Below are 72,089 nucleotides of genomic sequence, written 5' to 3'. Positions count from 1 at the left end.
AATTTTCCTAAGGGTTCTACGGCCTCTCTAAGATAAGTACAGACGTCTCGGTACCGATCCGCAAAACTCTACTAACCCGCTCATGACTCGTGAGACCTATGTAACCTAGGCTCTGATACCAACATGTCACGACCCCAAAACCTAACGTGTCGTGATGGCGCCTATCGGTGGTACTAGGTAAGACGACCTTCCCAAAAATACTTCCAAACTAAATATAAAAGTAAAGTAAAGCTTTCCATATCATAATTGTTTCATAAAATCAAAGTTAAACTCAAAAATGGAACAAAGTGCGGAAAACGAGCCCCAAACATCGGGGTGTCTCCAAGTCATAAGCATCTAAGTATTTAAAACTATTATAGCCAATGTCTAAATATCAGTACAAAACAGAAAGGAATGTGGAAGGAGTAACAAGGTCCTGCGGACGCAGGAAGCTACCTTGCAGTCTCTGAAACTCAAACAGGCCTGGACTCAACAATCTCCATGCTCAGACACACCTAGATCTGCACATGTAGTGCAGGATGTAGTATGAGTACAACCAACTCAGCAAGTAACAGAAATAAATAAGGAATCGAGAAGTAGTGACGAGCTATATAGAACAATTCAGTTGCTAATTTTCACAGTTAAAAGTAAACATGAGTAAAAGATCAGTTGCATAATTACCAATTCCATCCAGACAATTTTCAGCTAAATGCAGCAACAAAGTGAAATAGATGAAACCTCACAGACAATGTCACTCAAACCCTCAATAACTCAACACTCAACTCTCAGCCCTCAATGCACACGCTCAATAGGTACCTGCGCTCACTGGGGGTGTTTAGACTCTTGAGGGGCTCCTACAACCCAAACGCTATAATCTGCACTGACAACTCACGTGTTGCACGGACAACTCACGTGCCATAGTATAAATATCTGGATCTACATGGATAACTCACGAGCTACACGGACAACTCACGTGCTATAGTATAATATAAGGATCTGCACGGATAACTCACGTGTTGCATGAACAAATCACGTGCTATAGTATAATATCTCACAAACAGGCCCTCGGCCTTACTCAGTCATGAACCTCTCTAGTATCATAGATCTCAATAAAGAAAGGGAAAACAACCCAAATCAAAGTGTTACAGTATATCATACGGGAAAATAACAGAGACTGAGGTAAACATGTACAAGAATCACTATGACTGAATATAACTACCATGAGCAGGAATATAGCTTAAGCATGATTTCTAACATGAAAGGCAGTCAAGTTATAGTAGACAGGAATGCATATAAACACAAATAAAGGCTATTAGACGTCACAGTCTCCCGGGACGGACCAAGTCTCAATCCCTCATGGCGTACACCCACACGCCCATCACCTAGCATGGGTGCCACCTCCAACCAGTCACATTATACCAAACTCTGTGTTTCATATCCTCAAGGCTAGATTTAAACATGTTGCTTACCTCAACAGCGTAGAACCCCTACTCCGGAATGCTCTTTCCTCTCGAACCGGCCTCCTAATGACCCGAATCTAGCCACAAGCAATAAAATACGATTAATATGAGCTAAAGGAATGAATCCCATAAGAAAAATACAATTTATAGGCCAAATCCCGAAATTCACTCAAACCCGACCCCCGGGCCCACATCTCGAAATCCGACAAAAGTCACAAAGCCAGAAAGACCATTCACTCACGAGTCTACCCATACTAAATTCATCAAAACCCGGCCTCATTTGGTCTTTCAAATCCCCAAATTACTCTATCTAAAATCCCAAGCCCTAACCCCTTATTTCACTTCAAAAATCCTACTAATTAGGTGGGAAATCAACTGCAAAACACCATAGCTAATGATAATAGATCTCAAGCAACTTACCTCAGTGAATATCCTTGAATCCCTTTCAAAAATCACACCAAAATCTCCAAAATCTGAATTGAAAATGGTAGAAATGAGCAAAAATCACGAAGTCCCCTTTTTATACCTTCTGCCCAGCGAAACCGCACCTGCAGTCCCTTTTACGCTTCTGCGATACCGCACCTGCGGAATTTCCATCGCAGGTGCGGAACTCACTTAAAATCCCAGGTTCCGCATCTACGGCCAAATCTCGCACCTACGCATCCCTCTCCGCTTCTGCGGAAATCAACCGATTCCTCAATTCCGCATCTGCAGCTCACTGAGAGCACCAGCGACCTCTCACTTGCGGCTCCCCCCCCCCCCAACTAAACATACCAACAAGTCATATATCACCATACAAACTTAGTCGAGCCTTCAAATCACTCAAAATAACATCAAAACACCAAATTACCCTCGGATTCAAGCCTAAGAACTTCTAAACTTCCAAATTCCGCAAACAACGCCAAAACCTACCAAACCACGTCCGAATGACCTCAGATTTTACACAACATCGCAGATGACACCACGAACCTACTCCAACTTTCGAAAATCCATTCTGACCCCGATATCAAATTTTCCACTGCCAACCGAAATTGCCAAGTTTCCAACTTTCGCCAATTCAAGCCTAATTCCACTACGGACCTCCAAATCACATTTCAGATGCACTCCTAAGTCCACCATCACCTAACGAAGCTAATAAAACAATCAGAATTCAAATCCGGGACCGTTTACACATAAGTCAACATCTGGTTCACTTTTCCAACTTAAGGTTCTAAATAAGAGACTAAGTATCGCAATTCAATCTGAAACCACTCCGGACCCGAACCAACTAACCCGATATATCATAATATAGCTGAAAAGCACAATAAGAAGTAGAAATAGGAAAAACAGGGCTATAACTCTCGAAACAACCGGCCGGGTCATTACACTAGGGCCAGACTTCCAGTCAGCAGCCCATCGCACTGAGAGGTTGTGCGGGGATTTCAGTCACGTGCGGAGATTCTGCCCTAGACTTTAGGGTAGGCCGGTGATGCAGGGTCAGCAGCCTATGATTACTGCACCAGTTTCCCCACCAGCTGTTCGACCACCCAGAGTTGTAGGGCATGTGGGTAGGGGTCGTCCTAGAGGTGGATGCCAGCCAGGTGGAGGCCAGCCAGGTGGCGCTCTAGCTCGGTTCGATGATTTTCCGGCCAGACCAGATGCAAAGGCCTCAGATGCCGTGATCACAGGCATTATTTCTGTTTGCAGCAAAGATGCCTTCGTATTATTTGATCCAGGGTCTACATATTCCTATGTGTCATCTTTATTTGCTCATTTCTTGGGCATCCCTCGTGAGTCCTTGGGTACTCCAGTTTATGTGTCCACTCTTGTGGGCGATTCTATTGTTGTGGATCGGATCTACCGGTCCTGCATTATTACATTTTATGGTTATGAAACTAGAATAAATCTTCTGCTGCTTGAGATGACCGACTTTGAAATCATCCTGGGCATGGACTATTTATCTCTATATCATGTCATCCTAGATTTCCATGCCAATACTATCACCTTGGCTATTCCAGCATTGCCTAGGTTGGAGTGGAAGGGTTCGTTTGTTAGTGCATCTAATCAGGTTATTTCTTTTCTGAAGGCTCGACACATGGTCGAGAAAGGTTGTTTGGCTTATCTAGTCTATGTTCGGGATACTCTGCAGAGACTCCGGCGATTGATTTAGTGCTTGTAGTCTGGGAGTTCTCCGATGTATTTCCTTCAGATCTTCCAAGCATGCCACCCAATCGTGATATTGATTTCTGTATTGACTTGGCTCCAGATACCCAGCCTATATCTATGCCAATGTATTGCATGGCTCCGAAAGAATTGAAGTAGTTAAAAGAACAGCTTAAGGAGTTACTAGCCAAAGGGTTCATCAGACCGAGTGTATCACCTTGGGGTGTACCGGTATTATTTGTGAAGAAGAAGGATGGAACGACGCGAATGTGTATCGATTATCACCAATTGAACAAAGTCACTATTAAGAACAAGTACTCATTGTCACGTATTGATGATATATTTGACCAGTTTCAGGGTGCTAGGATGTTCTCTAAGATCAACTTGAGGTCGGGGTACCATCAGTTGAAGATTCAGGATTCGGATGTTCCAAATACTACTTTTCGGACTAGATATGGTCATTATGGGTTTCTTGTGATGTCCTTCGGTTTGACTAATGCCCCGGTAGCGTTTATGGATTTGATGAACAAGGTATTCAGGCCATATATTGATTCGTTTGTCATTGTCTTCATTGATGACATCTTGATTTACTCGCGGAATAAGGAGAAGCACGAGCAGCATATAAGAGTGGTGCTTTAGACAGTGCGGGAACAAAAACTATATGCTAAGTTCTCTAAATATGAGTTTTGGCTAGAGTCTGTAGCATTTTTGGGGCATATTGTATCGGGTGATGGTATTAAGGTTGATCCCAAAATGATTGAGGCAGTTCAGAATTGGCATCGTCCCACTTCGGCGACTGAGATCAGAAGTTTCTTAGGTTTAGCAGGTTATTATTGTCGGTTCGTGGAAGGCTTTTCATCTATTGTAGAACCTTTGACCAAATTAACCCAGAAGGGTGCTCCGTTCCGATGGTCTGATGATTGTGAGGTGAGCTTTTAGAAGCTCAAAATAGCATTGACTACAGCACCAGTGTTAGTGTTACCTTCCGGTTCGGGGATATATACAGTGTATTGTGATGCTTCACGCATTAGCATGGATTGTGTATTAATATAGGAGGGGCAAGTTATTGCATATGTTTCACGTCAACTGAAACCACCCCACGAGAAGAATTACCCGATACATGATTTGGAGTTAGCTGCGATTGTTCATGCTCTTAAGATTTGGAGGCATTATCTTTATGGGGAGTCTTGTGAGGTTTACACTGATCATCATAGCTTGCAGTATTTTTTCAAGCAAAGGGACCTAAATTTGAGGTAGCACAGATGGCTGGACTTACTAAAAGATTATGATATCACTATCTTGTATCATCCGAGAAAAGCAAATGTAGTTGCAGATGCCTTAAGTAGAAAGGTGGAGAGTATGGGTAGTTTGGCTTTTATTGTAGCAGAGGAGAGGCCATTAGCTTTGGATATTCAATCCTTGGCTAACCGACTTGTGAGATTGGATATTTCAGAGCCTAGTCAAGTTCTTGCATGTATTGTAGCTCAGTCTTCACTATTTGAGCAGATCAAGACTCGCCTGTTTAATGACCCCCCACTTATTGGTTCTTCGATAAACGGTACTACGAGGTGGTTCCAAGGAGGTTACTATAGGCGGATATGGTGTTCTGCAACTCCAGGATTGTCTATGTGTTCCTAATGTGGATGGACTGAGAGAAAAGGTCCTAGAGAAGGCACACAGTTCTCAGTATTCTATTCATCCAGGTGCTACGAAGATGTATCATGACCTGAGGCAGCATTATTGGTGGCGACGAATGAAAAAGGACATAGTTGAGTATGTAGCTAGGTGTCTAAATTGCCAATAGGTTAAATATGAGCACCAGAGGCCAGGTGGCCTACTTCAGCAGATGACTATACCGGAGTGGAAATGGGAAGGCATTACCATGGACTTCGTAGTTGGGTTGTCGCAGACCTTGTGGAAGTTTGATGCAGTTTGGGTCATTATCGATAGGTTGACCAAGTCGGCACACTTTATTCCGATTGGGACTACGTATACTTCAGAGAGTTAGCCCAGATTTATATTCAGGAGATAGTTTGGTTGATAATGAGAATTCCAACTCTTAAAGAAGAGTTTTGTCACGCCCCGAACCTAGGAGCGAGACAAGCACCCCGTGCCTCACCTAACCTGGCGTACCAAATTGCGACTAAGGGACTCTGAACACATAATGTCATACTTTGGCCATGGGGCCACCTTGCAAGACAATTTGCGAAGCAAAATATAAAATTGAATGGAAACTAGCACTAACTAAATATCAATATAAAGCTAGGCTGACAAGGCCGTCATAGCTACTACAGCTGACAAACCACCAATTTATACAAACCCAACATACTGCACTAACCAACAGGATATGCCTACAAGCCTCTACTGATAGATGTACTGTGATCGGAACAGGGCCCCGACCTACCCATAACATATATACAGATATACATAAGATGTACACAAAACTCTAGTCCTGGCAACTCCGAAAGACGTGGAGCTTACCGATCAGGCGGAACTCGGAAAACACCTACTGAGGAGGTCTACCCTTCTGTCTGTCTGAACCTGCATGCATGAAATGCAGCGCCCCCAAAAAAGGGACGTCAGTACGAAATAATGTACCGAGTATGTAAGGCAATAAAATAACTGAAATCTGAAACTGAACTGATAATATGATAACTGAAATTAACTGGGAGTCAAAGATGATCTGGAGATATACTTACCTGCTGATACTGACTCAACTCCTTCAATATAGTAAGTAAAATAATTGTACGGCCTTATAAGGCTCGGTATATATAACTGCTCTGCCATAGTAGGCTCGCTTATAGGCGCTCGGCCATACTAGGCTATGTATCTCGACCATGCTGGGCTCGCTCATAGGCGCTCGGCCACAGTAGGCTCGGTATATAACTTTCCATCTGATCAGAGGTTGCCCAATAGGGGCCTGCCCATCGATTATAGCTCGATGGTAATGAAAATACTGTAATACTGTATATATAGGCTTGCTGCTCTCTTGACTGAAAGAAGACAATACTAAAATTGAATATAGAGTCTCGATAAGGAATAATATTGTAACTTATGAGACTAGAATAGTGTGAATAAATTCATGAATATGAACTTCTCTTTTTGTCTCATTACTAACACATGTAGCTATGAGATCATGCCAAAATGAAGGAAGGCTTAGCCTTAACATACCTTATCACAATCTTTTCAATCACCAAGTTGAACTCACCTCTTCGCACCTTAATCTACAAGAATGATAATAATACTATCGTTAAGTTACGAAAGGTACAACTATCGCACAACGAACGACAAACCTATTTTGTATTAAAACGGGCAGCATCTCCCCTATAATATGCCCTTCCTCCAACTTCAAGATAACACCAACAATACAAGGACAGAACAATAACAACATATATACATCATTTTCCAGCCCTATATACACCATCAAATACTACAAAACAGCCCAACACACCCCAATCTCTTCGTACACAAAACGACCACCGTAGTAGTGTCAAACGACCCGAAAATATTATGACGAACGACCAGCCAACCACCCTACATTTATATGGTGTTTATAAACCCCCTTCCTCCTCCAAAACTCCACAAAATAGTAATAAAACACGCATCCCAACAGCAACACAAAACAGTCCACAAAACAGTCCGCTACAAGTGAATAACTCGAACTCACGGCTTCCGATCACCATCCCGTGAGTTCTTACAAGTATAGAACGACTTACCATGAATTTACAGAAGAAAAAATGGATGAAAGAGAGCAGTAAACTCACCTTATTTGTTGGATAACTCAGCTCCTATCTTGGTTCTTCAAACTCTAAGTTTTACCTCCAATTGGAACTTGAAAGGGAGAGAAAATCAATTAGGGTTTGTGGGAAATTTTGGGAGGATTCTTTGCAGAGCTTATGTCTGGTTATTATGCTCTATTTTAAGTCTAATATATGAAGAAAATAGGCCCTTAAAAGGCCTCTTTGGACGACCCGAAATGGCCCATTTTTGGGCTTTCATTTAAGCAAGTAGGTGACACACCTACTTGTCACCTAGCAACTTGCGCAGTATCGCAAAAATGCACATATCTCTCTACTCCGATGTCGTATTGACAAATGGTTTAATGAGTTGGAAAATAGACTCATAGATCTTTAATTTGATGGGTGGAACACACCATAACTCTAAGTATATTGGGAGAAAATTGCAGTTACATTTGACCCAAAGTTTCAGTAAAACTTATGAATGTAACTTGTGATGACTTTCATCGACTTTTGTTCCACAACTCGCTTGACTTAAAAACATAACACACGGATGTAATACGACTAATATAAATCATAACATAATCTCTTTATCATGTTAATCACCCTAGTCTCACCCCAAAGGTACATGTTATAACATTCCCAACTTGTCGACTTTCGATGAAACATTGTTTTATTTAATTGCTTTAGCTTCTGAACTGTCCAACCCTCTTTGTACTTGTTGTTCATGATCTTCAATATTTGTAACCTCAGAGGTAACATGATTAACTTACTTTATATACTTTTAAATATTATCTCATTTTTTTGTCCTACATTAGTTTGCTTACGACGTATTTTTACATACGAAAATATAGGGTGTAACATCACTCCCCCTTGGGAACATTCGTCCTCGAATGTTTACTCTTGGAGACTTTGGAAACTTTTTCCAGAGTATCCTTCGTACACTAGGTTAAAACCAACCTGCACGTAGCCAGAAACATACTATGCATGCCACACATGGCCAATCTTTATAAATAGCAGCAATTTGCCTCACCGACCGTAAATCATAAATATTGAAAGTGAAAAATAAAAGCTTACCTGATGACCTGCTAGCCTACATAGAGCTATATTGTAGCGTCCCATCTCGAACCATATCTTCATTTTGAAATAGGTGGGGGTATTTAGACTTCATTTCTTCCTCTGATTCCCACGTCATCTCTTCTACATTCTTGCTCCTCCATAAAACCTTTACGGAAGCTACCTCCTTATTTCGTAGATTGCGGATTTGTCGGTCTAGGATGGCAACTGGAATTTCCTCATATGACAAGTCCTCTGTAATCTGTACATCATCCGTGGGCACCACTCGGGTAGGATCGCCAATGCACTTCCGTAGCATAGATACGTGAAAAACCGGATGGACAGACTCCAATTCTGAGGGCAACTCTAACTCATAAGCTAGTTGGCCCACTCTCCGAATGATCCTATAAGGCCCAATATACCGTGGGCTAAGCTTTCCTTTCTTGCCAAACCTCATCACGCCCTTCATAGGTGATACCTTTAAGAATACCCAGTCATTAATCCTGAACTCTAAGTCTCGTCGCCGCACGTCAAAATATGACTTCTGACGACTCTGAGCTGTCAACAGTCGCTCCCGGATAACCTTTACTTTCTCTATGGCCTGCTGAACCAGGTCTGGCCCATGTAACCCAGATTCTCCAACATCAAACCACCCTATAGGAGATCTGCACTTACGCCCATACAAAGCCTCGTACGGAGCCATCTGGATACTGGAGTGGTAACTGTTATTATATGCAAACTCGATAAGAGGTAGATGTTCATCCCAACTTCTTTTAAAATCCAACACACATACTCGTAACATATCCTCGAGCGTCTGAATTGTGCGCTCGGCTTGTCCATCAGTCTGTGGATGAAAAGCTGTGCTGAGATTCACCTGAGTCCCTAGACCTCTCTGAAATGACCTCCAAAAATGTGCTGTAAACTGAGCCCCACGGTCAGATATAATAGAAACTGGTACTCCGTGTAGCCGCAATATATAATTTTGCATAATCTTCTGCTGTATATGTAGATCTGACCGGTAGGAAGTGAGCTGATTTCGTGAGCCTATCGACTATCACCCATATGGAATCGAACTTACGATTAGAACGAGGTAAACCCATGATAAAGTCCATGTTTATCGCCTCCCATTTCCATGTCGGGATCTCTATAGTCTGCATTAGCCCTCCGGGCTTCTGGTGTTCTACCTTCACTTGCTGGCAACTAGTACATTGGGCGACAAACTCAGCAATGTTCTTCTTCATATCATTCCACCAGTACATATCCTTAATGTCATGATACATCTTCGTCGATCCAGGGTGGATGGAATACCATGAATAATGTGCCTCTGACATAATCCTGTCTCGTAGCCCTGCTACATCTGGAACACACAAACGACCCTTGTATCTGAGAACCCCATCTCCCTTGAGCTCTAACAATGGCTTCTTCTGCTGCGGAACTCGCTCTCTCAACTCGACCAACTCTGGGTCCTCGTACTGCCTTTCCTTGACTTCAGCTATGAGGGATGATTTTGCAGTGTTTTGGATTACAACTCCACCATCCTCAGAATCTACTAACCGAACCCCCAACGAAGCCAATTGATGAATATCTCTAGCTAATTGTCTTTTCTCGGGCTCTACATGTGCTAAGCTACCCATAGATCGGCGACTTAAGGCATCTGCTACAACATTAGCTTTCCCTGGATGGTAGAGAATGTTAACATCGTAATCTTTCAATAACTCAAGCCATCGCCTCTGTCGCAAATTCAACTCTTTCTGCTTGAAAATATATTGTAGGCTTTTATGATCAGTAAATATATCAACATGAACACCATATAAATAATGCCGCCATATCTTAAGTGCATGGACAACCGCAGCTAACTCAAGGTCGTGGGTCGGATAATTCCTCTCGTGCTTCCTCAACTGCCTTGAAGCATATGCAATTACCTTCCCATGTTGCATCAGGACACATCCTAACCCGACACCTGATGTATCACAATACACGGCATAACCCTCTAGACCCTCTGGAAGTGTTAGAACTGGAGCTGAGGTCAACTTGTTCTTAAGCTCTTGGAAACTCCGCTCACAAGCCTCTGTCCATTGAAACTTAGTTTCTTTCTGTGTCAACTTCGTCAATGGTGCCGAAAGGGAAGAAAAACCCTCTACGAACCTCCGATAGTATCCTGCTAAGCCTAGAAAGCTACGAACCTCTGTCGGAGTGGTAGGTCTAGGCCAAGATTTCACGGCCTCAATCTTCTGAGTGTCCACCTTTATCCCTTCATCTGATACAATATGCCCCAAGAATGCTACAGACTTCAACCAGAACTCATATTTAGAAAACTTAGCATACAACTTACAATCACGGAGGGTTTGGAGTACCGCTCGCAGGTGGTCCGCATGCTCATCCTCTGAACGGGAATAAACCAGAATATCATCAATAAATACTATCACGAACAGATCTAAAAATGGCCGGAATAGGCTATTCATCAAGTCCATAAATACAGCGGGTGCATTAGTCAACCCGAAGGACATGACAAGGAACTCGAAGTGGCCATATCGGGTCCTGAAGGCTGTCTTCGGAATATCTTTTTCCCGAACTCTGACCTGGTGGTACCCCGACCTCAAATCAATCTTGGAAAAGCATCTAGCTCCCTGCAACTGATCAAACAAGTCATCGATCCTTGGAAGTGGATACTTATTCTTAATAGTTACCTTGTTCAACTGCCTATAATCGATACACATCCTCAGCGAGCCGTCTTTCTTCCGCACAAATAGTACCGGTGCACCCCAAGGTGAGGTACTGGGCCTAATGTAACCTTTCTCCAGCAAATCTTTTAACTGCTCCTTCAACTCCTTCAATTCGGCAGGTGCCATTCTATACGGAGGGACGGATATTGGTTGAGTTCCTGGAAGCAAATCGATGCTAAAATCAATCTCTCGCTCTGGAGGAATACCTGGAAGCTCATCTGGAAACACATCTGCATACTCTTTGACTATGGGAATAGACTGAAGTGTAGGTATCTCAGCATCTGCATCTCTAACTCGCACAATATGATAAATGCACCCTTTTGCGATCATTTTCCTCGCCTTCAGATAGGAAATAAACCTACCTCTGGGTGTTGGTGTATTACCTACCCATTCAAGGACTGGCTCACCCGGAAAATGAAATTTGACTACCTTTGCTCGGCAATCAACTGTGGCATAGCAAGCTGCCAACCAGTCCATGCCCATGATAGCATCAAAGTCCATCATCTCTAGCTCAACTAGGTCAGCTGAGGTCTGACGACTACAAATTGTCACCGTACAACCTCGGTAAACCCGTCCAGCAATAATCGATTCTCCGACCGGTGTAGATACCGCAAAAGGATCACTTAGTATTTCAGGCACTATACCAAACTTCCTCGCGACAAATGGGGTAATATACGATAAAGTAGATCCTGGGTCTATCAAAGCATAAGCATCGTGAGAGCAAATGGTTAATATACCTGTCACAATGTCTGGTGAAGACTCCTGGTCCTGTCGACCCGCTAAAGCATAGATACGGTTCTGATTACCACTTGAACTGGAACCTCTACCTCTGCCTCGACCTCTACCAGCCAAAGACTGAGACTCACGCCTTGAAGGATGCACGGACATAGACGATCCTGTTGCTGAACTCGTTGGTTGTGCCATTCCCCCAGAATCTCTATTTGGGCAATCTCGCATCATATGCCCCGGACGCCCACATGTATAACAAGCATCAGAACCTGCTCGGCATTGACCCAAGTGTCCTCTACCACAGATGTCACACCGCGGAGGAAATGACCATGTCTGCGCAGAACCTCGTTGTCGCTGCAAACCCGATGCCCGTGAGCTCTCACCTGGTCCTGACTGAGTATAGCGGTCATACCTGTAACCCTGTAACTGAGGTGGCGGAGGCCTAGGTGGCCGTCCGAAGTACTGGGTCCTATAACTACCCTGAGATTGCTCCTGAGACCTGGGAAATCTCATCCTCTTACGTTGTCCTTGCTCAGCCCTCTCTGTACCCTGCTGCCGACGCCTACCCCTTTCTATATTCTGGGCGAATGCCTGAATCCGGGAGATATCCATACTATCCTGCAATGCAGCGGTGGCACATGCCTCGGTTAACTCTGGGGCTAACCCTGCTATAAACCTGTGAATCCTGTCCCGCATAGTAGAAACTATGGATGGTGCATATCTGGCCAATGAGTCAAAACGGAGACTATACTCTCGAACACTCATATTACCCTGCTTGAGGGCTAGAAACTGATCGACTCGAGCCTGTCGGATCTCCCGCGGTAAGTACTGGTCAAGGAAAGCATCTGAAAAATTCTCCCAAATAGCTGGAGGTGTATCACGTCCCCTGGACCTCTCCCATCCCTCATACCAAAGGATGGCTATATCTCGGAGTCGAAAAGCTGCTAGCTCAACTGCCTCTTTCTCCGTGGCATGCATAACACGAAAGATCCTGTGAAGCTGATCTATGAAATCCTGCGGGTCCTCCCTCTGATCTGTCCCCGTGAACTCTGGGGGACTCAAAGCAATAAACTCTCGGACCCTTGAACTCCCAGACCCCTCAGAAGTTCCTGCACTAGCTGATGCCCTAGCATGTTGCTGGGTAGCTACCAACTGTGTCAACAAATGCACCGCACTCCTTAAGTCCTGATCTGATGGAAGTGGAGGGGGAACTGGATATGCGGTTTCCCTAGGAATCTCCGTAGTTGGTGGAGGAGCCGGTAATGGCTGAGTAGGGGTCTCCCCTTGAGCCTCAGACTGGGCCCCATCTACTGGGGGTACCCTGTTGGTCCCCTCACCTACTACTGTATCTCTCCTCTGGCTAGCCGTAGTCTTCCTAGTCACCGTCATCTGTGCATGCAAACACCAACACATAAGTTTAATTCAAATTTCCTATAACTCAGTTCTATAGCACGATTTAGATTTCAAAGAAGTGTAACCAACTCCTAAATGCCCTGTAGTTCCTTGCTTATATAATGTGGTGCACAACACATCTATAAACAAGACCCTACTAGACACGGCTTGTAGACTCCCTAGGACAGAACTGCTCTGATACCAAGTTTGTCACGCCCCGAACCTAGGAGCGAGACAAGCACCCCGTGCCTCACCTAACCTGGCGTACCAAATTGCGACTAAGGGACTCTGAACACATAATGTCATACTTTGGCCATGGGGCCACCTTGCAAGACAATTTGCGAAGCAAAATATAAAACTGAATGGAAACTAGCACTAACTAAATATCAATATAAAGCTAGGCCGACAAGGCCGTCATAGCTACTACAGCTGACAAACCACCAATTTATACAAACCCAACATACTGCACTAACCAACAGGATATGCCTACAAGCCTCTACTGATAGATGTACTGTGATCGGAACAGGGCCCCGACCTACCCATAACATATATACAGATATACATAAGATGTACACAAAACTCTAGTCCTGGCAACTCCGAAAGACGTGGAGCTTACCGATCAGGCGGAACTCGGAAAACACCTACTGAGGAGGTCTACCCGTCTGTCTGTCTGAACCTGCACGCATGAAATGCAGCGCCCCCAAAAAAGGGACGTCAGTACGAAATAATGTACCGAGTATGTAAGGCAATAAAATAACTGAAATCTGAAACTGAACTGATAATATGATAACTGAAATTAACTGGGAGTCAAAGATGATCTGGAGATATACTTACCTGCTGATACTGACTCAACTCCTTCAATATAGTAAGTAAAATAATTGTACGGCCTTATAAGGCTCGGTATATATAACTGCTCTACCATAGTAGGCTCGCTTATAGGCGCTCGGCCATACTAGGCTATGTATCTCGACCATGCTGGGCTCGCTCATAGGCGCTCGGCCACAGTAGGCTCGGTATATAACTTTCCATCTGATCAGAGGTTGCCCAATAGGGGCCTGCCCATCGATTATAGCTCGATGGTAATGAAAATACTGTAATACTGTATATATAGGCTTGCTGCTCTCTTGACTGAAAGAAGACAATACTAAAATTGAATATAGAGTCTCGATAAGGAATAATATTGTAACTTATGAGACTAGAATAGTGTGAATAAATTCATGAATATGAACTTCTCTTTTGTCTCATTACTAACACATGTAGCTACGAGATCATGCCAAAATGAAGGAAAGCTTAGCCTTAACATACCTTATCACAATCTTTTCAATCACCAAGTTGAACTCACCTCTTCGCACCTTAATCTACAAGAATGATAATAATACTATCGTTAAGTTACGAAAGGTACAACTATCGCACAACGAACGACAAACCTATTTTGTATTAAAACGGGCAGCATCTCCCCTATAATATGCCCTTCCTCCAACTTCAAGATAACACCAACAATACAAGGACAGAACAATAACAACATATATACATCATTTTCCAGCCCTATATACACCATCAAATACTACAAAACAGCCCAACACACCCCAATCTCTTCGTACACAAAACGACCACCGTAGTAGTGTCAAACGACCCGAAAATGTTATGACGAACGACCAGCCAACCACCCTACATTTATATGGTGTTTATAAACCCCCTTCCTCCTCCAAAACTCCACAAAATAGTAATAAAACACGCAGCCCAACAGCAACACAAAACAGTCCACAAAACAGTCCGCTACAAGTGAATAACTCGAACTCACGGCTTCCGATCACCATCCCGTGAGTTCTTACAAGTATAGAACGACTTACCATGAATTTACAGAAGAAAAAATGGATGAAAGAGAGCAGTAAACTCACCTTATTTGTTGGATAACTCAGCTCCTATCTTGGTTCTTCAAACTCTAAGTTTTACCTCCAATTGGAACTTGAAAGGGAGAGAAAATCAATTAGGGTTTGTGGGAAATTTTTGGGAGGATTCTTTGCAGAGCTTATGTCTGGTTATTATGCTCTATTTTAAGTCTAATATATGAAGAAAATAGGCCCTTAAAAGGCCTCTTTGGACGACCCGAAATGGCCCATTTTTGGGCTTTCATTTAAGCAAGTAGGTGACACACCTACTTGTCACCTAGCAGCTTGCGCAGTATCGCAAAAATGCACATATCTCTCTACTCCGATGTCGTATTGACAAATGGTTTAATGAGTTGGAAAATAGACTCATAGATCTTTAATTTGATGGGTGGAACACACCATAACTCTAAGTATATTGGGAGAAAATTGCAGTTACATTTGACCCAAAGTTTCAGTAAAACTTATGAATGTAACTTGTGATGACTTTCATCGACTTTTGTTCCACAACTCGCTTGACTTAAAAACATAACACACGGATGTAATACGACTAATATAAATCATAACATAATCTCTTTATCATGTTAATCACCCTAGTCTCACCCCAAAGGTACATGTTATAACATTCCCAACTTGTCGACTTTCGATGAAACATTGTTTTATTTAATTGCTTTAGCTTCTAAACTGTCCAACCCTCTTTGTACTTGTTGTTCATGATCTTCAATATTTGTAACCTCATAGGTAACATGATTAACTTACTTTATATACTTTTAAATATTATCTCATTTTTTTGTCCTACATTAGTTTGCTTACGACGCATTTTTACATACGAAAATATAGGGTGTAACAAGTTTACTTCACATTTCTGGAGAGCAGTATAGAGTGAATTGGGGGCCCGTGTAGAGCTCAGCACAGCCTTTTATCCGCAGACCGACGGGCAGTCGGAGTGGACATTTCAGATTTTGGAGGATATTCTTAGGGCATGTGTGATTGACTTTGGAGGTCAGTGGGATCGTTTCTTGCCTTTGGCCGAGTTTGCTTATAACAACAGTTACCAATCCAGCATCGAGATGACTCCATTTGAGGCTTTATATGGTATGCGATGTCGTTAACCCATCGGATGGTTTTAGCCTGGTGAGGCTAAGTTATATGGTACTTACCAATCCTAACATCTCAAGGGATCGTCTCTTTCTGTGTCCCTCCCCCTTCTTCTAAACATTTCACCGAGCAGTCCTTTATTTTTCGAGGCAAATATTATAGATTTGGTTCACTATCGGAGCCTGAAAAACCTGGTAAGCTCCATTTCATTATCTTGGTTTTGTTCAAAGTCGAATTTTAGCATCTAAGTTTTGCTCAAAATCGAATTTCGATTTTTGACTTTCACTCAAAAATTAATTTTTTGATCATTTCATATTTGACTTATTTTTCCTTTTTTAGATATATTTTTAATGCTTTATTGTGTTAGTAATTAGCACCTATACACGCATTTTCTCACCCCCAAATTCACCCACTCTCATTTTTCTCACCTTCACATACACGAGATAGCTAAAACGAGGTCTGGAATTCAGAGAAAAAATCTGAATTTGAAACAGAACAAAAATCAAAAGAAAAGCTGAGAAACTGGTTCTTTTCTCCTATATACACTGCTTCAATCATTTCTAGGGTCTCAGTTTGTTTGAGAGCTGAAGTAGAAGTTATTGCTTTTTCTTTCTGCTGATTTTGCTATCACTTTGTGGTTCGAGTTTCATCATCTCCTTATCAGACCTTTATTCGATCCTTGTTCAAGCTGTTTCGGTTTTCCAACTTAGGTACACATGTCTTCCTAAATTTTATACACATCACTTGTATTTTTTATAAAGCTTGCATCTTTTTGGGTTATTCATTTTTCTTGTGATTATTTTGAATTGACCATTTTAAATCAACTTAAGGCTTTATTTCATCCTTTTTTGCGCTTCTTTGCTACGGGTGGGACCTCACTAGTGGTAGCGGTGACAGTCCCTCTCCCCCCCCCCTGTTCGGCTTCGTGGTATTTTGTGTGTATTTCAGGTCAGGGCATGTGGCTATTAGCAGCAAAAGGGACGTGTGTGTGGAAACATTGAAGAACAACTCGGGCGAGTGTCAGCAAGGGGCGGTGGGAGTTGGACGCGAATGTGCTAGGTGGCCGCAACATCGTCGTATATACCAAGATAATTCCAAGGTTCTACTCACGGGAGTTGGTACCTCCCGTTTTCCAGTTTCCCTTTGTTGTGTTAGTTAAATTGTTGCCATCTTAGTTCGTATTAGTTCATTCTTCGTATTAGTGTGCTTGTAGTTGCAACTTTTCTTCTTCTGGTTTGGCTTGTTGCCTTGTGTGTGATAGTGATTCCCCTTACTCTGTCGTAGGTATAGTGGTTGTGGTCTGGGATGGTCGAGTGAGGTCATGTCCTCGGGAGGAACGAGTGGTAGGGCAGGGGTAAGGGGTAGGGCGAAAGGCAGGGAAGGTAAAGGGAACAAGGGTGTCTGTAGGTTGAGAATTGGGTCATGGAACGTAGTTACATTGACGGGTAAGTCTATAGAATTGTTGAAGATCCTCCAGAAGAGGAGAGTCAATATAGTGTGTGTCCAGGAGACAAGGTGGGTAGGGTCGAGGGCAAAGGACGCAGACGGGTATAAACTTTGGTACTCAGGAGTCCAGAAAGGCAAGAATGGAGTGGGCATCTTGGTGGATATGGAACTTAGAGAGTCTGTGGTTGAGGTTAGACGTGTGAATGATAGATTTATGAGTATTAAGTTGGTGGTCAGAGAGTGGACCCAAAACATCGTTAGTGCCTATGTGCCACATGCGGGCCTAGATGAGGAGGTTAAACGACGCTTCTAGGAGAGGTTAGATGAGATTGTGCACCAAGTTCCGCCTGTTGAGAAGCTATTCATATGAGGGGATTTCAATGGGCATATTGGGTCGACCGCAGGTAGTTATGGCGAGTTACATGGAGGCTTCAGTTTTGGGGAGAGGAACGGAGGAGGTACATCACTGTTGGACTTCGCTAAGGCTTTTGGGTTAGTGATTGCGAACTCTAGCTTTCCAAAGAGGGAGGGGCATTTGGTTAATTTTCAAAATGCGGTGGCGAAGACTCAGATTGACTATCTCCTCCTCAGAAGGTGTGACAGAGAGTTGTGCAAGGATTACAAAGGTGATTCCGGGTGAGATACTCGTGATGCAGCATAGGCTCTTGGTGATGGACGTTGGTATTATGTTAAAGAGAAGGAAAAGGTCTGCTCAAGGAAGACCGAGAATCAGGTGGGGATCCCTAACTAAGGATAAATCCCAAGAGTTAGAGGGGAGGTTGTCGGCTGTGGGAGCATGGAGGAGCAATGGTGACGCGAACACTATGTGGTCAGCGACAACAGACTGTATTAGGGAGACTACGAGAGAGCTGTTAGGGGTCTCGACGGGCGTCTCTGGTGGGCACAAAAGAGACTGGTGGTGGAATGAAGTGGTCCAAGGTAAAGTGGAAGAAAAGAAGGCAGTGTACCTGTAGTTAGTGGGGAGCATAGGAGAGGAGGAGAGACGAGCGTGCATGGAGAGGTATAAGGTAGTTAGGAAGGAGGCTAAGTTGGCGGTCACAGAGGCTAAGACTGCGGCTTATGGTCGTATGTACGAGGAACAGGGGAAAAAAGGCAGGGAGAAGAAGTTATTCCAGCTGGCCAAGTTGAGAGAGAGAAAGGCTCGGGATTTGGACCAAGTGAGATGCATCAAGGACGAAGATGGTAGAGTATTGATGGAAGATGCCCAAATTAAGAGGAGATGGAAGACTTACTTTCATAACCTTCTGAATGAATAAGGGGATCGGGATATTGTGCTCGGTGAATTGGAGCATTCCGAGAGTCACCATGACTTTGGGTACTGCAGGCGTATCGAGGTTGAGGAGGTAGTGGGAGTTATGCATAAGATGAGCAGGGGCAGAGCGATCGGGCCAGATGAGATTCCGATGGAATTTTGGAAGTGTGTGGGGAGAGCAGGTTTGGAGTGGTTGACTAGGTTGTTTAATGTTATTTTTAAGGTGAAGAGGATGCCGGATGAGTGGAGGTGGAGTCTGGTGGTTCTATTGTATAAGAACAAAGGTGATATCCAGAGTTGTAACAATTATAGGGGTATCAAATTACTGAGTCATACCATGAAAGTGTGGGAGCGGGTGGTTGAAGTAAGGATGAGGATGACAATGTCTGTATCTGACAACCAGTTCGGGTTCATGCTGGGTCGTTCGACTACAAAAGCTATACACCTTGTTAGGAGGTTGGTGGAACTGTACAGAGAGAAGAAGAAGTATTTGTACATGGTGTTTATTGACCTAGAGAAAGTATATGACAAGGTACCTAGAGAAGTTCTCTGGAGATGCCTGGAGGAAAAAGGTGTGTCGGTTCCCTACATTATGGAGATTAAGGACATGTATGATGGGGCTAAGACTCGAGTTAGAATAGTAGGAGGTGACTCTAAGCATTTTTTGGTTGTAATGGCGTTACATCAAGGTTCTACGCTCAGTCTGTTCTTATTCGCCCTGGTGATGGACGCGTTAACACACCATATTCAAGGGGAGGTGCCATGGTGCATGCTATTCGCTGATAACATAGTTTTGATTGATGAGTCGCGAACCGGTGTTAACAAGAGGCTGGAGGTTTGGAGACAAGCTCTTGAGTCTAAGGGTTTCAAGCTGAGCAGGACGAAGATGGAATACCTGGAGTGTAAGTTCAGCATTGAGCCAGTTGAAATGGGCGTGGATGTGAGGCTTGAATCACAGGTCATCTCGAGTAGAGGCAGCTTCAAGTACCTTGGTTCGGTTATCCAGGGGAGAGGGGAGATCGGCGAGGATGTTACACAGCATATTGGGGTAGGATGGAGGAAGTGGAGGTTAGCATTTGGAGTCCTGTGTGACCAGAGAGTGCCACCGATACGCAAAGGTAAGTTCTATAAAGCGGTGGTTAGACTGGCCATGATGTATGGGGCTGAGTGTTAGCCTGTTAAGAACTCACATATCCAGAAGATAAAAGTAGCAGAAATGAGGATGTTGAGGTGGATGTGTGGGCACACTAGGATAGATAAGATTAGGAATGATAATATTTGGGAGAAGGTGCACGTGGCTCCCATTGATGACAAGATACGGGAAATGAGGCTTAGATGGTTCGGACATGTTTAGAGGAGAAGCCCAAATGCTCAGGTACGGAGGTGTGAGCGGTTGTTTGTAGAGGGCACGAGAAGAGGTAGAAGGCAGCCTAATAAATATTGGGGAGACGTGATCAGGCAGGATATGGCGAGGCTCCAGATTTTCGAGGACATGACACTTGATAGAAAGATGTAGAGGTCAAGTATTAGGGTTATAGGTTAGGAGGTAGTTGATTCTTGCCTTAATTCACACCATTGTGGGACTAGCCAGTTAGGGTTTTTGTCTAAGATAGCTAGTGGTAATGTTATGTCTTACTATTTCGCTTTTAGTGTAGGACCTATTTACTAGCTATCGCTTTTGCTTTGCATCTTTCTTCTGGATTTTATGGTATTCTTATTTTTCCTATGATTGCTATGGTGATACTAATATTTCCTCCTTTTGTCCTTTTGTATTTTTGTTTTCTTGAGCCGAGGGTCTTTCGAAAATAACATCTCTACTCCTTCGGGGTAGGGGTAAGGTCTACGTACACACTACCATCCCCAGACCCCATTAGTGGGATTTTACTAGGTTATTATTGTTGTTGTTTGGTGAAGGATGCCTTGGAAAAGGTAAAGTTGATTCAGGATCGACTTCGTACGGCACGTCCAGACAGAAGAGTTATGCGGATTAGAAAGCGCGTGATTTATCATTTATGGTGGGTGAAAAAGTTCTCTTGAAAGTTTCGCTGATTAAGGGAATCATGAGATTTGGGAAAAGGGGCAAGTTGAGCCCAAGGTTTATAGGCCCATTTGAGGTGTTGAAACGAGTTGGGGAGGTTGCTTACGAGCTTGCTTTGCCTCCCAGTATATGAGGAGTCCATCTTGTTTTCCATGTATCTATGCTCCGGAAGTATCATGCCAACCTGTCACATGTGTTAGATTTCAGTACAGTTCAGCTAGATAAAAGCTTGGGTTATGAAGAGGAGCCAGTTGCCGTTGTTGATAGACAAGTTCGCCAGTTGGGGTCCAAGAATATTTCTACAGTAAAAGTCCAGTGGAGGGGCCAACTAGTTGAGGAACCAACTTAAGAGGTCGAGGAAGACATGCGGAGCAGATATCCACACTTATTCAACACTCCGGGTACAATTCTAAACCCGTTCGAGGACGAACATTTGTTTGAGAGGTGGAGAATGTAATGACCCAATCGGTCATTTTGACTTTTAGAACCTCATTCCCCTAAATAAAACTCCATGTATGTGCTTTTACTAATTTATGACTTGCGGGGATGGTTGATTCAAAATTTGGAAGTGTTTGGGTTGAAATCGGAACACTTGGTTCCTTAGTTTGGCGTTAAAAGGCCAAGTTTGTCTTCGGTCAACATTTTGAGAAAACGACCCCGGAATCGGGATTTGACGGTACCAATAGGTTTGTATGATTTTGGACTTGGGCGTATGTTCGAATCGGGTTTTGGACAACCCGGGAGGGTTTCGGCGCTTAATAGTGAAAAATCAATTATTTGAAGATTTAGTGTTCTTTAAATTGGTTTGGAGTAGGTTTTGGAGTAATTGAGGTCCGTTTGGAATTTCGACCCTGAGAATAGCTCTGTATGGTGATTTAAGACTTGCACGCAAATATTTGGTTTCATTCCGAGTAGTATAAGTATATTTCGTCGTGTTCGGAGTACGTTTGAAGAATTTGAAATTTCTAAGTTGAATCAATTTGGTTTAAGGTATGATTCCTAGTTTTGATATTATTTTACACGTTCTGAGGGTTCGAGCGAGTCCGTTTTATGATTTCAAACTTGTTGGTATGTTCGGGCGAGGCCCCAGGGGCCTCAAGTGTTAACCTGTTGAGGCTCGGACCAATTTTTGGAAGTTGGAGCAGCAGCTGAAACTTCCAGCTTCTGCTACAATCGCACCTGCGCATGGGTAGCCGAAGGTGCGAGCTCACAGAAGCAAGCCACGAGCCGCAGAAGCGGCCAAGAAGGGGACTGCCAGGGATCTCAAAAGCGACATTTTTGGCGCACCTGTGAGCATGCAGGTGCGATGCATGAGGGCGCAGAAGCGGCTAAGGCCACAGGTGCAGAGGGATCGGCGTAGAAGCGAACGCGCAGGAGTGCTCATTGGGCCGCAGATGCGGAGCTTGGCCAAGTGAGGGAAACTCGCACCTGTGAGGCTTATTCCGCAAGTGCGGAGCCGCAGGTGAGGCTAGCCCTCCACAGGTGTGAAAAAGGCTGTTGGACAGAACGTTTTAAATGGGCGACGCTCAGCCATTTTAGACCGTAATTCCTCCATTTTTGGGCGATTTTGGAGCTTTTTGAGAGGGGATTTCAACTAGCAACTTGAAGGTAAGTTAATTCTACACACTTTGAATTCAATACATAGATTATGGGTAGATTATAACCTGTAAATCTTGGAAATCAAGGGTTTAGATGAAAAACCTAGATGTGTATAAAAATGAGATTTTAACCACAGAATCGGCATCGAATTGAGGTTTTTACGCGTCATTTTGATCGGAAAGTGGTCTTTGAGACAAGGTAAGTCTCTTGTCTAACCTTGTAAGAGAGAATTTACCCCATAGGTGATTTAAATTAATAATTATTGCTAATTGTGGGGGCTACGTACGCACGAGGTGACGAGAGTCCATGTGTAGCTACTATTTATACTAAGTCCGGGTAGTTTAGGACTCAAATCATGAATTACGTGTGATAATTGTATCCTTTATTTAAAATATTAGAACTATAATGCAATTTGTTAGAGAAAAATACTAAAAGACTGAAATTTCACGTACTTGAATTTTTTTGAAAAATCTTTAATATATATATATATATATATATATATATATATATATATATATATATATATATATATATATATATATATATATATATATATATATATATATATATATATATATATATATATATATATATATATATATATATATATATATATATATATATATATATATATATATATACTTCCGAAGGTACATAAGAAAATGTCCTCCTTTCTTGTGGAGCGGGCCGAATGCCTCGGCAGTATAGATGCATCTATGGATCGTGCCGCACGTCCCTCGGCAGTGTACACGACACTCTGGATCGGGCCGAACGACCTCGGCAGACATCGTGCCTAATAATAATAATTATACGATACCTTGCTTTTTATTGCAGCTTGTGAAGTTAATTAATAAATTAGAAATTGTTGCATTCGAAGGAATTTAATTATTCTTGTTGGTTAAAGAAAATTTATTGTTATTCCTATAAATCATGTTGATTAAATATTTCTATTTTCTTCTTTTTTATTTATTATTGACCCTTAGTGAGTGTCAAAGTCGACCTCTCGTCACTACTTCTTCGAGATTAGGCTTGATACTTACTAGGTATACGTTGTTTACGTACTCATGCTACACTTGTTGCACTTTTTGTGTTGGACCTGAGACAGGTGTTATAGTTGGACCTACTGACGCGTACCCACGTCATCCCGAGGCTTAGTGGTGAGCTGCCTTTCTGAGCCGTTCTGCAGCAACTAATGACTCTTCTTGTATTTGTATTCTGTCAACTTTATTTCAGACAGTATATAAAATTTTGTATTATCTACTAGACGCTCATACACTTGTGACACCAGGTCTTGGCACACACGCTAGTAGAATTTTGGATTTAATTATTTTTCTTAGTTTTTAATTTACTAGATCTTTCATATTTTCTTAATTTTTTTTTTTGCAAGTAAGAAAAGTTTAATTACTCGGATAATTTTTAAAGAATTGAATATTTGTGTAATTCACTAGTTGGCTTGCCTAACTACGATGTTGGGCGCCATCACGACCTATAGGTGAAATTGGGTCGTGACACTTTTCATTAACTTGTAACTTTATTTAATATCATTATAAACTACTATTCTTTAATATAATATAGATAATATATAATTTTCTAATCATAAAATAAATATTTATTTTGTTTTTAAAATATTACTCGAAAATTTTAAATTATTTAAATTTTAATAATGTTTTAAGTATTGTATATTTAATTTATTTTATTTTCTAAACTTATGATTTATAAATATCCTCACATTATCTCTAATATATTTCTATTATTCAATAATTTTACTTTTTTATTCTATCTATTAGACTTGAGTTACGTGAACTTATCCATATTATGACTTTTCTTATAATAATATAAAAAACCTTTCTCATATCAAATTTAAATAAGTTTACCCTTTTTCTCTATGATAAAAAATCTGACTTTTTATTTTTTCTCTATTTATTCTTTATTTTTGATATTATATTATTCAATACCTAATATTATTACATTGTCATGTGAATTTTTATTAGCTTGTTTGAATTTAATATATATTTCTACCACACTCATTCTAATATAATATAGATAAAAATTTAAAAACTTTCTCAAATTCAAATCATTTTTATTATTCTATTTTCTAAATTTGACTGCATTTTCAAAAATATTATGTTATGCTTTCAAACTTAAACTAAATGCACTTAATTAAAATATTAATTACAAAATTATATTTGTTTAATTGTTTGACCACATTATATCTGAATGTTGTAGTAATATTTACGTATAAATTATTCGTTTGTCTGATTTATCAATATTAATATGACTTTATTATTCCTGTTATTAAAATAGTTTTTACTCATTATTTAATTTTTTTATTACCTTATAAATAATTTGTATACTTTATGTAAGATCTTATTTTGCTTCTTGAATTTATTTAATTTTTAAAGTCAATAAATATTTAATATCTTAAGTAAATTTTAATTTTATTTAATATTTTAACTTACTCTAAAGTATAAATAGTCATAGGTTATCTCAATTAACGTCTTTCTGTATTTTGTTTTCTATTATAATTTTTAATTAATTTTACCTCCATATTTCTAGCTAATATAGAAAGAAATCTATGGGTGGATCAATATAGATATAAATATAGATATCGATACAAATATACTTATAAATATAAATATAAATGTAGATATATAGATTAGATTTATCTAACATCTATTTAGATTAAACTTAAGATTCATTAAACTACTTCCATTAATAGTCGACGAGTTATGTTATTCGTATGATAGTCGTGTGTTTGTTTTGAAGTCAAGCGAGTGGTGGAACAAAAGTCGATGAAAGTCATCACAAGTTACGTTCATAAGTTTTACTAAAAATATGGGTCATATGTAACTGTAATTTTCTCCCAATATACTTAGAGTTATGGGGTGTTCCACCCATCAAATTAAAGATCTATGAGTCTACTTTCCAACTCATGAAACCGTTTGTCAATACGATATCTGAGTAGAAAGATATGGGTATATTTGCGAGACTGTACAGACTGTCACCTACTTGCTTAAACGAGAATCCAAAACTGGGCCTGTTCGGGTCGTCCAAAAATGGGCCAGTTCGGGTCGTTCAAAGAGGACTTTTTAAAGTCCTATCCCCTTCATATATTAGGATGATAATAGAAAAAAATAACCAGACTCGTTCTCTGCAAAATTCCTCCCAAATATTTTTCCCAAACCCCAATTGATTTTCTCCCCCTTTCAAGTTCTAATCGGAGGTAAAGCCTAGAGTTTGAAGAACCAAGATAGGAGCCGAGTTATCCAACAAATAAGGTAAGTTTACTGCTCTCTTTCATCCATTTTTTTCTGTTGTAGATGTATAGTAAGTCGTTCTATATTTGTAAGAACTCACAGGACGGTGATCGGAAGCCGTGAGTTCGAGTTATTCACTTGTAGCGGACTGTTTTGTGGACTGTTTTGTAGTGTTGTTGGGATGCGTGTTTTACTACTGTTTTGTGGAGTTTGGGAGGAGGAATGGTGTGGAGAAACACCACATAAATGCAGGATGTTGGGCTGGTCGTTCGTCGTAACATTTTCGGGTTGTTGACACTACTACGGTGGTCGTTTTGTGTATGAAGAGATTGGGTTGTGTTGGGCTATTTTGTAGTATTGTGTGATGTGCATAAGGTTGAAAAATAATGTATATATGTTGTTATTCTTGTTTTTGGTGTTATTGGTATTATCTTGAATTTGGAGGAAGTAAGGATTATAGGGGAAATGCTGTCCGTTTTAATACAAAATAAGCATGCCGTTCGTTGTGCGATAGTTATATGTTTCATAACTTAATGATAGTATTATTATCGTTGTTGTAGATTAAGGTGAGAAGAGGCAAGTTCAACTTGGTGATTGAAAAGAGTGTGATAAGGTATGTTAAGGCTAAGCCTTCCTTCATTTTGGCATGATCTCGTAGCTACATGTGTTAGTAATGAGACATAAAGAGAAGTTCGTATTCATGAATTTATTCATATTATTCTAGTCTCATAAGTTACAATATTATTCCTTATCGAGACTCTATATTCAATTTAGTATTGTCTTCTTCCAGTCAAGAGAGCAACAAGCCTATATATACAGTATTATAATATTTTTATTACCATCGAGCTATAATCGATGGGCAGGCCCCTATTGGGCAACCTCTGATCAGATGAAAAGTTATATACCGAGCCTACTGTGGCTGAGCGCCTATGAGCGAGCCCAGCATAGTCGAGATACATAGCCTAGTATGACCGAGCGCCTATGAGCGAGCCTACTACGGCAGAGCAGTTATATATACCGAGCCTTATAAGGCCGGACAATTATTTTACTTACTATATTGAAAGAGTTGAGTCAGTATCAACATGTAAGTATTTCTCCAGATCATCTTTAACTCCCAATTACTTTCAGTTATTATATTATCAGTTCAGTTTTAACTTTCAGTTATGTTATTGCCTTAAATACTCGGTATATTATTTTGTACTGACGTCCCTTTTCTGGGGACGCTGCATTTTATGCATGCAGATTCAGATAGACAGACGAGTATACCTCCTCAGTAAGTGTTTCCAGAGTTCAGCCTGATTGGTAAGCTCCACATCCTTCGGAGTTATCGGGTTTAGGTTTTCATGTACATCTTCTGTATGTATGTATATATATTATGGGTAGGTCGGGCCCCTGTTCCGATCACAATATATCTATCAGTAGAGGCTTGTAGACATATCCTGTTAGTTAGTGCATTATGTTGGGCTTGTAGGCCTGGTATGTATATTTTGGTGGTTTGTCAGTTGTAGTAGTTATGACGGCCTTGTCGGCCCAAATTTATATTGATGTTTAGTCAGTGCTAGTTTCCATTCAGTTTTATATTTTGCTTCGCAAATTATCTTGCAAGGTGGCCCCTTGGCCAAATTATGACATTATATGTTCAGAGTCCCTTAGTCGCAATTTGGTACACTAGGTTAGTTGAGGCACCGGGTGCCAGTCTCGCTTCCAGGTCGGGGCGTGATAGTTTTTTTCTTTTCTCATTTATTTTCCATAAATAACTTTATTAATTTTCTTATTAAGGCTTCATCCTCGCCCGTCACGGAGGCCGCTTTGTGCGATGCTGACCTGGCTGCGACGGATGATTATATTCAGGAGCCCGACGATATCGTGATAAGATAATTTAAATTGTTGTGACTTAATATATATTTTCCTATACTAAGATGACTTATTCTTTTGTAGGTTACTATTGGACCGACGGCCCCTTCTACCGATCCTGCCGCACTACTGATGATCATGCTACAGTGCATCCTGCTATAAGAGGCAACGTGATAAGGATGATCCTGATAGCGTAGCCGGGCGGGATGGGATGCGCCTCAGGCCAGCGGCTGCATTGAAGCACACAGGCTGTGGAACACATTGATTTTCTTTTTATTTTTTTGTATTTGATGTAAATATTAATTTATGTAAATAATAGCAATAATTTTTATTGTTTTCATTATATGCACATTATGTATATATTTCACGGGTTCTTCATTATTTTAATACTGCAACACAAACACAAACACAACAACTTAACATAATTTAAATTTGGCACACATAATGAAAATTCATGACATGGAAAGCATAAAGATAAAATACAACACTCAACACATACATTGGTTTGTTTAGTCAACTATTCTCTTCTTCAACCACTCAAATTGATCTAAAAACTTAGTTTTTTTCTTCTTCCACCTCTTTTAGTTTCTCCTTCAATGTCGCAATTTCTTGTTTATACATAACCCCATCACGTTCGTATCTTGTGTTCAAATCATGAATATACTGCAAAGTTTGTTTGTAGCATTCTTGCTTATAGGGTTCATCAATCCATACCTCAAAATTGCAAAAAGGTTCGTCGGGAATCCTATAAAACTCGTTTACACACATCAAGTATCGACGCCCAACTTCACCATCATTCCAACAGTCCGCCATCATACTTTTTTTCCCGCACTGGCACCTTGGTACATAAAGGCGTTCAGATATTTGTTAAAGCAAAAAAAAAACTAGCTTTTATGGAGAGTTTTGTTATTGGTTATTGTTAAGCGCAGAAAATAACTAGAATGCACCCGTTATTTATAGGCAAGACAACACACATAACGTAGTATTTAACCGCGTTATGCTAACACATAACGTAGTATTTAACCACACTATGCTTCGCGTGTTAAAGATTCTTTCGGATACAAAATAGTTTTTCGTAGGCGGGCAGCTTTTTAATTCGACAAGACAACACACATAACGTAGTATTTAACCGCGCTATGTATATTCACATATTTATCATTTTTGATTACATGAACGGGAGGGAGAAATTCATTAATTTACTCAACTAAAAAATTGACCATTATCAATAAGATTTAACAACAATGGAAATATAATTTTATTTGATACATCTTGCAACATAAACAAGTATATACATTTATTACAACTACATTATGAAACCCAGTTACTACGTGTATCCTTGATAGTTGGGCACATTAGAAGAACTCCCACCAGGAGCTGGATTACCACTGCTACCCAAATCAACCGAAGGATATTTTCGATGGTCATGTCCTGTTTGCGAGCATATACCACATTTGTACGCATAAACGGTATCGCTAACATCCATTTGGTTCCGCATACGTATTATCTTTTCCACCTGTATTCGACGCAAAATCTCTTTGTTACACACCATTTTAAATGGTTCCGGCGGCCAATAATGCTTAGCACCCACTAGCTGCAACTGCCCACTATAGGTGTTTAAGTATGCAGCAACAATATATTGTTTATCAACGTAGTTGGTTGGCGCTAAACCAACATGTTGAAAGCACCTGATGGCATGTGAGCACGGCATGTGGTAGATGGACCATTTTCCATAAGAGCATAAACTTTTAGATTCATTTATGGTATGTACATTATTCCCCTTATTTTGATAGATAGCGGTGCGAACTTCAAAAATATTTATGTCCTGATCATACTATAAAAATGAATGCCAATGTGCTCGCCGCCTGTATTTCTCAAATCTCTTCATCGGCAGTGGCATAAATTCAACACCCCTTTCCATCAATGACATTGCAGCTGCAGACCTTTCAACAAACCTCTCCGCCATCTGCTTGAACGACATGCGCACCATGGCAGTGACATGCAATCCTCTTGCCAACTTCAATAACCTGTTAAAAGACTCTGACACATTTGTAGTTAGAATTCCCCATCTTCTTCCACCATCCGCATGCAAAGTCCACTTGTCAAGCTCATGTCACATCAACCAACGATAGGCTCTCTCATCTTCCTGCTTGATATATTCCATGTGCCTCCGGAATTTATGCTCTTGGTGGTCTGTTGTGCCATTCACATCAAATCATTCAGATCTTTGTTGGGATGTGCCTTCTGGAAATTAGCCTTCAGGTGCCTCACATAGTAACGGTAGTAGGCATAAGATTCTTGCCATGCAGGTAAATTCTCTACAGAACTTAAGATACCACCATGCCGATCAGATATTAGACAAATACCGGAACGTTGTTTGACAACATGCTCTTTCAAATGGCTCAAAAACAGCGTCCACATCTCTTGGCTTTTATTGGCACAAATAGCAAAAGCTACAGGAAATATTTGTCCATTAGCATCTACTGCAACGGCGATCAACGGCTTGATATCATACTTTTCATAGACATGAGTGTTGTCTATGGATATTACCGGCCGGCAATGCGGAAAACCATCAATTGCTGGTTTAAATGCCCATAACACATAATTGAATATATATTCTGGTATTCCCGGACTCCACTCAAGCTTCCATTCAACAACCGTCCCGGGGCTAAAGTGTTGCAGTGCGGCCATGTACCTGGGTAGAGCTGCAAATGACTTATCTTAGTTACCATAAACAATTTCAAACGCACGTTTGCGCCTGAGAAATGCCTTTCTTTTGGTAATGGTATGGCCATATTCCTGGTGGACTGATGTAATGCACTCTTTGATTTTATACCTTATGGACACTTCAAGGTGTGGAATAAGGACAAGAGAAATCAAGTCAATATCCAAGTTGTAGTGATTCCCATTGAATGTGTCCATTTCACATCTGTGAGTGGGAATATATTTACCTATTTTCCACAGACTTGTGTTCTTCTTGCTCGCACACAGCACCCAATGATAACCCATAAACCATCTGTGGAAAACAACCTTGTATACATCCGGACTTGACTCTTATACCGTCATCTCACGACACTCTTTTACGCTGTACATTTTCGCCGCCCTGCTTAGGCACGCTTTATCAGGAAAAAGCATGCCCTTTGCCAGTACCGTTGGTCTAGAATCATCCCACATTGCTGTCCGAATTTCATCAAAATACCTTGTGAGAGCATCCACATCCGGCATACTTGGCAAATGATCAAGGTATGGAATCTTTCTTGAATGAAACAGCACTTGGGATTCATACACTCTTGGTCTAATGGGGGTGGAGCATACTCCTTCGTCAAATCAGGTCTTTCATTCTCTTCCTCCTCATCACCATCATCACGAGGGAAGGGTGTGTCATCTCCGGAATCATCGGCATTGTTGTCATAATCATTGTTCTCTTCCTCACTTTGTACATCTGCCAGATCTCGATTTAATATGCCGTCTTCGGGCAATTGAGTCAGGACATGTGGTTCAACTTGCTCGTTTTCACTGCATAAACAACAAAATAATAAGCTACTCAAATTAATAAATACTTTTCATATAGTTGTATCACTTCACTTACAAGTCATAAGGTATTGACATTCCTTGATGGACATTATCCTATTGGTGATGACTCCCGGATGGACCACCATGATCCAACACACCAGAACTACGCATATTCCAACTGGGCGTGGGTTCATAACTTGTAAAAGTCATATCTGGCTGGTACCCCTTGTGGAATATATGAGTGTTAATACAAATTCAATACAATAAAAATATACATCGTAACACTAAGGAAAATTGAAATTTACCACTCATCTTGTGGATTATGTAAAGCAGGAGAGAAATTATTTCCTTGCTCCTCATTCGCCCGTGGTGATAAGTTTAAATCAGGCCAAACTCTTTCAGCTGGAACCTGTCCGACAAAAACTGCTCTAGAATAACCACCCGACGACTGAGGGTTATCGCTACTATGCTCAACCTTATTATTACGAACGTCTTCGACCTTGACGTACATTTCCAACATTTTTATCACAAAAAATTTCCGATATTCATCCGGAATCCTCAAAAAATCCTTCAAAGTTTCATCATCGTCGATGTTAAACTCAGCGTAACAAGCAATCCCTTGCGGAGTGACGGAATACGGATATTTTCCGGTTACTTTAAGGTTCACCAAACGTTTTCTCACACTCATTTTTTTATATAACAATGATACAAATGTATCGTACTCCATTGTAAGTGGCAACTTAACATGAAACTGTGAAAATAAACTACAGCTCACAGTGTTATTCGCCACCACACCCTCCCCTCCCCCCCCCCCCAATATAATGAAACCCTTAGTTTTCGCTCTTCACACATTATGAAAAAATGCTTGAGAATTTAACAAGAAGAAAAATTTTAACAGGAGTTACGAATATTTTTGAATGTATTTTTGTAAAATCCTAACGCCTTTAAATAAGGCAATGCCTAGCTGGGGGACTGAATGTTTTTAGGTATAGCGCTCTTTTAAAGGGCGTTATACCCATTTGAATTATTGTTATGTCAGTTAAATGTAGGAGACTTATTGGTGGGCCCAAGAAACAGGTATAGCGCTCTTTAAAAAAATGCTATACATATATAACGCTATTATTAAAGGCGTTATATATATATCGCTTTTTTAAAGAACACTATACCTTAACGTCCAAAACGTCTGTTAACGTATAGCGCTCTTTAAAAGAGTGTTATACATAGATAAGTCTCTGTTGAGATTCTTCCCATTTGTTCATTTACGTGATAACAATTTCAGAGATATAAGATATTATAAAATTATTATTTTTCAGTTATTTGGTTAATATAAAAGTACAAATAGATGTTTTCATTTACTTGCACTATTTTCTTGAGAGAATTGGGAGCGAGGAAAGGTTTCATGCGGAAAGAGGGAAGAGAGGAGATAGAACTGTTGGTAACCTAGTTAAAACCAATTGGTTAACAAAATAAATCTCGTCCGTTAGATTATTGAATAGACACGCGTAAACTATACGAACCGGCGAGATCATGTACGAGTCAAATCTTACATTTTCATAGGTTACGGAAAGACGATGGGGTCCACACGCTTTTGATTATCCTGTCATGCTGGAATCTTCTCCAAAAAGGCATATGTATATATATACACCGAGTCTTCCTCCATTAACGCTGCAGCAGCTCCACACCAGCGTTACACACCATAGTAACACCATTCTCCTTCAAACACAATTACGATATTTGACCAAGCAATGACTCTTCTTATTTCTTAATCACCAACCAATTTGTCATACCTTCATCACCATTAAAAACTCCGATAAAAAATAGAGTTTGGTCATTGTGGAGTTTAGTTGAAGCTTCTGTTGGATTTTTGAGGTCGTATTCAGGTTTGTTTTTGAGTTTCGTCATTCTTTTTTAAGGAAAAATTGCGTGTTTAAATGGTAACTTGATACACCTGAATTATATGTCAAGCGCTACTCTAAGAAAATCTCTTTTAAACAAAATCTTTGTTACATTAATGAATGAAAACATTTTTTTCTCTTAAAATTAATTATTTTGATTATTTTAATGGGTAAGGTGAAAAAAAAAGCTTTCGAGTTTATGTGAACTTGTTTCGGTCAGTTCCACAAAGAATAACGTTACGGTAAACACCAGCATCTGTGTGTTAGTGTGTGAATAGAGACATTTATTTTGTATGAGACCCAAGACAGTACTTGTATTAGGCTCCTTTAAATATTTGCCAAGTGAATTTTGGATCTCACTTTCAACAAAAATTGGCCACCTCCTGGCCCCCTAGTACTCTCTCCTCTTCCAAATTTTTGCAATTCCCTTATCTCAATATTTTCATTTACCAGAATTCAATGTTCTTAATTAATTCGTTCTCTTTTCTTCTCTCAAGCAATTGATCATTTTTCAAAGAAGCTCAAATGTCAAACCCATAAAATATTTTTAAAAATAAGAAGTCTATTTTCTACCTTTATCGTTATCTTTTTTATTCAAATTCCTCTATCCTCTTTTTTCTCTTCTCTTTCTCCATGAAAATGGTGAAAAGCCATAAAAAATACCTCTGAAAAAATTTCAAATAAGATTGGTAGAGTATCTGCAGAGCTATATTTGTTAATTTTGACTTCAGTTTTACCGAGAGCTAGAGTAAAAAATCAGATTTTTCACTCATCAAACAACCTCTTTTTCTGAAAAACATTCTGCAGCAATTTGCCTTGACAAGTTAATGGAAGGGGTTGTCTCTCTTTAGTACTATGTTTCTCACTTTTGTCAGTAATGAAGATTTTTTATCTGGGTTAAGCTTTCTAAAAAACTCAAGGCAAGCGAGAGAGCCTCCCAAGGTCCCAATTAAAATAAAGATACACAAGTAGTGTATGAAATGTGGAGCTAACAGTCACAGACGCATCACATAGATTTGTTGGGAGGAGGAAGATGAAGTGTTAAGAGAAAAACCAAAATAAGAAAGAAAAAAAAAAGTGAGATGAGCATTTGCTTTGACCTCACACAAATATTACATGGCATATTTGACTCAAAATAAAATTTCTCGTGTGAACATATTATATAAATCTGACTTTCGCCAGAAATTCATTCTCACTTATTTCTTCTAGTTACTGTAATTTCTACCTGTTCTCCTTAACGTATTCTTTCATTACATCTGTTATTTTTCCTTATATTTTGTGATGTTGTGGAGCAGCTAGGTTACATAGAATTGAAAGCTCATCAATGGAGGAACCTCAGATTCTTACAGTTTTGACAACTTTCTTGGCTCTTTTCATTGACTTACTGAATCTCAAATATCACGGTGATCAAGATACTCCGTTTCAGGAGCATCCCAGGATCGTGCATTTCGCATTAGGCGCTTTGGTAATGTGCTTGTTTCTATATGGATTTGAAAAGAAATATCCTCGGTTTTATCAAGCATATCTGCGTTATGTTCCATTGGGTGTGGAATTCTTTGGTTTTCTATCAGTGGCCAGTACTTCCTCTCTTTTGTTTCCGGACTTTGCTCGGCCAGTTGTGTATTTCTTCTGCCTTGTTTTACCAGCGGTGAGTATCTTGTATTGGATCTTTCAAAAATTGAAACATCATTTTGCTGAAACACGGTTTTGGGAAACAAGGGTTATACCCGTTTTATGCTGTCTGAGAGAAAGGATAAACTTGGTTTTTGATCAAGTCGGACCGGAAATTGTAAGAGCTGGGTTTTTTCTGGGGTTCTGGGTAGTATTTGGGTGCTTCTCTTCCTATAATAATCGATAATTTGGTGCTTTTGGGTAAATAATGATCACTAGTTTTTTGCTGGGGTTTTGGGTGAATAATGTTTACCGAGGTTACAGGTTTAACCTTTATTATTATAATATTAAATTTATTATATTTTTAAAATTATAAATTAATGACATATAGTTTTATTGTTGCGTTATTACAAAGTTATTAATTGGAGCCATTAATGAATTGGAATCCTATTAATGAAACATGAAAAGACAGAATTAATTAATTAATCATCTTCACGTGTTTGAAAGAATTTTATTAATATCAATTATCAATCATTTTGACATGTGATTTTTCATTTTTTAATTATCTTTTTCACGTGCGCTGAAATAGAAAAATTAAAAGAAAGTACGATGTAAGAATAATAATGATTAGTATAATATCAGTCTATAAAAAGAGCAACCAGTTGGGACTTGGGACGGAGGGAGTAGAATATATGGTTGAAATCTATATAAAGTGGTCCAAACTTCAACGTCAACGTTTGGTTTGACCCTTGTTTCAGTCACTCCCTCCGTTCAACTTTATATGTCAGCTATTTTAGTTATGCTGGCTTTTCCACTATATACGTCATTATGCTGACGTTTCATTTTAACTGACGTTTCATAAATTACATCATCTGAATATAAACAATACTAGAAAATAAAGACCAAAAAACACTAACTGTTATGAAAATAATTATTGTGGATGTTCATTTATTACCCCGCAATAGATAATAAGATTATCTATTTTAGTACTCTGTTGAAATTTATCTACAAGCAGCTCAATGAAATAATTTGCAGCAACTTCTTATTAACATAGGCAGGTTGCAAGCAGCTCATGCAGAGAGCTTACAATCTTTACTTTACCGCTAGAACCTTCCTTTCACGAGTGAACCAGGGCACGAGCCTCTCCAGGCCAAAAGAAGTGTGATCTCAATCAGGTCCTTTTATAGCCCCTTCCAGCCAAGCCAGTTGGAGTGGAAATCCAATCCAATGGGTCACTGGGACTGGGCTTGACATCAAAGACAGAGAAAAGCGTATAAGCGCAAAAAAGAAAAATTGCCTGGGAAAACAATCTCATCCCCGTCGACCACGACGACTGAAACGACGCGAAAAATCCAGACCCGTAAAGGGAACGAAAGGTGAATGGAGGGGTGCTCCAGCGAGTTATTCTAGATGTCGGAAGTTTAAAGATTGGATTGAGGAATGCAAACTCATTCGACAAGCCTCGCAGCTGCTTCCTGAAAAGCCTCGCAGTTGCTTCCTGTAAAGTCTCGCAGTTGCTTCCTTTCTTCTATAAATAGAGAAGTTTTCAGTTCATTATGTATAACAGTTTGAAGTTGAATAAAAATATCAATCTCCCTCAATACTTGTCTTCGGTTTCTTTACTTTACCGTCTTTATTTTATAACATATTATCAGCACGAGACTCTTCCATTTTGAGCACTTACTTCGAATTTAATTTCTATTTCAGTGTTCGTCTCTGATGTAAGGCGACACTCTTATGTCCGTGGTTATATCTTGTTCATAACGAGCATCATAAGGCAGATTATATCCTTGAGGTGGTGAGTTTTTCTTCTTGGCAGTAGTGATATAGATATCACTTACATCTGGAATGGCCAAATTTGCGTAATTTAATTTGAGCCTTTTGTTTATATTTTAATATCATTATCATCGCTTGCTTGGTTATATATTACGTATATAGTACCTATTTTGGTATTTGTTTTCATCCTAATTATCTTAATAAAGGATTACAAAATGGATAACATTGTTAGATCCACTTAAACTCCAGCAGAGTTTAAGAGAAATATACAGCCACCAGAAGTGGTTATATTTCGTATATCTCATTGTAACTAAATTTTGTTAACCACCAGAAGTGGTATATACCTATGAACATCAGAAGTGATAATTTAGGCTTTCTATGGTTACAATTAAAGATAAGCTAGAGAAATATTCTCTATATTACATGCACGCCTCGATTTGATCCTGAAGTAGTAAATATTTTAAAAGAGGTTAAAGCATCACAATTGATGTGATTAATACGCGTTCAGATAATTATATTCGATTTCCTAAAGAATGAGAATTTTTGATAAATATTAATCCATTCCCTGAAGTAAATGTGATAATATTAATAAAGTCGTAACTATGAACGTGCTCTTGATGTAAATATATTATAATTCACCTCCAAAAGAGGTAATATGTGTGAGAGAATATATACTCAATTTTTCGTATTTCAATTTTCTCCTGAAGAAGTAAAACAATTGAAATTTTCTCTCGAAGCAGGAAAATATTATGAAACTGTGTCTTTCTGTGCGTAAATAAAATAATAAGTTATTCAAAATTATTTTTGAAGCACATTTTCATTCCCTGTAGTGAATGAAGAAATACCACAACTCACCTCCGAAAGAGCTAGAATAACAGATGATATAAATATTATTTTTGAGGCATAAAGATCGTTGTCGCACGTACATGTTGTACGTAAAACATCTTGGATAATTTTATTAAGTATCATTTCAAGGCAAAATTATTCTTGTAGAATACTTTCTACTACAACCACATTAATATATTATGGTTATTTATTGAGTTCCCCGAAGGAAATAACAGCTCGTGTATCTTTCCTTAAAAGATGCAATAACTATGTGGTTGTCATATTGATACAAAATATTCAGATGTTAATGATATTTCTCCTTGAAGGAGATATTTGTCACAAAGTTAGTGATAGAAATATTAAAATTCTTAATTTTCGTCATTTATAAATTTAGAATTAGTTTTATATTGTTCATTTGATTATGATTTTCTCTCATGATACTTGAAGTGTCTGAGCAATATTTGATAGTACAAAATGTATCAACAACTCTTGAAGAGCTAATTGTTTATCTAGAAGACACATGACACTAGTGGTGTCTGATAAATATTAGATTGTGGATAATAAAGGAAAGTTCTCGAAGAGCTTATATACAAATATGTCATTCATATTATATGATTATGGTCAAAAACATATGTTGTAGTAAACCTGAAGTTTACTAATACAAATGGCTATCATATTGAGACTACAAATGATTAAAAGATTGAAAATCTTCCTGTTTTCACAATCATATGGGGTAAATATGTATGTGAGAAGTTACCCGCCTTATTTTTTAATTTTTTACTACATCATGTATCACAGTATACCAAAAGTTTACTAATGCAAAAGCAGCCACAGTAAATCAAAAATTTACTAATACAAAAGTAGCCACAGTAAATCAGAAGTTTATGATGCAAACGTTTATGCCATAGTAAATCAGAAGTTTACTTAGAGATAGCACATGCCATGATAAACTTGAAGTTTTTATTTGTCATTTTTAAATGAGCTATTTGAGAATTCATATAAGCATATACTGAAGAACTAGAAGATTCTTCAAGAATTCTCTTGTGTTGCTTGTTCTCATAATAACTTGATTATAAAAGGTGAATATGGGCTCATTCATCTATCATGTGAACCGCTTATAGATGCATATATAAGATGGTTACATGTATGTTTATTGTCAGCCTGCAGTTTGACATTTGAAATTGTCTTTCTCAATTAAGAGCATAATTTTCAGATTATGAAATCAAGATAGTTCATCTTGATGATGCTGGTTTATATCCAAGCTAGTTTAGCATTGAATACCTCCTATTAATTGCTAAACTATTGCTTATGAGAATAAAGTCTCATGTGTTGGTCTAAGATTTTCTAAATTGCATACAACAACACTTGTATGCATCAGACCAACAAACTATGATATGTCCTCCCCTCTCAATTGGTTTAGGATCAGAAACCAAATATTTTTATTATCTAATAACTTTTGATGTTTGGTATATGATTAATTTCTCTACCACAATGCACAAAGATATGTTTTCCAAAGAAGATTGGGGATATGAGTTAGTTTTTCTAACATTTGGGGGATGAAATAAACAGCTGGAAAATATGCTATATGAATCGAATTATCATTAATATGATCCTCGCCTAGAAGATAATTCAAGTCAAATGCCAGAAGCATTTGCTGATCCAAAATTAAATATCATATTTCAGCTGCAAATTCTCCTATTAAAATTAAAATTCCTGAAGGGTAAAATTTACTGCACGCATGAAGCGTACTAAACCGATCGGTTCCAAAGGTAACAATCCTTGAAAAAGATAAGAGCAAATGATCACAATGAGAAGGAAATGAGCTCTAGAACAGCCCACGACATAACATTTTATGAAACTCCAGAAGAAGTTCAGGTACCTGAAAATAAAGAAAGTGATGAGATCTCAACAAGTTATGTTGCTTAGGAACCGATACAAAATGATCGTCGGCGATATATTTGATATAATATAGTACACAATATTATAAATGATTATGAGGATCGGACCTGTAGTCCAGACACCTGAAGATGTCATACCATCTAAATGCAAGTCATAACCTCTATGACTCATTTGATTAAGTCAAAATGAAGATCCCTGAAGGATTTAAAATACTTGAAGCATATAATTCAAAGTCTCGAGAAATGTACTCAATCAGATTACAATATTCTTTGTATGAATTAAAACAATCAGGGCGCATATGGTATAATCACCTCACTGAATTGATGAATAAAGGTTATATAAATGATGGCATTTGTCCATGCATTTTTACAAAGAAAACAACATCAAAGTTTGTTATACGTGATGTTTATGTTAATGACATAAATCTTACAGGAACTCCAGAAGAGCTCCAAAGGGAAAAACTTTGTCTTAGTCTGCAAATTGAATATTTAGCAGATGGGATCTTTATCCATCAATCTGTCTATACAGAAAATATCTTAAAACATTTTTACATGGATAAAGCGCACCCATTAAGTACACCAAATGGGTGTTCGATCATTTCAAGTGAATAAGGATTCGTTCTGACCTCCAGAAGAGGATGGGAAACTCCTTGGTCCTGAAATACTCTATCTCAGTGCAATTGGTACACTTATGTATCTTGTTAATGCTAACAAAGGTGGCGCAAATCATATTAGTTATGGAGATGCAGGTTATTTATTCGATCCCCATAAAGTTCGATCTCAAATCGGGTATGTGTTTACATGTTGAGGTATTGTCATATCATGACGCTTCACAAAGCAATCTATTGCTGCTACTTCTTCAAATCATGCCGAGATAATAGTTATTCATCAAGCAAGTAGGGAATGCATATGGTTGAGATCAGTGATTCATTTTATTCGAGAAAAATAAGGGTTGGAATGTGATAAAAAACCCATAATTTTATACGAAGACAATGTTGCATGCATAGCCCAATTGAAGGGAGAATTTAAAAAAGAGATAGAACACAGCACATTTCACCAAAATTATTCTACACACACGATCTTCAGAAAAATGGTAACATTGATGTGCAACAAATCCGTTCAAGTGACAATTAGGCATATTTATTCACTAAATCTTTGCCAACTTCAACTTTTGAGAAGATGGTATACAAGATTAGAATGCGGAGACTCAAATATTTAAAACAAAATTTTCATCAGGGGAGTAAAATACGCGATGTACAATTTTTTTCTTACTAAGATTTTTTTCCCATTAAGGTTTTCCTTATAAGGTTTTTAATGAGGCAGCTAGAAATGCGTATTACTAAATATGTGTACTCTTTTAAGTTCACTAGTATTTTTTCCACTGGGTTTTTCCTAGTAAAGTTTTAACGAGGCACAATACCTTTTAATGAACATCCAAAGGGGAGTGTTATGAAAATAATTATTGTGGATGTCCATTTATTACCCCGCTATAGATAATCTTCGTGAAAAAGATTATCCATTTAGTACTCTGTTGAAGTTTATCTACAAGCAGCTGATGCAGGCAGGTTGCAAACAGCTCAATGAAATGATTTGCAACAGCTTCTTATTAAACATGCAGGTTGCAAGCAGCTCATGCAGAGAGCTTACAAGGAGCTAACTACTAGAAATTCGGCAAAAATCGACCAAGGTCGACCGACTAACTTTGGTCAGTCAAAAAACCGACCAAAGTTGGTCGATTTTTCAAAAAAAAAAAAATTATTTTTTTTTTACGAAACCGACCAACTTTGGTCGGTTTTCTTTGGCGCAAAAATGCGGAAAATAATTTTTGTGTCCTGCGAAATTTATGTTTCAAGAAACCGACCAACTTTGGTCGGTTTTTCAATTAAAATAAATAAAAATTAATATTAAAAAAATCGACCAAAATTGGTCGGTTAAAGACAGTCTTAAAACAAAATGTATCAATGGTCTAGTAGTAGAATAGTATCCTGTTACAGTACAGACCCCGGTTCGATTCCCAGATGGTGAATCTTTTTATTACATAATTAAAATACCGACCAACTTTGGTTGGTTTTTTTCGCAATATTTTTTTTTTTAATTTAATTGACCGACCAAAGTTGATCGGTAATGCCTTTCCGACCACAAAAATACCGTCCACACGTAAATGGTCGCGTTTTGGTCGGTTTTTGGTCATTACCGACTAACGTTGGTCGGTTTTTACCGGATTTCTAGTAGAAAAGCCTTGCAGCTGCTTCCTGAAAAGCCTCGCAGCTGTTTCTTTTCTTCTATAAATAGAAAAGTTTTCAGTTCATTATGTACAACAGTTTGAAATTGAATAAAAATATCAATCTCCATTTATACTTGTCTTCGATTTCTTTACTTCACTATTTTTATTTTATAACACTAACGTCTTTAATTTTTGTGACAAGTGGCCGCCGTGGATCTGCTTTTAAGCATCAAGGGAACTTTTTCCCATGAGAATTGTCTACCTCTCTATCTTAACAAAAAAGTAAATTAATTGCCCCCGCCTAAAAGTGATAAGTTAAACATTTCACTAGCTGGAAATTCATGTAACTTTTAAATTGTCTTGTTATGAACTCGAACTCAATAGATTTCGACACAATTGTTATCTTGTTCGGAAGGTAAAATGGGTAAAATAAAAATATTTATGGAGTCATGATATTATATGACTATAAAAGTTTTTCATTAAAAATAAAATGTGTAAAATAAAAAGTTTAAAGTTAAATTATATTCAAATATAAAAATATATCATTTTTTTTAAACGGACTAATAAAGAAATTATTTACACTAGTACTAGTACGTACTTACTTTCTGTTTTTTTAGTATGTGTAAATTTTCTTTTCAATTTATATGCATTGATAATATAAAATTATTTTATTTATTAAAACATGAGTCATGGATATTTTACTTGTGGGGTAGGAAAATTGTAGGGCCAAATAATTAGAAGGTCGTTGATTTAATTTCACCCATGTGGCTACAGTCACATGTGGTTGTTTAGCACCTCAAGGTCAAGTAGTATCAGGAAAACTCCAAAATAACTTGATGGCATTGGAAATTGATAGCTTTTTCAGTTAAAGTGCCCCACCCAAGCATGTTGAAAGTTGGTTGGAAAGAGAGGACAAAGTTTTCTTTCTTTGTGATCAAGTAACAATTAATAATTTCCAACCCCTTAATATAAGTCAACTCCAGCACATCAGTCCTACATATATTTGAAATTTTATTCAAATATTCAAAGACAATGAAATTTAGATTATATGAAACAGGTAACAAATGAGCAAACTAAAATAATTTTTCTAGAGAAATTCCTTTTTAAAATATTATAATTTCAAGAAAAACAAACAATACAGATAGCTTACACATGTTTAAAGTGCAAGAAAGTTATTACTAACAACTGGTATCAGTATCTAAATAATTAAGTAATATGTGGTCACTTTCTAAGTAATATGAAAACGAATGGTGTTATGGACCACTTTCACCCAAATATTTCAAATTTTCTTCTCTTTCTATTCTAGAAAATGACCTTCTATCAGTATCTAAATAATTAAGTAATATGTGGTCACTTTCTAAGTAATATGAGAACGAATGGTGTTATGGACCACTTTGACCCAAATATTTCAAATTTTCTTACGTTTCTATTCTAGAAAATGACCTTTTGTAGCCCCTCCAAATTTTAATAGCCCGTATTTTTCTTTATTGACACGAAATGTCCCTCCAGCCCAAACATATTACATTTAATAGCCCGGAATGTCTATTTTGTAGATTTTTTGTATAATGACAGTCTATTTTGCATATTATTTTTGTGCAGTGACAGTCTATTTAGTATCTTTTTTGTATAGTGATAGTCTATTGTATATAAATATTTTATATATTTTTTATATAGGGACAGTCTATTTTGTATATCTTTTGTATAGTGATAGTCTATTTGGTATATATTTTGTATAGTGATAGTGTATTTTGTATATATTTTGTACATTGACAATCTATTTAGTATATATTTTATATAATGACAGTCTATTTTGTATATATTTTATATAGTGACAGTCTATTGTATATAAATTATACAGTGACTGTCTATTTTGTATATATTTTGTGTAATGACGGTCTATTTGTATATATTTTGTATAGTGACAACCTATTGTATATAAATTGTATAGTGGGTCTATTTAGTATATTTTTTGTATAGTGACATCCTATTTTGTATACTGACAGTCTATTTTGTATATATTTTATATAGTGACAGTCTAATTTGTAGTATATATTTTGTATAGTAACAGTCTATTGTATATAAATTGTATAGTGACATTCTATTTAATATATTCTTATATAGTGACAGTCTATTTAGTATATTTTTATATAGTGGCAGCTTATTTGCATATATTTTGTTTAATGATAGTCTATTTTGTATATATTTTGTATAGTGGCAGTTTATTGTATATAAATTGCATAGTAATTAAATTACTTTCTCCGTGTGTACGGTGTGCAAAACAAAAACATGAAAAATAAATCAAACAATGGAAAATCTCAAATTAAATCGGGTGAAATAAGTTACTACATATCATAGCAAAGTCATGAATTTAATTATTACATTATGGCCTTATTGTATGGGTCAAAAACTGTCTTTAGGATATTCAGATCAAAATAACACTGCAAGAAGGATCCACAAATCATCATTTACAGACGATCATGAAGTCATATTAGCCGAGGTCAAGGAGTCTGAGAAAGTCGTGGTCAAAATACTGAGGAGGACCAAGGTCGAGAAGTCGAGAAGAGTCACAGTCAAATCATCAACGAGGATCATGGTCGAAGAGTCGAGGAGGGTCGTGATCGAACACTGACAATAGAGCTGTAACGGCTAGTTTAGAGAATATTTCTTACATTTGTACTGTTAGGGCTTTTTGGGAAAAGATCCCATATATATAGAAGGAAGAAAGAGAAGAAAGGCATGTGAAAAATTCATTCTTGTAAGAACAACACTTTGAAAAAAGATTTATTCTTCACTCAATACAAGACGTTACCTTTTATTATGATTCTTGCCAGATCCGAGGAATCCTCGACTATTTGAGGATCTGTCATCCAATCATTGTCAGGTGGAAGTAAGGGTGGTAAGTGGGTAGGTCCCGGGCCTAAATGGGCCAAGTGGGCTGATCCCAAATTAAACGGGCCAAACGGTCCCTGGCCAAATGGTTTTTTTGCAGGAACCGGCCCGGGACCGGGTCCACAAACTCATGGTCCCGAGCTAAACGGTCCCGACCCGTGGGATAAATGCGCTAAGTGGGCCCAACGGATTTTTAAAAAAAAATAAATAGAAATTATACACAAAAAGATGTTAAAAAAAATATATAAGGCAATACCTTGTAAATTTTATTATAGAATTGTGACCTAGATTTTTTAATTCAAATTTAAAGTCTAAAGACAAAAATATTGTAAAGAAATATTCAAAGCAAGGCCTTGTAATTTTATTATAGCATTAAAAAAATAGCAATATATTTCTTAGTCTTCCTTCCCCCTATGGAATGAGCACAACAAGGTGCCAATACCACCATTGAGAAGAAAAAGAAACTAATCAAGATGTGCCAAAATACAAGTTACATAATACATACTAATTTTTGTTCATACAAGTTACGTGGTATCTTTTACAAACATCATAAATCTATCAAGGTCTAGAGGAATTTCCGTTGGTTGTGGCGAAAAAGTAGCTTGGTGATCGCCGCTTCCGGGTGAAGCAGCATCCTCCGCAAGTTCAGCTAACATTTCTTCGTAAGCTTCGTCTTCCTCTGGTTGTGATTCAGCAAGTCCAAAATTTTTTCTTTCCGACGGGATCCAATCTCTGAAAAGTAATGATTTTTCCAAGCTCTCCCTCATAGACGTTCTATAATCACCGAGTTGAAGTCTTTCTTGACTGTAAGTGCTCTCCGATGCCACTGTTGAAGCTTTAATAGTTAAAATATCTTGTGCCATCCTTGAAAGAATTGGAAAGTATTTTTCTTTGTCCTTCCACCATTCCAAAAGATTAAAGGAGCCGTCGAGATTCACTTCCTCAATTCCATGCGACAAATAAACTTCAAGCTCATTTAGTTGTGAAAAATCACTACTACTAGAACCTTGAGAACCCCTAAACCCCCGCCCAAGCACTAAGTGCTCTTACTCCCACAGTTCTTTTAGATGATTGGAAATCAGAAGAAGAAGAAGTTGGAACATTTGGTCTAGCATGATTTAATGTAACTCAATAAGCATTAAAAATAGTTTGAGCATTTATTCTAGTTTCACCAGCTCTAATATTATAGCAAAATTGACTCTCAATAAATTGTAATAAATTATTATCTCTATCAAGAATAGAAGGTGTAGGACGAATATGGGGTTTGGTTCGGGGAGCCCGGGGCAGTGGAGGAGGAACATATTGAGCACTAGATTCGCCATTCTTAGATTTTTCCTTATTTTTATCAAAAGGTTTTTTAAGGAAGCCATCTTAATTAATCAAGTGATAGAAAATAAATAAAACAAATAAAATTATAATATTAAAACTTAAGAGTTGGAACGAGTTTACTGAATTAACGAACAACTTGTTGAAAATTGATTATCGTTGAAGACTTCAATTCACCAGCTTCAAATTTTTTTCACAAATTATAACAATAAAGTAAGCAATTATAACAATTATAGCAATTACAGAAGAAAATTAGAGAGAGATTGTGCTAGATTGATGATTTTGTAAGAAAAATGAAAGAATAAGGAGGTATTTATAGTTGCAAAATAGGAAAAAAGTATAATTATAAAAAGTCTGAGGTTAAAACAAAGTTGGGAGGGGTTAAATGGCTATTTTTTAAATAGCCAACGACTATTTTGTGACAGCCTCCAATGGCTAGATTTTCAATAACATATTTTTTAAAAAATTTGATAGTTGGGACCGTTTGGCCCGCCAGGGACCGGTCCTAGCGGTCCCAATAGCCGAACAAGCCCAGAAGCTCAGATCAAGCCCACGAATACCGGTCCTGGCCCGTTTGGCCCGTGGTCCCGAGCCAGTCCCGGACTGGGCTACTTGCCACCCTTAGGTGGAAAATTCCTTTGTTCCACCTTTTGTTGCTTAGATTATTCCTCTTAATTACGTGATTGCCACCAGATTGACATTTATTGAATATATTATATATTTTTATTGTCATTGTTATTTATACGACATCTATTGCAAGGGATCATTATAGTATTCATAAATACTTCTCAACTATCTCTGTTATCAAGATTTGAGGAAATTATTCTTAACTAAGATTAACCCATATTTAATTAGAATTAATTACTTGAACCAAAATTTACGTTTTTGGGTCAAACAATTTGGCTCCGTCTGTGGGTATTTCCTAGTTAAATTTTTAGTTTCTTCTAGATCTATAACCAACACGAATCACTAACATTACAAAGCCCTAGATCTTTTCTCTTTCCTTGTGCAAAATCTGACATGGCAGGTAACTGAGAAAAAATGGCGAGGATAACAAATAACTTACCGACCAACCTCATAACTGTCCTCAACGAGAGCTGCGAAATAGCCGGTGAGGATACGACTCCCAATGCTTCCCCTAGATGATATGGGTCACCTCCCCCTCACTGCAGCATCACAAAATCTCTTGGTAAGGGAGCCTCCACATCTGTGGCAGAGGAGACGCTCCTAGCTGTAAAACCGTTCCTTAAGGAGTGTCTAATCGACCATACTGAGTAGAGGGTCTATCATGATTATGTTTCCTCTAGCCTAACCATATACTTCATTCAACCCCATCAAAAATTGAATGAGTCTTTCATCCTCTTGTGATTTTTCATGTGGTTTCTTTCCCTCGCAGACACAAGTGCATGTACATTTGATGTTGCAATTAAGTGAATCTAAATCATCCCATAATCGTTTAAGCTCTGTGAAGTAACTAGCTATGTCACTTGTTCCTTGAGTTAATCCAGCTAATCTTTCTGCAGATGGTATAACTTTGCACCATTCGACTGTCCAAATCTATGTTCCAAACTGGTCCATAAATTCGTTGCAGATTTGGAGTAGATTACACTGTTTCCAATATCTTTGGAGAGAGAATTCGACAGCCAGGATGTAACCATGTCATTATATCTACTCCATGGTTGAAAGTCTTTGGAAGTAGGAGCTGGAGCTGGGCAATTCCCCTTTATAAAGCCCAACTTGTTCTTTGCTGAAAGAGTTATTAAGATAGATCTCTTCCCGCCCTGATAACCTTTTCCATCGAAAACAGCATTCACCAAGCTCATGTCAGGTGCATATGAGGAGTGAAGGAAGTAAGGGTGATTTGAATCAAAATTGGGTCCATTTCCAGTTGAAGACCCACTTGATTGAATTTCAGTTGAATCAGGCATGATGAAAAGAGAATGAAAAACAAACTAAAGTGAAAATCAGAGGAGAGACGAAGCTGAATTCCCTTGGATCGAGCTACTGCTCTGATACCATGAAAGAAAGAAGGGAAAATGTAGAAAATTTTCTGTATCTTCTGATTGATTTCTTTCTGTACAAGCCATGTATATTTATACAAGTATATTCCTGGTAAAAGAAAACTAGAATAAAAAATAGAAATAGAAGAATCCTATAGTATTTGTACACTTGTCATGTTTGTACTAGACTAATTATAACAAAATAACCAACTAATATTCCTTTCTATCTCTCATACGTGTGAACCTTCTTATATGTATGAGAAGGTTCCTAAATTATGTTATTATTTACACGGTCCAAATTTAATCTATCATAACCAACTTTAGAAACTAGGATGTTGCCATCTATCCCTTCAGATTTGAGACTTCATGACTTATCCCACTTTGTTTTCTCCGAAGTCATTCTTTATTCTTTGACTCTCACATTTTTCTTCTTCTCTACTTTGTGAGCACCCATGGTGAGATTGATTTTCAGCACACACACCTCTCCTAGTTGTTTCAATCAACTCTACTGACATATTAATTCAAAGAATGCAAGCTCTAGAAAAACGAGAGCAAGTTTCGAGACAGAGGAAACATAGGAAGCATGTCACTGCAGTTGATAAATTTATCTCCCCTCCTTCACCTGTTAATAATATGTCCAATAATCTGCCGGTAAGTTTTATTTTGGTGTTATATTCCTTAGAAATATTACTGGCAAATTAGTTTATCCTTATTATATCTTGATCTTTATACTGATACATAGCATCGTTGACTCCGGATGAGGCACTTGCATATTCCAAAAGAGAGATTGAGAATGCCCTACTAGTTAGAGATGATCAGGGCTTTCATACTCCTTTGTTCAGGAATGTATCTGCCTTTAAGAGACATTTGATTATAGTTTTAGATAGCTTATTTTCTTGGTTATGATGATATCCTTCGATATGATGTTACTGAGTGATTGTGTTTTGTTTTTCTTTGGTGGAATATGTACTCAGATATGACATATTTCTGTTTGTGATTCTAAAATTGAGTAATTAACAATCCCCACTGTCAAGAAGCTTAACAATCATAACATCATTATTTTTCCTGTTTTGCAAGGTCCAGTTGTTAAAGCAGTAGCTGACATGTCATTAATGAAAAATCTGAAATTGAAGTTTTCATGAATTTCAACATGTAGGTCATAGTAGAAGCTAGAGTAGTTAAATGAACATATCGTATATATTAGCAATTCAAAAGTCTCTCTACCCACTATTATAAACTGCTTGGGTCACGTCTTGTGAGATAGTTGTAAATGTATTATGACTTCAGATTTTGCTTTCTGTATATTGACCAGCAACCATCGGCTATTGAATTCTCTATTAACCAAGAAATTCTCGAGGGCTAGTGGCGCGCAGTTCGAAACTCTATGGATAATGGCCCCGCCCCTCTATCCTGTTTGGAGAGGTTCTCTACTTTTTGCTATATTGCTTGTTTATGGAAGATTTTTCCAGTATTAATAAGATTATTTACCTTATAAAAAAAGCATATTAAAATAGAAGTAATCACAAGTGTCAAACTATTGGCTGTGAAACTACAAAGATCTTTCTACACTTAGAACCAATAGTAGACTGCTTTTAGTACTGCATATGAAACTGAATAGTAAAGATACGAAACTCTTTCTGTTTCTTGTGTTAAAATGCATGTACAAGCACTGTATGCATGTTCAAATGTCAGTGCAGCTCTAGAGGGAATTTGCAATTATTGGATGAGTTTTTGAACATTTTCTGGTTATTGATTTCATAACTTTTGTGTTTTGGATTGATGGATATTTTTATATTTTCTAACTACCCTATGTTTTAACAAATTCTTACAGGGACCTTATATTCTAAAGGACCACGATGAGCTATGTAGAAACACCATAAAAGATCTATGCAATGCAGATATATCAGAAGGAATATTTGTTGCAGGGAAAGATGTTTCCCTTCTAGAGACCACGATAAGGAATCCCAAGAGGCCTCTTAGAAACCTTGGCGGAAAAAGAGTGTCACAACGCCCGATTCTTGCCTTTTTCGCTGGAAATATGATCGGTCCGGTCCGGTCCGTCCCAAACTTCTTAAGTATTGGAGGGACAAAGATGAATCCATAAAAATTTATGGACCTTTACCCCATAGAGTCTCAAGAGTTATGTCTTAATACGAACACATGAAATCAAGCAAGTTCTGCCTTTGTCCGATGGGTTACGAAGTTAACAACCCGAACATTGTCGAGGTGATATATTATGAGTGTGTTCCAGTTATCACTGCTGATAATTTTGCCCGTCCATTTGACGAAGTTCTTAAGTGGATGGCTTTTTCTGTGGTTGTTGCTGAGGAGGATATTCCTAGGCTAAAGGAGATTTTATTGAGTATACCTATAAACATTATCAGTCCATGCAAAATAATGTCAAGATGTTGCAGAAGTATTTTCTCTAGACTCAACACCGACTAAGTATGATATGTTTCGTATGATTTTGCATTTAATTGGGTTTAGCCGGCTCACCAGCTTCAAGTGTTGGGAAATTTAATCCCCACAGAGATAATATGCACGGTATACGACTATAATAAATGCAGATTACTATAATACTGTAATCAACGGTAATAATAAGAGAAATAAGGACACCGAGATATTTACGTGAAAAACCCTTCTGAATAATTGAAAACCCACGGCCCGAGAGGAGCAACTGATTTCACTATAGCGAGGATTTTACAATTTGTGGTACCGAGTAAAATAGTCCAAACCACTAAACACTCCAAAGAAATAACCTTCTTTTGATTTTTTCACCTCACTACAATACGGCTCAATCTCTCTATATTTTTCCTCACAAAATATTTTGCTTCTTACTCTGTAAATCACTCTCTTTCTCTTTATTTTGGTGTGATTACAAATGGAGGTAGAGGCACCTATTTATAGTTAAAGAATGCCCATAGTGATGTATGCAATGACATCAATATTCACTTCAAAAGCTAGTTGCCCAAATTGAACTTCTAAATTGGTTGGCTTGACAAAACCAAAAAGTATGCTTCATCTTCTTTCACATGTGCCATGGGATGGACCCAATAAATCTCCCCATCCAGTCCTATGCACCTGAAGGTGGTAACAAAATGGTTTCTAGTTTGAGTGCATGCTCACAAGCTCTTTTCATAGCTCAAACTTATCTCTCGGTACCACCTTGGTCAGCATATCCGAAGGATTCTTACTTGTATGGATCTTCTTGACATGCATAGATCCATCCTCTATCCTTTCTTGAATCCAGTGATATTTCATGTCGATATGCTTTGTCCTTGCATTATACATGGTATTTTTGCTCAGGTCTATTGCACTTTGACTGTCACAATAGACGACATAATCCTTTTGATGTAATCCAAGCTCTCGAAGGAACCGTTTTAGCCAAACCATCTCATTTCCAACTTCAGTAGTGGAAATATACTCTGCTTCAGTTGTAGAGAGTGCGACACACTTTTGCAACTTCGACTGCCATGATATAGCTCCACCTGAAAAAGTGAATAGGTATCCTATAGTAGATTTACGATTATCAAGATCACTTGTCATATCAGCATATGTGTAGCCCTTCAAGACTGGATCTAATCTCCCAAAAAACAAGCATCCATCTGAGGTTTCTTTTAGATACCTAAGTATCTACTTCACAACTTCCCACTGTTCTTTTTCGGGATTATCCAGAAACCTGCTAACAATACCGACAACATGAACAATATCAGGTCTGGTACATACCATTGCATACATCAGGCTCTTGACGACAGAGGAATATGGAACTTTAGCCATTCTTTCTTTATCTTCCTTTGTTGTAGGACACATTATCTTGCTCAACTTTATTGATCAGCAAGAGGTGTGCTAACTGGTTTAGCATTCATCATGTTGAAGCGTTTAAGTATACGTTCAATATACTTATGATGTGATAGCAACAACTTACGATTTGTCCAATCTCAGACAATCTCCATTCCTATAATATGTCATGTTGGACCCAAGTCTTTCATGTCAAATGACTTGGACAATCTTCCTTCAACTTGACAATCAACTTCTTGTCTTGTCCTACAATCAGTATGTCATCCACATATAAGAACAAGATGATAAAGTTATTGTTAGAGAATTTCTTATAGTATACACATGGATCTGAAAAAGTATTTGTCTACGTTTGACTTCTCATGAATGAGTCAAACTTCTTGTACCATTGCCTAGGTGCTTGTTTCAACCCATAAAGACTTTTTTTCAACTTGCACACCATGTGTTTCTTCGCCTTTACTTCAAAACTTTCTGGCTACTCCATATAAATCTCTTCTTCCAAATCTCCATGCAGAAATGCAGTTTTCACGTCCAACTGCTCCACTTCAAGATCTAGGCTAACTTCCAAGCTCAATATTGTTCGAATAGAAGTCATTTTGACAACAGGCGAGAGAATTTCATCAAAATCAATACCTTTCTTCTGTTCGAAACCCTTTACCACCAATCGAGCTTTGTGCCTGACCAGCTTGCCATTTCCATCTTTCTTGAGCTTAAAGACCCGCTTGCACTTGAGAGGTCTTTTGCCTTTTGGAAGTTCAACTAGTTTGTACGCATCACTCTATTGTAGAGAATTCATCTCTTCTTGGATGGATTCCATCCACTGGATTTGTTCCGGATGAGATAGCAGCTCCTTGAAATTCTCTGGCTCCCCCTCATCAGTGATGAGGATATACTCCGAAGAAGGATACTTTGTGGACTCTACCTTCTCTCTTTCAGATCTTCTCAAAGGTTGTTAGCCTTCTTGTTGTTGTTGTTGCTCTCCTTCTTCCTCTTGTGGACTAGGGTTCTCCCCCTGATCAGCAACCTCTTAATCTACGCCTTCCGCGTGCCATTCTTCATATGTGTAAGGATTACGAACAAGTACAATAGGAGTAATAACAAAGTTAGTAACTGTACCATTATTATTTTTGATCTTTATTGATTGATCACTATCAATTCCGACCACATCTTCTCTGAAGATCACATCTCTGCTTCTGATGAACTTTTTCCTTTATGGGTCCCATAATCTGTAGCCAAACTCTTCGTCTCCATAACCGATAAAGATACATGGAATAGCTTTGTCATCCAGCTTCGTTCTTTTCTCTTTCGGCACATGTGCAAAATCTTTACATCCAAACATTTTCAGATGGGAGTAGGACACCTCTTTGTTGGTCCAGACTTTCTTTGGAATGTCAAACTCCAATGGAACTGATGGGCTTCTATTAATCAAGTAATATGTTGTGCGAGCTGCTTCACTCCAAAATGACTTAGGTAGTTTTGCCATTTTGAGCATACTTTTCACTTTTTCGACAATGGTGCGATTCATCCTTTCAGCTACACCATTGTGTTGTGGGATTCCAGGAGCTGTCTTCTTATGTCTGATTCCGTGGCTTGAGCAGTAGTCTTCAAACTCGTTTGAAGTATACTCCCCCCATTGTCTGTCCTGAGACGCTTTAATTTTTAACTTGTCTCTCTTTCCACCAGAGCATGGAATTTTTGAAATACTTGGTCTTTGTTTCTCAAGAAATAAACCCACAATTTTCGTGAAGTGTCATCAATAAATGTGAGAAAATATTTGTTACCTTCCATTGATTCTACATCCATTGGACCACAAACATCTGAATGTACTAAATCAAATATATTCGATTTTCTTTCATGAGTTGCTTGAAACGATACCCTGTGTTGTTTTCCAAATAAACAATAATCACAAGAATTCACAGTTGTACCTTTTGCAAATGAGATGAATGACTTTTTGGATAGGATCTGCAGTCCCTTCTCACTCATATGGCCCAATCTCCGGTGCCATAAATCTGCAGGCGTATCATCTACAACCGCATGTAATCCATCTTCGAATATCTCAACGGTTGTCTTGTACAATGTGTAGGGATCAACTTCTTTAGTAATCACCAATGATCCCTTGGTGAGTCTCCACTTCCTATTGGCGAAGTGATTCTCGTACCCATCTCGATCTAGAGCGATCCCTGAAATCCAATTCATTCGCAGATCTGGTACGTGTCGTACTTCTTTTAAAACTAATGTACATCCAACATTTGTCTTGATACAAATGTCGCCAATCCCCATAATCTTTGAGTGACTGGCATTTCCCATCTTGACCATTCCAAAGTATCCTGCTTTATACCTACAGAAGAATTCTCTTATCGGTATGACATGGTAGGATGCAATTGTATCAACCACCCATTTCGACTTTTGGCTTGCTAAGTGCATGCATTCCTCCTCCTCGTGAACGAAGAGAACCACCGAATCATCGTTGTGCACTACAGCTGTTGTGTTGTCATCATTCTTCTGGCTACTGCTCTCGCCTCGATCTTTCTTTGGGAAATCTCTTTTTTAAGTGACTGGGTTAACCGCAATTGTGGCAATTTCTACCCTTTGACCGGTTTTTGGACTTTCCACGAGCTTTGGATCTATCACGGCTACTCGATGCTCTATAAAAATATCTTCCTATGTTTTCCATGATAAGATCCCACCCCTGATTTTCGGGCTTCTTCATCATCTTATCATTGAGTAGGATGGCTAATGTGACCTCCTTTAAATCAGTGGTATCTCTACAATGCAGGGTGGTTGTTGCCAAATTATCATAGGAAGAGGGCAACGAATTTAGAAGCATGATAGCCTTATCTACTTCAGTGATTATTTCTCCAAGGTTTTCCAGCTGCGTGATTAATCCATTGAACATATTTAAATGGGACAAGAAATTTATACCTTCACTCATATGGTTGGCATAAAGTTGTTTTCTCAAACACAACTTGTTTGTTAAGGATTTGGACATGTGTAGACTTTCTAGTCTTTTTCAAATACCACATACACTACTTCTATCCCCGACATTATTGAGTACTTCATCGGACAAGTGCAGTCTGATTGCACTAGTCGCCTTCTTATCCATGTCTGCCCATTCCTCGACTTTCATGGTTTCTGCCTTTGCCTCTTTTCCATCTAGTGCAATGTCTAACCCTTGTTAGATGAGTAGGTCCTTCATCCTTCTTTGCCATATGGAGAATCCGTCATTACCGTTGAATCTTGTTACTTCATACTTTACTCCTGATATTTATTTTTGTCACAAAGTAAAATTGATTGTAAATAATATTTCTGTGAATGAGCAGAACCTTTGCTTTGATACAGTTGTTGGGAAAATTAACCCCCACAGATATAATATTCACGGTATACGACTATAATAAATGCAGAATACCTCGATTTATATTGCAAAACAATCACGAAATAACATAGAACACAGTAAAAATAACTAATATACATTTTTTATACATGCGGTTTAATATAAAATAAGTCGGAATACCTCGATTTAAAGTTTTTGAAAAGTTGATAATTTGGTGATTTTGAGCCGAAACAAGCAACCCACTATGAGTTAGCGCCTTAAATACGATGTGGGACCGAGAATCTACACTTTTCGTGGGACCAATGGGCTCCACTTGAGCTTTTTTTCGTTAACAATGTGTGTGTGTGGGGGGGGGGGGGGGCAATTCTGTTTTGCTGGTGAAAGAGGAGGGACGATTATTTATGTAAGTATATCGCCTTAGGTAAGGGCGTTATACTATAGCGCCTTAAGTTAGCACGCTATACATTTCTGTCCGTTTGTGTTTAAATATAACGCTTCAAATATAGCGTTTTATAAAAGGGCGTTATATATATTATGGTCACCAAACATTTTGATTCTTTGAATATAGAAGAATCACGTTTTGATCCCGGGTACCTTTTTATAGACTGATATTATAATCAATATTATTACCGCGTACTTTCTTTTTTGGACTGACCAATTCTTTTAGCAATATAAAATTAGAATAATTTAAAGAACTTTAGTGCGTATTATTTTAGGTTGTCTTTACATTTGTGCCACGTAAGTCCATTGACGAGGTTTTTTTGGGGATACTTCAAGTGGTACGGAACTAAATAATTTTTACTAGTACTAATTATTTGTCCTTTTCAAATACTTGGTACGGATTCCGGTCACTTTGTACGAAGTCTGTCCTCAAAATTGAAATAGTAATTTATTTATTTAGTTATTTTCTTGGCTAAGAGCACCTTTTTATTGATTTTTTTTAAAATCCTACTTTAAAGTTAGATAATATTTTACAACTAAGAGGATCGTCGAGGCTTCACGAATAGCTTTTGATATGGCTAGCAATGATAAATCTTTATATCTTGACTTCTCTCCCCAAGTGAAAAGTGTTCATACTAAAAAATATTTGGCGCTTATTAAGATCTATTCTTTTTTAAAAAAAATATTTTCTCTCTTTATTCATTTAGATCGGAAACTTATTATCCAATTTTCGTTTCAAAGTAAGTTTATTCATATTTCATAATGCAACCAAAACAAAGATTGTGGTTATTTGTAAAATCTTTGTACAACCTACATCGACGCATACGTTAGACTCGATTCCCTAAAACTCGGCTCTTTCGCACGATCTAGAACATGAAAGAAAGGTAGCCATCATAAATGTCCCGCAGCCTCCTGTTTATAAGTGTGGCGCGTAACACACCCGTAAACAAGACACTACTAGACACAACTTGTAGACATCCCTACAACAGACCTACTGTGATACCAAGTTTGTCACAACCCAAATTGGAGGGTCGCGACGGACACTCAGTGTCTTACTCAAGCGAGTACCAACGTAACATATCTTTTTTATCATACCATCATGGGTAGATGGGACAGAAAGACTGTCATGAGATAACCAGAATAAAACATAAGGAATACTTGACATAGGATGACCCAACATGATATACAAACTTATATATATGACATACGTGGCCAATAAGGCCGACATGATTATTTGTAAACTCAAAACATAGGCCAACAAGGCCATACAAGTATCCATATACATCACATCTGTCTACAAGGCTCTAAGAGTACATAAACTTCATAATGGTCGGGACAGGGCCCCGGCATCCCAATCAAAACATATCCAAAGCAAACTAACCAAATAGGCAACTTCGGAGCAAGTTGAGTGCACCAACACCTTCCGCTAAGCTGATAGCCTCCTAGGAGGACTCTCAACCTGTCTGTTGGGATCTACGGGCATGAAACACAGTGTCCCCAGGCAAAAGGGACGTCAGTAAGAATAAAATACTAAGTATGTAAGGCAAGAAAGCATAAATAAGAATAGTATTGTAAAGAGAGATATAGAAGATACAACCTGTAACATCTGAGTGCCTCTAAGGGCGATTGACATGAAATGTATGATATATATATATATATATATATATATATATATATATATATATATATATATATATATATATATATCTTTTAAAACATATGCCTATGTGGACATCATCATCATCATCATCATATCATAACAGGCCTCGAAGAGGACTCGGTAAAAACCTACCAGGCCATCATAAGGCTCGGTAGAATCGTACCCGACCGCTTGGATCTAGGTAAAACCCAACTGATCACTGGTTGCACAATATGTGTCGTACCCGACTGACTATAGCGCGGCTTGGTAGAGTAAAATAGATGCATATATATAATAAATGTTGGACTCATGGAATCATGTTCTAAACCTTTTAGAGTGACGTAAGGTCGTCGCACCTTCGATTAACATTATGGACATCCACACCATTAATATGAACCTCAATAGGATTCAAGGATCAACATACTTGTTTAGAATAGCTTTATAATGAAAGAACAATATGGACAACCTTAGTTGGTAGGAGTAGATCCTTTATGTAATAGCGTATCGTTTACGTTCATTTCACTTTAGATCATGCAAAAAGAAAGAAAGAAAGAAGCGCCTTTACATACCTGTATGATCTCTTCCTTATTCCTCCACCAAGCTCAACACAACTTCTTGCATCTACAACAGTGAAATGATATTATCGTCAATATATAATGTCGTACCATCGTATTTGGGTAGTCGTATAGTTTACGAAAAATCGGGCAAAAACTCCCCTGTTACTAGGGACTCCTCCAATACCATAAACAACAACAACAGCAACAACAACAACAACAACAACAACAACAACAACAACAACAACCAGAGCAATACAATAAGTACAACATCAGCAATAGGGTACAAAATATTTCATTAATAAGTAATCAGAAATATCACGACGAGCGGCAAGCTCGGATTGAATTCCTTTAGCACCCTTCAACCCCATTATCATACATTAGTTAACTTAACAACATGTCCAGCATGATACAAAGCTCAATCGAAGGACTTCCAGCCTCATATTAATTACCTAATTCACACTCAAACAACCAACAACAACGACAAGTACAACTTTCAATTGATATGTTGTCCTTCATCTTCTTATTCACAATACCAACAACGGGTTTGACATGTAGAAAATATATTCCTGAAAAAAAGATCATAAACAAGTCATTTTTCTAAGGTTTCCAATTATTTAGAGTTCATGGAAAAAACCTTTCCAAAATAGTCCATTAAGAACAATAACATCTCAAACTATTTCAAGTCTCCTCTTGTACTAACTTGCTCAAATAATGCAACCAACATACAAACAACTTAAAGCACATGAAGTAGAGTATTATACATACCTTAACCAGCATCAACCACTTGGAATTCAGCCAAACACTGCTCACACCAATCCTCAATGACAACACAACCTCAAAGAGGTGTTGTTCTTCACTAGAGCTAACTTTTGATGGTGAAATATTGTGTAATCCATTTGCAATACTTGAAATAACCTAGGGTTGGTATAAAAACCATGGGAGAGTATTTTACAGAACCTAAACCACTTAAAACAACCCCCCACACGAGCTGGAACCACACCAAAATTAGCAATCACAAGAAGAACAAGAAACTCACAACCGCCATGGTATCCTAGACACTTGATTTGTGTTGTTTGTCCTTTGTTTGGGTCTTGGGTCATGAGATAACTTTTAGCAAAGGTTTTTAGGTATCTAGGATCTGGAGAGAGTGAAAAGGTATTATTGAAAATGATCTTTAGACGTCCCATATATATCATGATATCTCAACCGCCTAAGTGGGTCCCATAGGGAGCTGCTTGCGTAGTCTCGTAAAAACGTAAATATCTCTCTACTCCAAAGTTCTATCAATGAATAGTTTAATGTATTGGAAACTAGACTCTCAGATCTTCAATTTTATGGGTGGATCACTCCGTAAATCCAAGTACATTGAGAGAAAACCTCAGTGACATTTGGCCTAACTTTCATTAAACTTTATGAACGAAACTTGTGACGACTTTCGTCGACTTTTGCTTCACAACTCGCTTGACTTCAAAACTTAATACACGACTATCATACGGCTAAAATGTCACGACCCAAATCGATCGGTCGTGACAGGCACCCGGTGCCTTACTCAACCGAGTACCAACATAACATATCTTTCTTATCGTACTTTTATTGGCAACTAGGCCAAACGAGCAGTCATTGGCTGACCAGAATAAACATAAAGGAAGAATCAATATAGGACGACCCAACCTGATATAAAAACTTATACATGTGACATACGGGCCTATAAGGCCAACATGATCATTTGTAAACCCAAAACATAGGTCGACAAGGCCATACAAGTATTCGTATACATGACATATGTCTACAAGTCTCTAAGAGTACATAAGTATCATAAAGGTCGGGACTGAACCCCGCCATACCAATCAATACATGTCCTAATTATACTGACCAAATAAGTAACTTCGGAGAAAATAAAGTGCACCAACATCTTCTGCTGAGCTGATAGCCTACTTGGATGACTCTCGAACTGTCTATCGGGACCTGCGAGCATGAAACGCAGCTTCCCCAGGCAAAAGGGACGTCAGTACAAATAATGTACCGAATATGTAAGGCATGAAGATCAATACATAAGAGACATATATGAAACATGGAATAAAGAATTCTACCTATAAGCCTAAATAACTTTGTAAATTCTTAAACATTTATAATGTCATGCACGTGCGTATAAATGTCGTGTCGTGCATAGGTATAGGTTTGCATAATATCATCAAGCCTCTGAGGGCATCCCATCATATCATCTCGACCACTGTGGGCAAAATCATAAACGTATACCAGCTGATCAGGTGGTGGTGCGTATATAACACTGTAACCTTTTTCCATATCCCATATACGTATATCTACATATATATACACGTATATAACACCATCTGGTCATGGGTCAATGCGCATGTATAAATGCATGAAATGCATATGGAATACGTTAATAAAATCTCTCGGTACATCATAAGACCATTATGCCTCTCATTAATATCATAAAATAAACTTTATCAACTTACGTATTTTCTGAGACCCATGAACATACGATAGAATAACAAGACATATAGGAATTCAAGAACATAGGCACCTCTAATACTTCTATGGATAGAGTCATTTATGAAAGTTGCGTATTTTGCTCGTTTCGTTTGTATCATTTGGATCATGCCAAAAGAAAGAAGGGATAGCCTTAACATACGTGAGCTGATTCTCTTGACAGTCCGTCTAACACACGTCAATTGCGACAATACGTAACGGCGAATCAAAGTAAGGAAAAAATTTATATGATATTCTTGAGAAGGATTATACCGTACTCCCTTAGAATCGTAAAATTCCGTTGCTATTGCGCAGTATAATTTCGTATGAAAATTTGCTTAAGAACACTACCTTGCTGAATATGACCATCTTTAATTTGTGATTTTAGAGAAGCCTCATGTTACCATTGAAAATTTGAGCTAATCACGTTACCTTGCAAATTTGTATGAATCTTTCTTAAATGAATTACAGATCTTAAACCTTAGTGGGTGTGGGCCCCACAAAGGTGATGACTAAGCCTTCAAAATAACACCTTATCAAGTGACTTTAAGACTCATCAATTGGCAAGGTTTGCTGCCACGTTTGGGCTACAAGAATTATATCCAAATGTCTTAGTTAATTACCAATTTCTTAATTAATTTGATAATTCCCCACTAATTCAACCATTAACTAATTACCCACATAATTTAAGAATTATCTCAAATTATTTAAAATACTATTCACTTTTAACACACCTTACTATCATGGTCATGTGGTACCGTGTATGGCACAAGTCCATAAATACCGGGTATTATAGCTCAGACCGTATTTTTTTCAAAATGTCAAACTTTGACGAAATTCATTTTCTTTGATTTTTTTACCCTCTCACCTTCATGAATTTATTCATCACTTGTTTGAAATAGCATAATGCTTATAATCTCAAAATAATCTCATTCCCGAACTTATGTCGATTAACTTACGACGAAACTTTAACGTATGAAAATGCATGATGTGGCATCTCATTTTCTGAGCTTCCATCAATTTACTTATGGAAAACTTTCACGTACGGAAACGTGGGGTGTAACATCATTCTCCCCTTTGGAACATTCGTCCTCGAATGTTGAATGATGCAATTATCATTCTCATAACCCATAGCTTTTGCGAATACTTTAATACTCTTCTTGCCATTTAGGCAACTGTTCTTTGAATAACTCCAAAAGCCAAGGCATTCCCCACTTTTGGCCTATTTCTCACACCACGACTTGTTGTCGGAATCTTTCCAATCTTGTAACTTTTCTACCTTCTGTCATGCAGCCTGTACGACTTTTTCCTTGTATGTGCGCCTATGCGACTCTTACCTCCAGCTTTTAGCCAATCTCTAGGCCTCACTTTGTGAACATATACAGAAATATGACAAGTTGTCCCTCTGGGCGTCATTCTCTTTACTACATCTAAGTAGGCCATACTATCCCATAACTCTTATTTCGATTTATCATTACTGAGGTCTGCTACCAAATTCCAGGTTACTCCCGTTGCTCATCCTATATGCATAAAGCTAAGTCTTTTAACGCTTCTTCATTACTGCTCATCTTAAGACTAATGGCCTAATCTCATCTCATACTTTATAACTTTTATTCATCCATTGTTGATTCATCTCAATGTTGATCTACAAATTACCATTGATAATTTGAAACTTTTTACGTAATCACTAGGGCTCATGTTGCATCGAGGAACACTTGAAGTGATTTTCCTGATCCACCTGGGGGAGATACCGTACTTCCATAACCGTATTTCATAGCATCCCAATGTGATTCATCGTATTTAATCTTGTGTCGTCCGTGAAATCCTTTTTTTTCTTCAAAATTACTTAATCGAAGGCCCAAACGTCATCCTTTATCTATCACAATTACACCCTTATTCTACTACCAGGGCAGCATTTCATCTCTTCTAGATGCTATTAGGCTTAGTCTCCTTTGAGTTTATTCAGGCTATACTGAACTATCTATAACTTAGAGAAATCATTAGCTCTCTTGTTTTCATGGGCTTAATCCCGAGAACTTATTCGCTTATCACCTTTTCACTCGCCCTTTCTTATCCTTACTCATGTATTCCTAAAACCTTATCGCTTTACCATACTTTAGCTTGCGACCTATACATGTCTACTTATACTACTCACAACCTTTCTTCAATTTGCTTGCACCATAGATTCCCTTATGTTATTTTGGAACATCAAGCAAGACATCACATCGTCTCAAACTCTTCTTTACTCTTTTAACTAGATCTCACGATACCTAAAAACCATATGTTGGAAGGTATGCCACTAACGATGCCGCTATCATTCCTAGATACTGAATCCCCGCGCTTCTAGCCTTCTATCTGAAGTACAAATTATTCACAACCTTCTACACCTGAGTATCTCGTACGTTGTTCACCTTTACCTTACCTACCTTAAAATATCGCATCACATCTTCTATCCCTTTTATGACTTCCCTTCCACATAGGTATAATTCACCTCTACGACTTGAAGCTCTATTATAATACTTGCACCTCTGGTGCAAACACAATCCAGTGGGAGATTCATACTGACTTCTTATGAGGCTGGTACTCTTCTAACTGGCTTTATCGTAGAGCCGCTATAGAATATGGTTGTCGTACTATATGTATTGTACCCTTGATATCAAGAGTGATCATGCAATTCTCTCAATCACGATGCCTATAATATTTTGGGTCCAATAATCAGACTCTTCATTTACTTAGTTGATGTAACTCTTTAGTTTCTTCTACCCTCTGACCAACCTTTATGTAAGCTTAAGCTATCTTTCGATTTGCGGCTCATGTTAGTAGTTATTACTTTAGTCTTTTATGGGCGCTATGGAATATCCATGTTACAACCTTCTAACAATTCAACCCTTTGTCTATGGCCTTGACTCAATTCTTTCTTTTAACTTATACCGGAGTCTTCTAAGGCTGTATGATTGTCAACATATATGCTGCATGGATAATACTCTAAAATCTTAAGTGCATTCATAACGTAACTAACTCTGGATCATTGATCGACTAATTGCTTTCCTTCCTTCTCAACTTTCTTTAAATGTAAGCAATTACTTTTCCTGTCTGTTTTGCCACTTGTTGCATGAATACTTGGCTTATCTTAGTGCCCACACATATTGGAATTCCATACAACCCATATGATCTTAAATATTACTTTTGATTTTTACTTCTCGTTCATTAGCCACGGTAGGTGCTACTTCTCATGGAGTGCATACAATATTGTAGTGAGATTGTTGTTATAAGACCATTTTCTCTTTAGGTCACTGTGCTTAGGTTGAAGCCTTCTTCCTTATTTCCTCGGCTAGTCTTTTATTTTAGTACTTAAGGACCCTCTGACTCTTGTAAAGCTACGAGCTTATTACTTCGAATACTCGACGGAATTTTTGATGTCCTTCCTCGCCTATAATTATCCATAGTTACTTACCTCCACGTCCTTGTGCTTGTAGGGTTGCTTCTGAACTGATATTTTGATTGTCTTCCCAGTAGGACTCTCTTTTATTTCGGTAACACTCATACGGTACCTTTACTATCGCAACTCCTATCTAAATATTTCTCAAGGATCACAATGCCATACCTGCGAGATTGAATTCTCCATGTTGGGGTTCAATATGTTTATCTTGTACGATTTGTTGATTTATCTGTATCATCTTGTCTAGCCATAACTAGGCTCATCCTGAATCAACTGCTAACTATCCATTGGCCCATTCTCATATCAACATTCCGTGTAATCTTTCTTGGGTTATTTCCTTTACATTAACTTATGTCTCGCACTGAATCCTTATTTATCAATAACATCTCGGGCAGAAACCCTTACTTCCTCTCCTTGACGTCATGCTTGCATAATGTTCTGGAATAGTAGCATATCTGTAGGATTTGGGTAAGTGCAAGCTCATTTCTTTTTCAATTTTATCGCATTCTTCCTTACCATTTCATAATTACTAGAACCATTTAATTCAGACTTAATGCCACATCACTCCATATTCCCCTCTTTAGGGGAGTACTAAGAGTTGGAGCTACGACGATCTACATATAGATGTTTTACCTCTTCATCTTTGGCATCTTTTCACATCATCGATGACCCTTACTCACCTTGCAGTAATCCTTTTGTACCAAGGATAACAAAATTTCTTACTCACGAGGGTGACACTTAGTATAACATGAACATATAGTCCCTTAAACTTAACCATTTCTTGCTTTAGGGAAGCGTCTTCCTGAATGACCATTCTATGAATTTCTTATGAATCTTCTTCTGTTGTCCATTCTATTATCGCCGGAACAAAATCCGAAATTCTCATGATGTCGACCATTATCAAATCGCTCAGTCCCTAATTCATGTTTAGTTTATCTTGTTCACCAGCCTTTACTGATTTCTATTATTCTGGGGTCTAACTTTTCCTTCTGGTAGTCACGTTGAAGTCACGAACTTATTTCTCGAAATGAGGATATGACTTTATGGCCTATACTCTTTTGTTGTCTCAAGGCCTGTCACCTCTCATCTTTTCCTTCACTTGACTATAGACTCTGTAATATTGTCATCTTTTTTATCTACCGTTGTCATCCATGTATCACATCTTACTCATAATGCTTCATTAATTCTCTTCTTATTTCCCGTTAACATTTTTGTCTATCACTTTATTCTGAAAACTCGAACAAGACATTCTTTTACTTTTAGCTCCCCTTGCTCTATCTACTCGCTCTTTGGGTTGCCTAGCATTCTTTCTCTACTAGGAACGGGGGTCACACTAAGATAATATTTATCCCTTCCAGGCTTCCAGTGTCTATCTTTGTAGTACTCATAGCTAGTTGTACTATTTTAGAGTGCACCATATGGGCATATCACAAGGAGATCTATTAGCACATTTGCAATACCCTTCAAAAATATCACCTAACGCTAACAATTCATCCACCATTTTGGGTTACCCTAACCCCAACTAGATCCTGATATCCCGCCTTCTCTTATACTACTTTTGTTAGCCCCCATAGGGCATAAATGAGATGGATGTGGCCAATTGTACATACCTTTGTAATTGTTGAAGGCAAGTCAAAAGGCTTATATTCTTCTGCGATAATCTTCATTAGCTGGGTAGCTCGTACCTTTTTTTCATCTTGCTTCTTTTACTTGCTAAAACTTGTATCTACCTTTCGATTCTCTTATTTCTTTTTACCGTAAGAGTGGATAGACATTTTTGCCTTAGGGATCCTTATCAAGAAGTTTACACATCTTAGTACACACATGATCTGCTGAATACCTCATATTTATCCATCATAAGCATGATGCAAAAATTGAGTTCCTCTGATTCAACTCCTCCACAGCTATATCTCTTACCAACCGTCTTTTTGGATGTAGGCATCATCATATTATGAATAAGATAGAGTTTAGAAAATTGAGTTCTTACAACTGAGCTCTACCACACGATCTAGAGTAAGAAGAAAGAGTGACAGTCCTAAATGCCCTGTAGCCTCCTGCTTATAAGTGTGGTGAACAACACACCCATAAATAAGACTCTACATGACACGACTTGCAAACACCCTAGGACAGAACTGCTCTGATACCACTTTTGTCACGACCCAAACCGATGGTCCGCGACGGGCACCCTGTGCCTTACTCAACCGAGTACCAACATATCAAATCTTTCTTATCGTACTTTTATTGGAAAATGGGCCAAACGGGCCGTCATGGGCTAACTAGAATAAACATAAAGGAACACTCAATATAGGATGACCCATCATGATATAAAAAGTTATAAATGTGACATACGGGCCTATAACGCCAACATGATCATTTGTAAACTCAAAACATATATCGACAAGGCCATACAAGTATCCGTATACATGACATCTGTCTACAAGCCTCTAAGAGTACATAAGTATCATAAAGGTCGGGACTAAGCCCCTCCATACCAATCAATATATGTCCTAATTATACTGACCAAATAAGCAACTCCAGAGCAAGTGGAGCGCACCAACCTCTTCCGCTGAGCTGATAGCCTACTTGGAGGACTCTCGACCTGTCTATTGGAACCTGCGAGCATAAAATGCAGTGTCCCATGCAAAAGGGACGTCAGTACAAATAAAGTACTGAGTATGTAAGGCATGAAGATCAATACATAAGAGATATAGATGAAACATGGAATAAAGAATTTCGCCTGTAAGTCTAAATAACTTTGTAAATTCTGAAACATTTATAATGTCATGCACGTGCGTATAAATGTAGTATCATGCATAGATATAGGTGTACATAATATCACCAAGCCTCTGAGGGCATCCTATCATATCATCTCGGTCACTGTGGGCAAAATCATCAACGTATACCAGCTGATCAAGTGGTGGTGCGTATATAACGCCGTAACCTTTTCCCATATCCCATATACATACATACATACATACATACATATATATATATATATATATATATATATATATATATATATATATATATATCTGGTCATGGGTCAATGTGCATGTATAAATGCATGAAATGCATATGAAATACATTAATAAAATCTCTCGGTACGTCATAAGACCATTATGCCTCTAATTAATATTACGAAATAAATTTTACCAACTTACGTATTTTTTAGACTCATAAACAGATGATAGAATAATATGATATATAGGAATTCAAGAACATAGGCACCTCTAATATTTCTATGGATATAGTCATTTATGAAAGTAGCGTATTTTGCTCGTTTCGTTTGTATCATTTGGATCATGCCAAAAGAAAGAAGGGATAGCCTTAACATACTTGAGCCGATTCTCTTGACAATCCCTCTAACACACGTCAATTGCGACAATACGTAACAGCGGATCGAAGTAGGGGGAAAATCTGTATGATATTCTTGAAAAGGATTGCACCGTACTCTCTTAGAATCGTAAAATCCCGTTGCTATTACGCAGTATAATTTCGTATGAAAATTTGCTTAAGAGTGTTACCATGCGGAATATGACCATCTTTAATTTTTGATTTTAGAAAAGCCTCACGTTACCATTGCAAATTTGAGCTAACCACGTTACCTTGCAAATTTGTATGAATCTCTCTTAAATGAATTAGAGATCTTATACCTTAGTGGGTTTGGGCCCACTAAGGTGATGACTATGCGTTCAAAATAACACATTATCAAGTGACTTTAAGAGTCATCAATTGGCAAGGTTTTCTGCCACGTTTGAGATACAAGGATTTTATCCAAATGTCTTAGTTAATTATCAATTTCTTAATTAACTTGGTAATTCCCCACTAATTCAACCATTAACCAATTACCCACGTAATTTAAAAACTATTTCAAATTATATAAAATACTATTTACTTTTAACACACCTTATACACCTTACTATCATGATCATGCGGTACCGTGTATGGCACAAGTCCATAAATATTGGATATTATAGCTCATACCGTATTTTGTCCCAAAATATCAAACTTTGACGAAATTCATTTTCTTTGATTTGCTTACCCTCTCACCTTCATGAATTTATTCATCACTTGTTTGAAATAGCGTAATACTTATAATCTCAAAATAATCTCATTCCCAAACTTACGTCGATTAACTTACGACGAAACTTTAACGTATGAAAATGCGGGATGTAACATATTATTTTTCGAGATTCCATAAATTTACTTATGGCATACTTTCATGTATGGAAACATGGGGTGTAACATAAAATAACTCATACAATTACCTTATTATCATCCTAACCACCGTAGTATCATCCTAAAAGTACGGGTTACAACATTTCCAATTTATCGACTTTTGACTAAACTTATTTTCTTCAATTCAATTAGCTTCTTAACCTTCCAAACCTCACGATACTTTCTTAAAACTTGTTTTAACCCATCATTATCTTTGTAAAGGTCCTTCAACTCCCCGGCTCATATTGATTTACTTAATATTAATTCTAACATGAAAGTACGGAGTGTAACATCCTTCCCCCCTTTGGAACATACGTCCTCGAATGTAAAGGAGTCTTAGAGGACGTATTTTACGAAAACTTTGATAGAGTATCCTCTACAAATAAGATTATCCCATACCTTGTGTCCAAATAATTCTGCTCCTGAAAGCACTGTAACACTTCAATCCTGAATATGATGTAATCATAGAATGAGTGTTAATCGAAATCATATGACATGGGCTAATAAAACACATGATCGAGCTACAACCATTAAGAATCTTCTATCTGAAACAGCTGAGGGTACTTAGAATTCATTTCTTCTTTGGCTTCCTACGTCTTTGCTCTGATGTTCTTATTCCTCCATCATATCTTTACGGAAGTTACTCTCTTGGTCCCCAACTTGTGGATATGCTGATCTGAAATAGCAACTAGAACTTCTTCATGAGACATGTTCTCTATAATCTGAACATCATGTTCTTCTTCAATATCGCAACATCATAACCTAGTCCCTTCTCTAGGTATCTTGGTGTGGCTTTATATATGTCTTGATTAGCTTGTCTCAATATGTTATTATGCCCTTCGTGAACAAAAAATTCAAAAATACCTCATAATTAAATCGAGATTTCCTTAAGTCTCGTCATCGTGTATTGGGGTTTGATCTATGATACTTCTAAGCACAAACAATCTTAAATAAGGATGACTTTTCTATAACTTGATACATTAAATTAGGTCAAACAATTCTGTCTTTCAAACTGTCGTATGGGGAATCTACATTTCCTTTCGTATCATGCTTTATAAGAATCTACTCCGTGCTATTTTAAATGTATCCTTATGATCCTCCAGCATGTATAAATACTACTATAGTTATTGTTGTGTGATCCTCAATAGTCGATAATTGATCATTCCATCTTTCCGTTAAATTTGGAATGTTAGCTTGTAACATGTCTTTGAGTATCTGAATGGCACACTTCACTTGCTAGAATTATCTTATGTACCCAAGTTTCTTGAGATGGCTTTTAGAAGTTATTTGTAACTAAGCACTTCTATTAACCATAATCGAGGCAAAAATATTATGTACCCGATCCACCTTTTGCACCCTTCCGTTTTACATAACCTTTAGTAATTTGTCTAGTAAGAGTAAACTGAGTTTTGTCAAACTAATCATAGTTGTCGATGTGGAATCAAACTTGCTATATTTGTAATGAATATTATGTCAATCACTTCTCCTTTCCATATTGGGATACTTTATTATGTGTCAATCCATTAGATTCCTGATATTCTATTTTTTCCGATTAGCAACTAGAATATTAAGCCACGAATCCTACAATGGTTTTCTTCATCTTGTCCTACCAATGTAATTCTTTAATATCATGGTATATCTTCGATGTTCCGAGATGAATAGAATAGCCCAAATAATGAACCTCTATCCTAATACATGGTCAGCCATGATATTTCAAGATCCCTCTTTCATTAGACTCAAAAGTTGTAGTTTCCTCTTGTCGAATACCCATTTTTAACTTTTTCTTAGACGGGAATCTTCCCAAGCTATAAAAGATAACTCTGCCATATTCCAGGCCATTATACCTTTATAACTGAGTCTGGCGTGCATATTTCAAACCTATTAATTGGTGAACAATGATAAGAGTGGGTTGCTCTAGTGGTGAGCACCCTCCACTTCCAACTAAGAGGTTGTGAGTTCGAGTCACCCCAAGGGTAAGGTGGGGATTTCTTGGAGGGAGGGAGCCGAGGGTCTATCAAAAACAGCTTCTCTACCCCAGGGTAGGGGTAAGGTCTGCGTACACACTATTCTCTCCAGACCCCCACTGGTGCGATTATACTGGGTTGCTATTGTTGTTGTTGTTGTTGTTGTTTTTGTTGTAATTGGTGAAGACCTCTAGTCAACCCTTTTTCCTTTTGAGACTTTCTCATTTATCAAACCACCCGTGACGTACGACTAAACGCATCCCTTGAAATATTAGTTCCACTCTTTTTATTATAGTTCTAAGCCGTCTTTATACGAAATATATATACCATTATGGTTCTCCATTCCTCCTTATTTTTCTCACTGCTCCTAGTCGTCAAAGGCTTCTTATTAGGCTTATATTATGATATTTCTTATTTGCAACTCTTATATAATTCCCATACATTACGAATCCCTTGTACATATAGTTTTGGACCTTATTTATTGATTTCCTTCGTCTTGTTACTGCATACATTTGATGTATTTCTTCGTTGGTTTGATTTTGATTTATATACGAACTTGATGTTGTGAAACAACATACCTTCATACTACCTCTTTTTACTTTGTCCTTTTCTTATTGCTATCATACGTCTTATCCTTGATGTCGACTTTATTGTTTCCACTTTGATGATTTCTCTTCTTTAGGACTTCCTTGAAATATCGTACTAACTCCGTTGTGAACTCCGTTGTTTTTTATTTTATCTCGCCTATCCCTCATTTTTACAACATTTAGATATTACTATGGTCTGTCTTTAATTTCAAGTGTCAACGCATTCGGATCCTTTTCTAACTCCTTATGATTATTCTTCCTTCTCCTTTCAATCTTAGTAATTTCCTTTGGAGTGATATCTTCCAAGTTTAACACATTCTTCGGGTTAACAGTTCCATGTACAAAGTGTTTGACTATGCTTCTCGTCTAATTATAAACCAATATCATCTCTTTTCTATATTGTTTGTACCTGTGCGTTATTTTAAATTCTCGTATGCTCCTTTCTGTCCCAATCCTCAAATATTTTCATTCTTAAACAATTATGCTCTCGACTTAGTGCTTTACCACCTCGTCTTCCCCCTTAGGAAAATAGTTCAATGTTTCACCTTTGAAGTCCTACTCATCTTTCCGCCTTTCGTAGTTCCATATTCCTGGTAGCTTACGATTGACTTATGGGTAGCATTTCTTCCTCTAAGACAATTTATATGGGTCCATATACGTAGCAAGTCATAAGTCCTTGATAGCATGCCTCCTTTCAACGAGTTTCACTTTAGTTCACGTGGCTTGTCAAAGAGATCATTAGTTCATGGGCGCAAAACATACACTTAAATTGTGCTCGCTAGTCAAAGATAGTATAGTATAATATCGTGTCCGCATGAGATTGGATTTAAATAGTATTCTCGTAGATTATAACTTGATTTTTGTCCAGTAGGATCAACAGTTCAGATTTATATAATTAATTATCTAAAATCTATAACTATTGACTAATGACAATTACAACAAAGGAAAGCAAGGAAGTTGTCAATGGGAGAAAATAGGGTTTTGACGAAATAAGTGCAAGATAATTATCTAGGATTTAACTCTAGATTATTCACTTCTAATGTTCAAGTGAGTCTCTCGAATTTACTCTATTATTAGTTCAAACATTAAGTAGAAATACTCTCTCGATTAAGTCTCAACCTCGTAATATGAACCACTGTAAGCTCTGTGAAGATATGCAACATTGCATAGTGGATCGGTCTTTAGGAAAACCCTTTTCGATTATTCTCTTAACTAGATTTAATCAATGATTCAACTAGCTTCTTTCGATTACTTCGAAGAATCTATGAACTCAACTAACAATATAGTGCCAAAATATCACAAGTTATGCCTCTTTCGATTACAAGAGCAAGTGAATATAGATGCAACAATTAAATCTTTCAAAAACGATTCAAATACATAAAAAAATGTATAATCCACAAACAATAATCAATTCACTAAATCCATCAAACCCAAAAGGATCTACTCCATAGACATACAGAAGTTCTTCACAAATGTAACAAAAGTATAGGAAAACATAAATTCAATCCAAACTCGGATCTTGAGTGAGGAAGGAATGATGAAATCCTTGTGCTTGTGTTCTTCTAACTCCTCCTTAGTCTTCTTGACCTCCTTAGGTCGAATTTGTGTCAAAAATCCCGAAAATAGTGTTTTCCAGTGTATTTAAGCCACCCCCCAATAAACCCCAAATACAAAATACCCTTTTAAGCGGAAATTGGACGATACTCTAAATATTTTGTACTACCGCGCCGAATGCTGCGCCGCACCATGCGATGCGGTAGTGGATATTTCAAGTACGATTTGCAATTTGAGTTCTGGGTAGATTTTGTGCAGTAAATTAGAGTGAAATAAGCGACTAAAACATGTAATTATAGCCTACCATCAATACCCCACACTTAAACCATTGCTCGTCCTCGAGCAATCAAACTACACTTTATATAGACACAACCATTTCAAATAACTCTCATAATTCATCACACCGAGAATAACTAAAATAGATTAAGCACAACACTGTAACATCCTA

General features: G+C 37.9%; 1 protein-coding gene and 1 long non-coding RNA gene across 2 annotated transcripts; one reads left to right on the top strand and one right to left on the bottom strand.

Moving 5' to 3' along the window:
• Positions 1–47,131: 47,131 nt before the first annotated feature.
• LOC142169518 (uncharacterized) lies at positions 47,132–47,551 on the bottom strand. Its single transcript, XM_075231386.1, has one exon. The coding sequence runs from the start codon at positions 47,549–47,551 to the stop codon at positions 47,132–47,134; it is 420 nt and encodes a 139-aa protein (XP_075087487.1).
• A 374-nt stretch (positions 47,552–47,925) lies between these two features.
• On the top strand, positions 47,926–50,058 carry LOC107817789 (uncharacterized). The gene is made up of 2 exons (XR_012699508.1): positions 47,926–48,274; positions 49,455–50,058. It is a non-coding gene; the product is annotated as an uncharacterized LOC107817789 (long non-coding RNA).
• Positions 50,059–72,089: the final 22,031 nt, after the last annotated feature.

Source organism: Nicotiana tabacum, chromosome 15 (genome assembly GCF_000715075.1).
Source record: "Nicotiana tabacum cultivar K326 chromosome 15, ASM71507v2, whole genome shotgun sequence".
NCBI classification, from domain to species: domain Eukaryota; kingdom Viridiplantae; phylum Streptophyta; class Magnoliopsida; order Solanales; family Solanaceae; genus Nicotiana; species Nicotiana tabacum.
The sequence above is the reverse complement of the archived record's forward strand: the minus strand, read 5'-3'. Positions and strand labels throughout refer to the sequence as shown.

Bases quoted from the DNA above. Each gene is read 5' to 3' on its own strand.
- LOC142169518 (XM_075231386.1), bottom strand. From the start codon at position 47,551: ATGCCTGATTCAACTGAAATTCAATCAAGTGGGTCTTCAACTGGAAAT.